Below are 72,089 nucleotides of genomic sequence, written 5' to 3'. Positions count from 1 at the left end.
GGAGGGAACACAGCCCACATTTCCTAGCTTCCTTTGCTAGCTGTGGGTGCCCGCGAACTTAGATCTGGCCAAAAACACAAAAGTCAAAGCATCATGTACAGCTTCAGGGAAGTGTCCTTATGAGGAGTGGTGCCCCCTTTCCTCTCCCTCCCTCATTCCTGCTGGCTGGGAAGGCAGGTGTTATAGCTGGTGCACGTGCTGTCACATCGGAAGAAGCCATGTACTGAGGGCAGTGGAGCCCAGGATAAAGGGGGCTCGGGCCCGCTTGACCACCAACCTGCTCTCTTGTTTGAGTTTTGGGTCCCAGCAGGACACAAGGCCATAAGCCCCGTAACAGCAGCCACCCTGGCCTCCCTCTCCACAGGACAAGCCGTTTTTCTCATGTAGATCATTCTCCAGTCCCTGCTGGTCTTCCCTGAACCCTTCCCAGTGACTCACTTTCACACAAGTCCTCCATGGGTGGATTTCTGGAAGCCCATTCTAAGACTTCCCTCCCCTCCCTAGCTGGTCTTTCATAAGCCACATGGTGTCCAGCACAGCTGAGGGTCGGCTATGGACCAACCCCCACTAAGCCACTGCTGTGTGCTCGGGGCAAATCTCTTGGCCTCGCTGGCTTTAAGTTTCTCACCTGTGAAATGCAGATAAAGCCAAATGAGAAAGTAGACATGAACACTTTATGTCAAGTGTAGAGGCATGTCATGGACTGAATGTTTGTCCCCCCAGAAATCCGTGTTGAAAGCCTAACCGCACGATGTGATTAGGAAGTAGGGGCTGTGGGAGGGGATGAAGTCATGAGTGTGGAGCCCTGGTGAGTGGGATTAGCGCCCTTATAAAAAGAGATACAGAGATTGTTCGTCCTCTCTCTGCCCTCTGCCAGGTGAGGACACAGGGGGAAGGTGGCAGTCTGCACCCCAGGGAGCCAGCCCTTACCAGAAGCGCCCACTCTGACACCCTGATCTCAGACTCCCAGCCTCTAGAACTGTGAGAAATGCTTGTTGTGTAAGCCACCTTGCCTATGGCATTTTTGCGGCAGCCCAAAGTGATTAAGGCAAGGTACTTATTTGTATGATCTAGTGAGTGACCAGTCTTTAAAACCTATAGCTCCTCACCAAATCAGTGACGGTCTCTGAGCCCAGGGCATGTATTTATTTCCAGCAATTCTGGCTGAAAGATTCATCCTTCAGACTCTTCTATAGGGAACATGCCCTGAATGTCCTCTGTGCAGCACCAAGGCTGTGGGGACCAGCTTGTCTGAGGTGGCGAGGACCTGCCCGCCCTCCAATGCCATCATCACATCAGCCGTTCCCCGGATGCCCCCACACCCTCACCCATAGCCACCTGGCCTCTGCCTGCAGGCACCCTGTGTGCCACCAGTTCTGCTGACTTCTCAGCCAGGTCTCCTCACTGGGCGACAGAGAAGTGACAAGGTGCTGGGGCAGCTCCCAGAGCAGCCTCCTCAGCAGGAATGCAGGGACAGGGTCCTGCCCCCAGGGCGAAGGGCCGGAAAGGGAGGAGAGGGAGGACAGTGTAGGGAGTGGGGCCGACACCAGCAACTCCCTCCTAAGGTGTCACCAAACCCACGCACTTCACACTTGTCAAAGCACTCCCTGTCTACACTGCCACCTTATTCCCAGGGAGGAGACAAGGGTTCAGAGACTTCAGAGAGCTTGCCAAGGTCACGCAGCACTGAGAGTGGTGGTGTCGTTCCTCGTCTTCTGATTGCAGGACACTGTGCCCACCCACCTTCAACATTCTTCAGAATGTGAAAAATGTTCCAGATACACGGGCCCTTGGTGGTAGACACAGTAAGGATGAGAAGGGGCACGCCCCTGCTGACCGCTGCCCTGCTGTGACCCAGCCCTTCAGAGAAGGGCCTGGACAAATGTAAGGGTAGAGGGAGGGCATCTTCCTGGGCTCTGGGCCCCACCACGTGCCCCTCCCAGAATCCTGGACGCAGCTCAGTGGAGGGGACGCCTCAGTATCTACTTCCCTCTTCTGATGCTGGCACCCCAATCCTGCTTTGGGGAATCATCCCTCCTCATGGGATACACTCTGAGTCCCTTGTCAAGGGTCCTGCCCTCCCTTGGCAGAGGGGTGTCCTGTGAGCAGCAGCCTAGCTGGTCAGCTCTGTTCCCCACCAAAAGTCGATCAGAGGGACACACAGATGGCACAGTGAGCGGAGGCAGATGGCACGTGGCTCCACCCTCAGCTCAGGCTTCCCAACACCCAGATGTCCACTTTTCCTGCTGCTCCAAGAGCTACTCCAGCTCCTTCCAACAAATGTCTGGTCCAGGTGAGTCAGGGCCAGTGGCTGAGGCTTGCGACCCCAGTGCCTGCCCGATGGCCCAGCCAGGCCCATGAAAAGGAGACTTGGAGGAGTTCACACTCAGCGGGCCACAGGGGCACAAGCCTTGTATGAACTTTTCCTGCTGGACCCTGGAGAATTGGAGGCAGCACTCATGATACTGAAGTCACAGCTACTCCCAGTCATGTAGGGTGATGCTTGATCAGAATCAGGAGCCAGGGAACTGGGCTTGAGGGCAGGACAGAGTGGGAAAGGGGCAGCCAGCTGCCTATGCCACATGGCTCCAGGGGCACCAGCCCAGGGTCTTCCATGGGGACAAAGCCCCTGAGCAGCTCCCTGCAGCTCTGCCTAGAATGCAACATGGGGGCAGCTCCCACCCTCCTTTCTGACACCCCAGCCCTCGCTGCCTCAAGGTCCCATAGCTCTGAGTCCCCAGCTTCCTTCATCTGAAAGGAGCCCCTGGGACATTGGAACCAAAATTACGGCTCAGGCTTATGGCCCTTCCTTTCTTTCCTGGGCAGAAGCGTCTCTCTGCTTTGCAAGCTAATAGCGTCGTTACTATTTCCCACATGCTTATGGTGTTCAAAATCTTTATGTGGATTAATCTGCACCACCAACTGAGAACTAGGTGCTATTATTAACCCAAATTTTGCAGGCAAGGAAACTGAGCAAGACAGGTTAAAAACTGTCCATGGTCATACGGGCAGTAAGAGGCAGAGCCGCGGTGTGCGCTCCGGCAGTCTGGTTCTAGCACACCCTTAAGCTTTGGACCACACTGCCCTGAGATAAAGAGTCCTGTGTCCTCTCTCCCAACCCTGAGCTCAACCTGAGACCCCGTCCAGGACCTACAGCCAACTGCCTCCCGCCTTGCCACCATCCTGACATCTCATCAGGCTCAGCCTCTGCCTGCAGAGTGTCTCCAAATATTGACAGCACCCCCTCCTTTCCTCTCCAGCCCCACCCTGCCCAGCCCTTGCAGTGATGGCCACGCCTTCCTCCTCCCACCAGAGTCTCCTTTCACTCTGTCTCCCCTAAGCTTTAAACAAGAGGCACAGCTGGGAATCTGCTCCGTAAACTGCTGGGACGCCTACACTAGGGCTCCCAAAGCCCCCTGCTGCTACCGGCCGCCGGAAGGCAGACATTTGGAGCTTCTCAGCTGACTCCAGCAGAGAAGTCACCGCCTCGTCGCCGACTGCCACCATGCTGTGATTAGTTAATCACTAAGTGCGTGGGGCTTTTAATTAACTGCCAGCCCTGCACGGGCAGCTGTTCCACGAACCACATCTGATCATGGCTCCCCTAGTCCGGGCTGATGGAACACTTCAATCGCTCCATTGATGCTGGGGTATTTTGATGCTGCAGGGATGGCAGCTGCCGCTAACAGAAGCCACCAACCATAGGATAAATAATGCACTATAAGGAGGAGGAAGAGAGCAGCTATGAGTTGGAGCCATCAGGCGCGTCGGGAAGAGGCAAACTCTGCCCAAGATCTGTGAGTGTGTTTCTAATATAACGCTTATCTATTTATTCGAACTAAACTCAAACAAGTCTAAGAAATAAAGGCACCTAGAGGCACCGACCAGAGAGTACAAGGCTTCAGGCATGGCTGGATCCAGGGGTACAAATGAAATTACCAGGGCAGATGGGGCTTGAACTGTCAGGAGGGCTGTATTTGCAGGCTTGACAAGTCAACTGAAGCTGGGGAACATATCACAGACACGGAGGAGACAGGGATGTTGTCACTTCCCCCAAGGCCACTGCCTTTGCTTCCCTCTGATGCGATTGTTCCCCCCACTTCTGGACCTCGAAATAATCCTGTCCCTATTTCTGCCATAGCCTCCTCACATTTAATTAAACCATTTGGCCACGTGTCTGTGTTGTCCAACAGACTAGAATTTCCCAATTTCAGCACTACGGACATTTTTGGCTGAATAATTCTTTGTCCTGGAGGCAGTCTCATGCCTGGTGGGGTGTTTAGCAGCAGCCCTGGCTGGAGGGCACACCACAGCTCTCCTATTGCCTGTGTGACCACAGGCACGAGTTTAACCTCTCTTCCTCAATTATCTTACCTGCAAAATTGGGATTAATCATAACACCTGCCTCCCACGGTGGTGATGAGGACTACTCCATGTAAAGGTTTTGAACACAGTAAGCATGTGGGAAATGTTAACAACACTGTTAACTTGCAAAGCAGAGAGACGCTTCTTCACAGGAAAGAAAGGAAGGGCCAGAAATGTGAGCTGTGGCTTAGGCTCCCCTGTACCAGGTGATCTTTCTAGGTGAAGAAAGCTGGGGACTGACAGCCACAGGTCCTTGGGGTAGGGAGAGCTGGGGCAGCACAAAAAGTCAGGTGGGAGCTTCCTCCAGGTTGCATTCTAAGTTAGCAGACCTCCACAGATGCCAGTAGCACCCACCAAGCCACACGTTTCCGACATTGCTAACTGTCCGCTGGATGAGAGTTCCTGCAGGGCAGCATCTATCCCTGGTGCAGGGCCTGGCACCCACAGGGTTTCAGTGATGCTTTGACGACAAAGGTGAGAGGGAGGAGGTGAAATAAGTTCAGCCATAAGAATGCTAGGGGGAGCTGAGCACATGGGCTCATGAGCTACAGAGGGAGGCCCATGTAATGCTGTGTGTCCCATGCACTCAAAAGATGAATGCTTGCATTGGGTCACTGAGACACCCCTCTAGGGCATCAAAATCCCAGACTCGGACCTGGAGGCGAGCGGGTGCTAAGAAACTGAGCAGCAGCAGGGAAACTCAGACCCAGGGAGTGGATGGCTCAAGGATGGGAACCCAGCCTCCCATGTTCTCCCAGCAGCCCCACACCGCTGTTCACGTGCACCAGAACAATGGCGGCTGGCAATTTCAGAGGCCAGGCACTGCTGTAAGCACTTCACACCTATAGCCTGATTTTAGAACTCTAAACAGTGATCTATGAGATTTGTAATATTGTTTTACCCCATTTTATAGAGGAGGAGAGGGAGGCAGAGAGGGTTTTGTTGTTGCTGTTTCTGTACTTGTCAAAGATGCCCAGTGGCAGAGCTGGGATTCACATCCCAGTGACCTTGCCCCGGAGTCCATACACATGCCTGTTACACTCCAATGGCCCCTGCCAGGGGACAGAGAAGCTGGCCTGTCCTTTGCAGGACTGCGTAGAGGAGATGCCTCTTGGCACAAGAAGTGACCAAACACCTATGTGAAGCTTTTCAAGGGGCCGGCAGTTCCACCATGAAAGCCTTCCCCACTGGGCTAACTAGAAAGAGCTGTGGATTCGAGCCCTGGGGGTGGGTTAAATCCTTGACTCCACTGATTGGCTGTGGGACTGTTGCTTCTCTTCCCGAGCTGAGCTGCAGTCCCTTCATCTACGCAATGAGGAAAAGAATTCCAGTTTCCTGAGAAGCAAGAGAGAGGAATGGGGACCCCACTCCCTGCCCCTGAGGTGAGACCTCAGCCAGCAACTTCAGCTCTTTGACACTTGATTTGTCCAGCTATCACGTGGGGAGTATAACACCTCTTTGGCCAGTTCATTGGGATAATTAAATAAGAAAATACATGGAAACGTCTAGCCCAGTACCTGGCAGCGGATAAGGCCCCAGCACTCGAGAACCAGTATCAGCCCCGCATCACAACCTAGATGTTTCCTCCAGGGCCTGGCAGCCTGAATCCCAGTCCTAACCCTCACTCTCAACCCAACACTCATATCCTAGGGTCAAACGACCAGAAAACTGGGACACCTATGAGCAGGGGTCAGCCTAGCCTCCTCTCCCACCGCTATGCACAAAAACTTCACACCCAGGGCTCTCTCTTTTCAAGGAGAGAATTGCAAAACTGGTTCTGCAGGGTGGTATCCTACAAAACAGAAAGCCAGCCACCAGCATCCCTTCCTGCAGTGTGCACTGTAAGTGGCCACTCCCCTGAGGGCAGTAGAAGGTGGGGGGTTGTTACTATTTAAGTTACATTGATTATAACCAAGCTGGGACTTGTCAATCAGGCCACCAGTATGAAGCAGGACTAGCTTAAGGTGGCCAGACTAAATCGCCCCTGCTTGACCAAGTCACCCAGAATCTGGGGTCAGCCACCCTCTGTTACCCACTGGGCTTGACTTGTAGGCTACCAGGCTGGGCTTTCTCTAGGAGAGTGCAACAGAGGGAAACGGGCCCTGAGTCATTGTCCCCAGCAGGACAAACCCTCCAAGAGCCTGCGCCCAGCCCCAAAGCACCTCCTCCTGGATTCTTGCCTCACTGCTCCAGCTGTAGTGCTGATGACCTGCAGGAGGAGGAACCAGGGTGAGGCCATTGCCTGGACTTTGCTGAAGCTGTTTCTGTGCTTATCCTCCTTCACTGGCTCCCTGGTCTGGCCTTTTCAGAGCCATAATTCTGTGGATTTTAGCATTACTCCCACCCTTGGTCATCATAGGCTCATATGAAGCATTTACTGTGTGCCCGGCACATGATAGAGATATCTCACTGGATGCTCACAGTTGCTCAGAATAAGGATTATTATTGACTTTATTTTACAGAACACAAAACTTAGACCCGAGAGGTTAAGCAAGCTGCCTGAGGTCACACAGTTGGCACATGGTGGATCTGCCTACAGAGCCTGTGCCTTAACTCTGACGCTATGGTCATGATGCTGTCATGTGACCTGACTTTCTGCAACTTTGCAAAGCCCTCAGTTGTCTCATGAGCACCTCCGCAAGAGAAGCAAGGCTGATGTTAGTGCCATTTTACAGACGAAGAAGCTGAGGTCTACGAAAAACTGGCCTCCCTATAGTCATGTGATCAGGAGGCCACAGGGAAAGCAACGGAGTCAGTGAATCCCCTGATGCCCAGCACTGCACTCTGCCTACTGCCCTGCCCAGCCTCTCTGTAAATCCCTCATCCCCAAGGCCACCCTCTCCCTTCTATTCCCCCTGTGGGATGCAAAAACAGATGCACCAGAGAATTTTCCAGGTGTTCCCAACCCCTTAGCCCTTCCTTTCTCCTCCCAGCAGCAAGCAGTGAAGTATCAGGGTTTCACTGACAATGAGACCTAGAAGGACTCTTAGCCTCAGTCAGCTCAGGAATGCACTGGAGATAAATCCCCCACCTAATGAGAGCCTGGAAGTTGGTGGGGCTTGAGCTCAGGCAGGTGCGAGTGTAGCTGCACCACATAGTAACTGACAGCCTGGGTGAGCACCTGTCTTGGAGCCTCGGGCTCTAAACCTATGAAATGGGATAAGAATCTCTACTTCTCCAAATCAATGATAGGGAGTTACAAATTTGTCTTTGTAACAGTAAAGTGGGTGGGATTATTACTGAATCCAGGGGTAACAAATTCAAATATCTTCAAAGGACAAGCAGGCTCCATAGATGGGTGAAGCTGGCCAGGTGGGATTATAGCAGTGGGTGGCACCCCCACCACTAAAGGGGACTGGTGCTACCTAGACCCAGTCATACCAGTAACACTATTCATTTACTTAAACAAATCAGAAATCTGAGTGTGTGTGTGTGTGTGTGTGTGTGTGTGTGTGAAATTCCCTGATTTCTAAAACACTTTGCAGCCTGAATAAAATACATGTGTGGGCTAACTGTCACATTAATATGGTTTGGCTGTGTCCCCACCCAAATCTCAGCTTGATTTGTAATAATCCCCATGTGTGAACGGTGGGGCCAGGTAGACATAATTGAATTATGGGAGCAGTTTCTCCCATACTACTCTCATAGTAGTGACTAAGTCTCACAAGATCTGATGGTTTTGCACTTGGGAGTTCCCCTGCACCAGCTTTCTTGCCTGCCACCATCCATGTAAGACGTGACTTTGCTCCTCATTCATGTTTTGCCATGACTGTGAGGCCTCCTTAGCCATGTAGAACTGTGAGTCAATTAAATCTCTTTATTTTATAAATTACCAGGTCTCAGGTATGTCTTTATTAGTAGCATTAGAAGAGATTAATACAACTTGCACCAGTTTGCAACCCCTAATCGAGTCCTTTTCACTTCATAGTGGGAGGGCAAGACTAAAGAGGCCACATAGCAAACCCAACGTCATCCAGCGAATGGACACAGGGCTCCATATCATATCCCTGGCTCCTGGATCAGCCTGACCTCCACAGTTGCACATTGCTACTGGCCTGGTCTTTAGCATCATCCTCACAGGCATCCAGCCCCAAGGCCTGTGCCTCCTGGGAAACCAATAGCCTCCTCAGGGGCCCTGCTGAGCAAAGGAAGGACATTTCCAGGGCAAAAGAGGCTGCAGGGCTCTGAATATGTAAATCACAGCACACTCCACAGCACATCCATCCTGTGACCTAATTGAGACATTTGCTCTGAATGTCCTAGAAAATAGGGCAGATGTGGCATTCTAAGAGTCAGAGCCACCCCCCCCGAGATGCCCTGCTGAGACAGGGCACCAATGGCTTTTCTCTGGAACTTAGACCAGCCACAGGGAAACCATTTCTCGCTAATAAGATTGTACATTGTTTAGATGGCTTTTGTGTATTGCAATGATACTGGATATTAAAACAGCAAAAAGCAGGACAAAATAAAAACAAGACATGTGTCCCATCTTCAGGAACTGTGCAGCATCAAGGTGAAAAATCCGGTGGATTTCACCCCCATGCACACCCCAGGGCTGAAGATGTGTTCAGACCTTTCACTACTTATAAGGCCCCCTCATCCTTGAGGGATGACTGTTGCCTAAGCCATGTTTCTCGAACTCTTCTCCTGTGGAACCCCACTGGACTGGGGGCCAGGAGGACTGGGTTCAAGTCCTGACTGTTCTTAGTCGCAGCAGAAGACTTGAACAAGTAGCCTCCCCATCTCTATGCCTCAATTTCATCTGCAGTCACTTGGCCTGATGTGCCTCCTAGCTGTGGTGAGGGTTGAACAAGGCAAAGACTACCTATGGGCCTGAGCAGGATCACGAGTTTTGTCCAGAGAAAAAACTAAATAAGCATATATTTTTTAAAAGAAAAAACAGGTCTCACCATTGCCCAGCTAGAGTGCAGTGTCACAATCATAGCTCACTATACCCTTGAACTCCTGTGTTCAGCCTCCTGCTTCAACCTCCTGAGTAGCTGGGACTATGGGTGCACACCATCATCACAGTCAGCTAATTTTAATTTTTTTTTATCTTTTTTTGTTTCTGTAGATATAAGGGTTTCACTATGTTGCCCAGGCTGCCTTCAAAACTTCTGGCTTCAAGCAATTCTCCCACCTCATCCTCCCAAAGTGCTGGTGCTGTAGGCATGTGCCATTGCTCTCGGCCAACATTTGTTTTCAAAATTGTTTCTGTTACAGTTTGGACACCTGTCCCCTCCAGATCTCATGTTGAAATGTGATTTCCAATGTTTCACCTGGTGAAAGGTGTTTGGGTCATGGGGGTGGATCCCTTATGAATGGTTTGGTGGCACCCCTGAGTTAATGAGTGAGTTCTCTATTGATTCACTGCAGAGCTAGCTGTTTAAAAGAGCCTGACACATTCCTCCTCTCTGTCTTGCTCCTTCTCTCACTATCCATGTGACATACTGGTTTTCCCTTTTTCCACCACTCCTGAGGACTTACCAGGAGCCCAGCAGATGCCACTGACATGCTTCTTGTACAGCCTGCGGAACTGTGAGCCAAATAAATCTCTTCATAAGTTATTCTGCTTCAGGTACCCTTCATAACAACACAGGATGAACTAAGACAGTTTCCAATTAGTGTCACATACAAATCAAAATTTCTAGCTTCTCAAAAAAAAAAAAATCAAAAGATCTGGTCACACCGGGCTCACCTTCCCACAGGCTCACAACCACCTGACCAAGCGACAGCCACCCTTTTAGGAAGGACATGTGATTTACAGTTTACTCCAATCCACACACTCCCTACTGCCTTATACTCAGCCGGCTTCACTCCTCTATGTCACCTGCCTCACACTTGAATTTGAGACCCATTACCTAGCAAAATAGATATGAAAAGTCTTCATATAGCTCACCTCCGGTATCTTGCACCCTTTTCCCATGATTTTTCCCTTAAGGTGGGCTGCCCATGTGCACCGTCCCCCCTTACTCTTGGGAGGTGAGCACACACAGTATGTTTAGGAAGTTGTACACATGCCCATCTGAGGCTTTCTTCCGTTTTCTGGTGGTGTGCCCCTGGAAGGTTACACTCCACCATTTTATCTTAATGCACATGCCCAGGAAGTTGCTTCTCCCTGGTGCCTGCATTCAGTTAACACTTTAGTGCAACAAGTGTGAACCATCAAGAAATCCTTTCCCTACTGCCAGCTGCCAATGTATCACTTATAGAGAGGCAATGTGATCATTGCCAAACCATCACTCAACATCCCTAGTGCACGGGGGGAGAGCCTGCTCCTGCCCGACTCATGCCTAACAGTACCAGATGACCATCTGGGGCCTGGTGGACCTGGCCTTTGGTGTCTTTTAATATAACAGAGAAAGGCCAAGTACAGTGGCTCACGCCTGCAATCCCAGCACTTTGGAAGGATGAGGTGGGTGGATCACTTGAGGCCAGGAGTAAACAAATTAGCTGAGCATGGTGGCACATGCTTGTAGACCCAACTACTTAGGAGGATGAGGTGGGAAGATCTCCTGAGCCCAGGAGTCCAAGAATGCAGTGAGTTATCGTTGCACCACTGAACTCCAACCTGGATGACAGAGCAAGACTCTGTCTCTAAAAGGTGAAAGAGAGAGCTAATATTTTGTATTTGCAAGAGTGGAATTTTGATAACCCACCCCATCCCTCCACAAAGCCTCCATCTGGCTTCTGTGAAGATAGGGGAAGGGCTTCTAGAACATGTAGCTGCTGGCCTCTACTGCAGGTTTGAGAAAGAGAAACCTTGGGTGATGGAGCCTGAGATTTGCTCCCACATCTTGTTCATTCGCTCATTCATTCACTTGCTGGATGTATTTGTGCCTGTTTATTATACCCTCCCTCACCCACAGACCTGCTGAATGGGAGCAGACCATGTGATGGCGCCCTGCCAGCCTCTGCCTATCCCCACTACTTTTGATAAGATTGGTATAACAGCTGCCCCAAGGAAAACCAGGTCCAAGCCAAAGAGAGTGGACTGAGTCCTTTAGATTTCTTTCTTTTCAGGAGGTGTTGGGGGAGGATTTGAACCAAGAAAAAATGCAATTTTTGGTGCCATCAGGTCCAAAGCTCATACCATTCACAGCACAATTGCCAGTAAGTCAAGAAACAAGGTCTTGGGGCAAGGAAAGTAACTTTATTTGAGAAAGCCAGCAGACCAAGAAGATGACGGACTAGTGTCCTAGAGACATCTGAAGCTCATATGAATTTGGGGCTCCTTTAGTGTTAGGGGAAGTAAGGAGGAAGAGGGGTTGGAGGTCAAAAGGTGACTGATGACTACAGACATCTGTGCAGCAGCAAGGGTAACTTTCCTTGTCCTTGGTTAGGTCACAATACTCCTGCAAATCTTCCACACAACAGTATTACTCAAGTGTACACCCTCCTTATCTTCTCAGGGGTCAGTTTTGGGAAGGGGCTATTGTCATCCTAGCTTTAAAGGTAAACTATAAGCTAAAATTCCTCCCATACTTGGCTTGGCCTACATACAGAGCTAAGCAAAAGATAATCACCACATGAGGAGGGAGATTAGGAGCAAAGCAGAGTTAGTCATGCTAGACCTCTTTTTCACCGTTACAGTGGTAGGCACTTATGCCTTGCAAAGAAAAGATGGTAGGTAAAATGATCTGGAAGACCCTGATTGTGATACAGATAGAAGCAGAAAGTCAGAATAAAAGGAGAGAAGGCACAACAGCTAGACAGACAGACAGACAGGAATGAGAGGGACGTGGAGTCCCCAGCCTTGTCTCCCATCTGTTCTGTTTCTGGTTCTAGTACCCTGAGGCCCAGCTGTGTACCCTGAGGTCTTGTCTTCTAAGATTATCAACAAAATTTTCTAGCGGAAATTTTAGGTGTGGGCTTTCCAACCCATTTCACACAGCATCATTACTTCCATGTCTTTGTGGAAACTTCTTTCCTTCTCAACAGAGAAACACTGTGTTGAGCTATTAAGCAATAGCCTGTCCTCTCCTAGTGCTATTTTTACTTGGGCTAGTTTGAGTAGGTTCCTGTTCTCTGCATGTAAAAGTGCTTTAACTAGTACAGATATTGATAGAGTGATTCATTCTAACCTTAACTCTTTGATTGATGCCCTCACTGGTTTTATCTACTCAATGTTTCATTTGAATAATTCAGTCATTCATTTATACATTGATTTGCTATTTGTTTATTACCGCAAAAGAATAGTTGTCAAGCACCTGATATGTGGTAGACCCTGTGCTTGACACCTTAAGTGATGTGGAAATGAACCAGAAGTGGTCTTTAAAGTCTCACAAATAATAACACAGATGCAATGCAACTAAGTATAAGGTAGACATTAATAAATACCAATATTGTCAAGTCAAGTTTAACCTAAAGCTGCTTCCTTACATATTTTAAGTTTTGGCCTAAAGATTTTTCTGTACATCATGAACTATAACAAATGGAGGTGTAAACAGACCGTAGCCTACATTTGTGCCAATTACTGAGTTTCAGCCAATCAAATGTAGCCAACTGTTCAAACCAGATTCAAATAAGGCAAACACCAACCTGTAACCAATCCAGCTGTTTCTGTATTTCACTTCTGTTTTCTGTATGTTGCTTTCCTTTTTCTGTCCATAAATCTTCTGCCATGTGGCTGTGCTGGAGTCTCAGAGCCTACTCTCACTCGGGAAGCTTCCTAATTCACAAATCATTCATTGCTCAATTAAATGCTTTTAAATTTAATACAGCTGAAGTTGTGTTTTTTGTTGTTGTTGTTGTTTTTTTAATCAATATGCATTGTGCATTCAGTAGAAGGAAAGGATTTCAGGATAAAAATTAGAAAAGGTTTCTTGGAGAAACTGGGCCATAAAAGAGCTTCTACTTGAGTTTGAATTTGAAAATGAAAAAGAAAGGAAAATAAGAAAAGTCAGGGATATTTCTCAAGTTTTAATACTAGCAGGCATTTGTGAAATGGGAGGTTATCTGAGAGATTAAAGAGCCCAAATCATTGGAAGAAAGTTTCTACTCTTGGAGATATAACTAACATCATGGTTTGACTTTGATGCTTTCTAAATACACCCTCATCCCAGGATGCCAGGAACCCATCAATAGTGCCTTCCAGTCCCTGGGCCAAGCCACTCCAGACCCCCTCTGCCTCTCCTTCCCATTGGAAAACTTACCGGGACTTCTGTTTCCCTTCCACGACCAGTCTCTGAGGTGTTCCAGTCAGAAAAAAAATGTAATAAAGCTTTTCAGCCCAAGGTTAATATCCTTTGAGGAAAGTATATTTCTCTTTCGAAGTTGATTTGTTTGTATGAATATTCAGGGAAAAAAAATAGGCCTTGGAAGATAAACTTTCAGCCATGGAAAATTTTCAAAACAGAATTTGCCCCCCACCAGACCTGCAGAAACAGAGTCTAGACAGTTTTGATTATGCTGTTAGTTTTCAGTGGGGTTGTACCATTCCCTAAGGAGCATTTAGGAAATTTGGGCGGATTACAATTGTAAGCCAAAAATAAAATCCTAAGTCCCCCTAATTCACTATACAGACCTCTCTGGGACAAAAAAACACCTGAAAATTGAATTCCTGGACTTGACAAACAGGAAGAATGAATACGCCTCAGTATAGTCTCTCCCTTATGGAGTTTAGGCACAACTGACCAGCATTAACATTAAAATAGAGATTCTAAGTTTCACAGAACAGACTCTTTAGCAATAAGATACCAAATTCCAACCTGACACGGATATAGCATCACATGACAGATAGCAGACCCCAAAGGAAATTAAACTGTTTTATCCCAAGAGGTTTTTATTTGACATATTTTGAAATGGCCCTACAAAGCCATCTTTTGTAGGGGAAAGTTTGCATCTGTAAAGAATCTCAACGCAGCAGGCCTTTCCCTGATCTAGAATAAATTAGCTAAGAGTCAGATATCTTTTAAGGTCTACAAAGAGACATTTACCATCTATTCTCTCTGAAGCCTGCTACCTGGAGACTTCATCTACATAACAAGGACCTTGACTTCCACACTTTAGCTTAACTCTTTCAACCTATTGCTAATCAGAAAATCTTTCAATCCACCTATGCCCTGTAAGCACCACCCCACACTGCTTCAATATGTCCCACCTTTCTGGGTCGAACCAATATATATCTTACATGTATTGATTTATGCCTTTGCCTATATCTTCTGTCTTCCTAAAACGTATAAAACCAAACTAACCTGACCACCTCAGGCACATGTTCTTAGGATCTTTTGAGATTGTTCCCTGGGCCATGGTCACTCATATTGGCTCAGAATAAACCTCTTTAAATATAGAGTTTTCTGTTTTTGGTCAACACAACTGACCAGCGTTAACATAAAAATAGAGATCCTAAGATTCTATTTAGGGGAAAATCATAATCCAAATTTGCTACAATATTTTTAAATTGGCAAATAAAGCTGTATATGCTAATAATAAATAACATGATGATATATTGTGGAATGACTAAATTATTATTATTTTAGTTGTGACCAGACATTATAATAATTAAATACATCCAAAGGGAGACTGTATTTTAAAAATTTTCTTTTTTATATTAGTTTAGAGGATTATAGCAATCTTTTAAAAATGTATGTATGCAAATAAGTTTTACATGAATTTTATTTACAAATAGCAAAGAGGGTATAAAAGGGCATTAGCAAGGGACATTGTCTATGGCTGAGTAAAGAAACAATAAATCCTCTCCCCCAAAAGCAACTATAAAGCTCAACAAAATTGATTAAAACCATCATGCAGCACTCTGGAAATCAACCAAAGGCACACAACAGTTAGAGCAACATTTATGCTTGAGAGCTACAGAAATCTGAGTAACAGTGAGAATCTGTGGCATTCTAGCCTAAAGCTGCTCCCATCTCCTGCTCCTAGCTAAGTCAGTAAGGAGGCTCCTCTGGGTGGGGTGGACTGGGAGGAGGGGCAGTTTCTCTGCTATGGTTAAAGGGAGCTTACTTAACTTAGAGCACTGGGCAACATCCCCTCTTGGCAGCCATGTTGGTTTAAGTAAAAGTTACCAAGGCAGAAAAGCAGGAGGACCAAAAGGTCCTTTAGACTGAGGTTGTTGCCATGACTGGGGCAAAAGTTTCTGGCTAAAGCCACATGCTTGCACAGCAGAAACCATCAAGGGCCCAGTCTAGCCAGACTCTGCTGGCCAACTCTGAGGCTGCACAGATACACAAAGGAGATGAGAAAGAGACCACTAGAAAGCGAAAGATAGAGAAAGCATGAAAATGTCCTGAAGTTTGAATGTGTTCCTATAGTAGGCTGTTTGTAAAATGGCTCCCATTAATGCTCCCCTCAGTATTAGTGCCCTGTGTAATCCCCTCCTTTTGGGTGCAGCTGACATAGTGACTTGCTTCCAGTAAATCATATTCTAATGTGGCAAAAATGGTGGATGTAATTTCCAAGGTTAGACTGACTTTTGCCTTGCTCTCACTCTGTCTCTGGTTCTTCCCCCTTGCTGTGCTGATGAAGCAAGCTGCATGTCATGCACTATTCTATGAAAAGGCACATGTCACGGGGAATAAAAGCTGGCCTTCTGCCAACAGCCAGCAAAGAAGTAATGCTTTCTGTTCAATGGCCTGCAAGGAACTCAATCCTGCCACAAATCACATGACGTATGTGGAAGAGGATCCTTCCCCATTCAAACCTTCAGATGACTGCAACCTAGCCACCACAATGAGTGTTTCCTGAATCAGAGAACCCAGCTAAGGCACACCCAGATTTCTGACCCACAAAAACTGTGATAACATACTCTTGTTTTAAGCCACTAAACTTTGAGATAACATTAAACAGCAATAAGATAACTATACAGCTCCCCTACCCACACATAGATTCATCAGCAGATCACAGATGGCTTTACACATTTAAGGTGTTTGAGCACCTTATCATTATATATCAATTAACATATCCATCACAATATTTTCAATGCCAAGTTTGCAATAGAAATTTACAAAATATGCAAAGAAACAGGAAAGTGTGACACATACTGAGGAAAATAGCAGATAGTAAAACCTGTCTCTGAGTTTCCCTAGATTCTGTATTTAGCAAACAAAGGTTTCAAATAGCTATTTGAAATATGTTCAAAAAACTGTTTAAATTTTTAAATAAAATTATGATAATAAAGAGTCAGCAGGGAAAGATTCTAAATAAAGAGATAGAAATGATAAGGAAAGAAATGGAAATGTGTTGAAAAGCATAACTTAAATTAAAATTTTATGTAAAGACCTATAACAGCAGATTATATATGGCAGAGGAAGGGATCCATGAACTTGAAGACAGAGTGATAGAAAGTATCTATCTGAGGAACAGAGAGAAAAAAAATGATTGAAGAAAAATAAACAGAACCTTAGGAGCCAGTGGAACAACATCAAGCCAACAGATGTATAATGGGAAAGCCAGAAGTAGAAAATAGAAAGAAAGGAACAGAAAACATATGGGGAAAAAAAATGGCCAAAAAATTTCAGAATTTGACTCAAAAAAAAACATTAAACACATATCCAAAATATTCAGTAAACCTCAAGTAGGACAAATATGTAGAGATCCACCCCTAAACACATCATAGCAAGCAGTCAGAAGACAGAAACAAAGAGAGAAACAAGCAAGAGAAAAATGTCATTACTACAAGAGATAGCAATACGATTAACAGCCGACTTCCCATATAAAACAATGGAGGGCTAAAAGCAATGAAACGACATGTACAAAGTGTTGAAAAGACTGTTAACCAAGAGTTCCATGATCCAGAAAATCTTTCTTCAAGAATGAGGGTAAAATGAAGACATTACCACATAAACAAAGACAAAATAATTTGTTATTTCTAAAATCTTACAAATAGATTGCAAATTTAATAAATCCAGATGTAAAATACTACATGTATTTTATTTCATTTACATAAAACTCAAAAACAGGCAGAAAAAGTTTGAATTGGATGATAAGATGATGCGTACCCTTGGAGGGAAGTAATAACTACCAGTGGCTGTAGGGGAGATTTTAGGGTACTGTTTACTTAGATATCTTCATTTGTGATTCTAGCACATTTCTGTATACATAATTTCCTTCAATAGAAGTTTACTCGAGCAAAAAAGGGAAGCCTGGCCATGCCACTCCCTCCCCTTTCTTTGAATTCCTTTATTGTTTTCCTTTTGCTCCCTTTCCCTTCTCAGTCTAAGCTGAGCCTGTGGCCACCAAGTTCCTGTGTGGCCTGGCCTCTGCCCACCTCTGTACCGTCGCCTCTTACCTCCTGGTACTCCAGCCACCCTCACCTTCTGCTGTTAGTGTCATGCTTCCCACCTGCCACAGGGCCTTTGCATAAGCATACGTCTCTGGTCCAAAGCCCTTGTTTTAATCCACTTAGGCCTATGACAAAATACCACAAAGTGGGTAGCTTATAAACAACATTTATTTCTCACAGTTTTGAAGCTAGAAAGTCCAAAAGCAAGGCTCTGACAGATTCTGTGTGTGCTGAACCCATTTTCTGGTTCATAGGTGACACCTTCTCCTACATCTCCACATGGTGGAACTCTCTCCAGTCTCTTCTGCAAGGGCACCAATGCCAATCATGAGAGAACTACCCTTATGACCTAATTACTTCCCAAGGCCCCACCTTTTAATACCATCACCTTGGGGATAAGGATTTGAACACATGAATTTTAGAAGGACACAACTGTCTAGACCACAGCAGCCCTGTTGAAGTCAATTTACTCTCTAGCCCAGAGCTCAACGATGGCCCACCTACCACCCTATCCAAGTCTAGTTCCATTGCCATGGCCTTTCATAGAATTGCATTCGTTTCTTTGAGAGCACCCATCTTCACCTGTCATTATGGAGTCATTCGATAATTATCTGCCCTGTCTTTTCCATTAGGCCACATGTTTTAGGAGGTCTGCCTTTGTCTTTCTCCTGCATTGTATCCCCAGCACTTAGTAGGTGTCTGATAACTGTATGTTGGATGAATAAATGAACAGAGATGAATTGGGCTTATAAAAAGCTTTCTTGTAATTAGAATACACTGTAGAAAGGACAGGATGCCAAACCAAGAAATTTAGGTGTGTTTTTTTTTAATAGGCAACAGGGAACATTGAAGATTTTTGAGAAAGTAAGACACATGGGCTGCCCTTTATTTTAGTAAGATCTCTATGGAGTGGAGATGGAGAGGCTGCAAGGAGGCTGTGGCAGAGTCCAGAGGAGACATAGTACCTGAAAAGGGGCAGTGGCCAACGTCCCACCTCTACTCTGACCCCAGAGCCAGCCACCAAGCCAGGCAATGACCTCACAATCACTTCCCAGGCCGTCCATCCTTTAAGGCCAATATGCCAGTGTCTTGGCTCACTCTGCCCTTTATGTTCACATCTGGAAGCCACACCCTACCTTCTGAGTCACCAGGCCATCAAGTCCAGACAGAGGGATCAAGAGAGTGCGAGAGTGCCAACTGCCTCCCACCCAAGGCACTAGCAAGACTCCACAATGTCAGAGCAACCCATGGACCTAAAGAATTTAATGCCCACAGAGAGGAAATCTATGTGGAAGACTGCCGAGGAGAGGCGCATGTCTGACCTCACTCGTGTGCTGGAGTGGCTAGAGCGGAGGCAGGGGAAGAGGAAACAAACTCCCGAGGTGGGTACTGTCCAAGAGAAACTGCAGGAGACTTTATTCAAGACAGTTGCAGTAGGGGAGAGAGACTGAACTTGGCTCTCCTGAAACAAAAGGCAGGATGGTTTTAAAGTGCTGGGATAAGCTAGTGGAGAAGTGCCCAAGGACCTTAACGGCAGGTTACTTAATATAATTAGGCCGTCTGTGTTGCTAATTTGCGCTTATCAAAGTTAGGCTCCCATCCTCTCACAGAGACTGAGAGACAGGGGTGCAATCTTTCTTGTTGATTCCATTTCAAAGGGACCTTCTGGGTCCTTGAGAAAAACATTCCTGGATTACAAAACTAACAAGAGGCTAAGAGATTTGTATCTCAAAGGGGCAGATAAAAAATTTACATGTGCAAGTTTTCTAAAGGAAATGTTCTAAGAAAAAGTAGGCCAGTGGCCTATCGTCAGGAAGAAACCTGTCTAAAGTTTAGTCAAGCCGGGAAAATGTTACTATTGGTCAGGATTCTAGAAGGGCCAAGGGGCAGTGGCTGCCAGGGTCTCCGTGTTGCAGGATGGGATCCTCCTACTGCCCTCAGCTACTTCCCTGCTTGTTGTTGGAAACAGGTGCTCATTGCAACCAAGAAGAACTAGCACTTCAACCGAAAATTTCTCAGCAAGGCAATTTTACTTCTGCAGAAGTGTGCTGCCTGTGTCAGTCACAATCACAAGAGCACATTGAATAAAGGAAAGCAGGAGTTTTTATTTCTAATGCCACCCCTCAATCTGTATCCTCCCCCTGTTAATTGAAGTCAGACCTCACAATCTAAAGTGATCTCCTTAGGCTAGAATTAGCATTTAGAATAGGACAAAGAACCAGGAAGTGTATTGTTTGTGCTTAACAACGTAAAGTAAAGTGGTGTGGGTCAGCTGCAAACTTGGTGGATGGAGGTATGCCTGGGCGTGTTAAAGGCAGGAAAGATTACTTATAAAAGGACAAAGGGGATGAAACTCTGAAGAGAAAGTGTTTGTTCCCAACATTATGATGCCTTCAGAGTCAAAGAACATCGATTCCTCACTGCCATTACTGCAACTGTGACTCCAGCTAACATACCTCCTCTTTTTAACCCTACATCAAGCTAGTTCTAACCTGCCCTTATCTCTTTCTCCAAGAACCATAGCAACCAAGTTTGCCTCAGTTTCCCTAGAGCTCCCCAAAGACCCATCATCTATGAAAAACAAAGCCATGTCTTTGGAAAGTGATGTCCTCTGCAGAAGATACCACCTGATCTTGAATCTCCTGACCCTAGAGCAAAATGAGTGAAAAACACCATTACTATTGGCAACGTTCATCACATCACGGACTTTTAACGTTTACTGTGGTCAAAGTCCTATGCTTAGCATCGACCTGGGTTATGCGGTCAATTGCTACCAGGCAGGCTACCAGGGAGGCATCATTTTTACCCCCAGTTGAAGAATAAGTAAAGTAAAAATAAGTCATTTTCCTGAGGTCACAGAAATAATAAAGGGCAGAGCCAGGGCTCAAACTGAGATTTATCTAATTTCCGAATGGATGGGCTTTTTTAGGCCAACTCCCCATAACTGCCTCCACTTCCTCTGCTTTATCCATGTCAGCACCTGCCTTTGGGGAAAGCTTCCATTCTGTTTATGTGCTTACTTACTGTATTAGTCCATTCTCACACTGCTACATAGAAATATCTGAGACCAGGGAATTTGTTTTTTAAAAAAAGGTTTAATTGGCTCACAGTTTTGCCAGCTGTACAAGAAGCACAGGGGCTTCCGCTTCTGGGGAGGCCTTGGGAAGCTTACAATCATGGCAGAAGGCAAAAGCGGAGAGTCAAGTTCAATCTCTCTCCCCTACTGCAACTGTCTTGAATAAAGCCTCCTGTAGTTTCTCTTGGACGGTACCCACCTCAGGAGTTTGTTTCTTCAATGTTCCCAGAGCAAGAAGTGGGAGGACAAGGTGCCACACACACTTTTAAATGACCAGATCTCATGAGAACTCTCACTTTCCTAACAGCACCAACGCGGGTGGTGTTAAACCATGAGAAACCGCCTCCATGAGCTAATCACCTCCCACCAGACTCTACCTCCAACACTGGAGATTACAATTTGACATGAGATTTGGGGAGAGACGTAGATCCAAACCATATCGCTTATCATTTATAGTCAGAAAGATCTTGAGTGCCAATTCCATCAGACACATCTGACAAACATATTTTACTCTAAGATGCTAATGATTTTCAGGTAGCCTACTCACTGCCCTGATTTGAGGTCAAACAGGAAGCTTGACTTCTGGGTCTCTCCAAACCCACTTTAATATCAATCACAGGAATTACATTCACTTCCATGGTTAATATGTTCAGATTCTATCTCTTTTCACTAGGATAAGATTCTAATAATCACATTTTAACAGCTTTATCTTAAATGTGGCTTTACTGTAAATAACTTTGGACCTAGAGAGGGAGCAAATTTTCATGGGAAATATAATTAAGTCATCAAGCATCATTACCATTCTCAGAAGCATCTGGGTTTTTAAAGAAGCTTCTAAGAGAAGGATGACGTGTCCTGACAGGTCTCAGACAGCAGCAGGTGGCAGGGGACCCTCTAATAAAATGGTCGGGGTCTATCTGCACCACTCAGCTTCCTCTGTGGCCTCCTCTGTTCTCTCCTGGGGTCCGGCCTGGCCATCCAGGCTTTTCCCCCGACAGGCTGCTCATAGTATTTCCCCTGTGTATTTCCCCTTGTGAGCCATTTGGCACCAGTGAAGATCCCTGAGGTTTGAAGTCTCAGCCATGGAGGATGCTAAACCTGTGAATGTTGCAGCTTCCTTGAGTCTGAGGCATTGCCATGTCAATTCTGCTCGTTTTCCCCAAAATTTGGCCTCTGTGGGGAGCTACTCAGGTGACACCTTGGGGGAGGCTGAGGATTGAGTGGGGGCTGGTGGAAGGGGCCATCCTGGAGGAGATGGCTCATCCCAGCTCCTCACAGCCTGAAAATGCAGCCTTGGCTCTGAGTTGTGCTGTTTCTCCACTAAGCTAAACAAAACCCTGAAGCTAACCAGCATCACCTTCCTTAGAAGGCAACTTGCAACGTGGAGCAGGCCCTTGGACAGCTTCCTGCCACACTCCCAAATGGCTTATCGAAACTTCTCTTCCTCCCACTCTGCATAATAATCTGCCCCCCCATAATTCATGGAGGGCATTGCAGGTGCATGCGGTAATTCAGTTATTGCCCTCAGTAACCTTATGAAGTAGGTCCTAATATTAGCCCCACCTTTCAGACAAGGAAACTAAGCCACGGAGAGACCAGAAGCTTTCCAAGGTCATTCAGCCCTCAGCCATGGATAGAGCAGGAATCCAGGCGGTGGGACCTGGAGACTGCAGCCCAGGCCGGTTTCTCCACATAACCACAAGCAGCACATTCCCAGAGGAGATCTAGTCTATTTAGTTTCTCTCATGATGCTCTGGCACTCACCCCTAACACTTACAGACTAGGTGGGATGCTTCCTGGGTGGCCCACCGTTTATGCTCCCCTGATGGGCTCCTGCACTGTGGGACCCTGAAGATCCCTAATGACCCTGCCCTCCCTGCCTTCACTGTGTGATCAGGAGGGCCAGGGACGTGGCCATGCACAAGGAACTCCATTTAGGGCAGCATGTGCTCAGCTCCTGGGTGGGTGGTAAGGAATACCTGGGGAAAGAGAAAGGCAAGGTCAGTGGTGACCACCACTCAAGGAGACTCGGGCTGAGCAAAGGCCCTGAGGTCTGGATTGGCAGCACCTGCTGGAAATCAGGGCCGCCTTCCTGCGGCTCCAGGCTGGAGGCAGGGGCAGGGAAGTCAGGCTGGTAAGGCCACGTGGGGGCTGCAGGGGCTTCCTACCAGGCTAGGGAGTGAGGCCCTTATGTGGGGTGGCAGGGGAGCCCCTGATGGTGGAGAGGGACAGGACCAGGCCTGAGGCTTAGAACGTCGCTTTGCCGGCGGAGACACGGATACAGGGCGCATTCGGAAGCAGAGGGGCAGTGAGGATGGGCCCTAGAGTGTGTGTGCTGAAGCCCGCCAAGGGGAGGGGCAGCCCCTCACCAGGGAGCCTTTTCCTCGGGGGAATGGAGGCGACGCTGTCCCCACAGGGGTGGCTTCACCGCTCTCTTCCCTTGTCTTTTCAGAAGCAAAAGCCCAAAGTGGTAACAGGCCTGGAAGGAAATGAAAAGAAGGAAGAGCAGAATGGCAAAGGTATCATGAAGGCACCAGGAGAGAACCGCAAGGCAGCGGAGCCTTCCAAGCAGGTAACGCGGCGCCACCCCCCAATCCCCACCACCCCACAACCCCCACCCCCGTCTCCAAATGGAGGACGGGTCCCCGCTTTTCTCCTGCATGACGTCTGACTACTTTTTAAATTTTAAGGCCCTGAAATTCACTCTGACTCCACGTTAACACGCAAATGAAATCTCCCACCCTTTCCAGCTGCGCCACCCAGTCGCTGCCTCTCCGTAGTTTCATCCCTCACAAGTGACACATCCTCCCTTGCCCACATTTATCCCCCCAAACTATTCATGAAGGCCTCCTGGAAGATGAGAACACCGTGGCTCAGTGAGGGACAGGAGCCTCCTGGCCAGCAGGGCAGCCCTACCCAGACCTAATGGCCTCCGAGGGCCTGTGTTTCCAGGGCCCCCGGGAACCCTCTGAGATAGGGCCGGGAGAAGAGGGAGGCACTGGTGAGCAAGTGCCCATGGGCAGAACTTGCCCCTCTGACCTCTCCCAGGGCCAGGGCAGCTCTCTCTGGTCGCCTTTGCCTGCCTTTCAGCAAACCCTTGAAATTGCTGCTCATTTTCTTGCGATGGGCGGGGTGGGGGAGCCAGGTCCTGTAACCAGGGTGTGACTTCTCACTTGCTTCCTCAAAGGCGTTAGGAAAGAGGTTCAGGAAGGACTGGGACACCACCTCCTACCGAAGGCTCTACGGAGTGGAGCAAAAGGGAAAGCGCTTCAGCATGGTCCCTTGCAGCTACCTCAAGGATGGCCCCCGGAAATCTGGTAAGGGAAGAACGTTGGCCCAAGCCACCAGAATCTTCCTCCATAAACTCCTCCTCTAAGACGGACCCAAAGCTTATGCCATTCTTAGAACAGTAGCATCCACGTCAATCCAACCATTGTGCACACAGGAGTCAGAAACCGGCATGGAGGCTCGGTCGGGACCACTCCCAGGGTTGCTCTTGGCAACCTGGGTGTGATGTGGACAGGAAGCAGGTGACTGTCAAGGCTCTGCCCCCTCCCAAGTGTTCCCTTCTCAGGAAGCCACCCTCATGTGTCCAGATTCCTGAAGCCATTTGGGTGACATCAACTTCATGAGTTACAAATCATCTAATTAAACACTGTGACACTATCAACTACAGAAGAAACCACTCCTGCTGGCCTGAAACCTGCCAGGTGTTGTTCATGTCTAGGAAGGACAAGCTTAGGCTGTACCAGATCCCCAGTTTCAAAGACTGCCTGGGTCCTGACCCTGGCTGTACCACTTTATAAGGAACTTAGAAAACTTAGAGTGGTATAATCCTGGGCAACTTATTCCATCTCTGGGGTCTGGTTTTTCATCTATAAAATGGGACACTAACAATACCTGCCTCATAGTACAGCTGTAAAGTACCTAGCCTAACAAAGAGGAGGTGCTGAATAAATGTTAGTGGCCTTTTCCAAGTAAAAATGTTGCTAAAATTTCAGGTGGTCTGTACTGTGGTGCTGGCAAAACAGATGCATTCGTTGTGTCTCTCCCCTTGGGACACAGGTGTAGGGTAAAAGAGAAATCTGGAAGGGATTCCATTAGCCCAGGAGAAAAGTGCGCAAGGGCCTTTGAGCAGAGGCTGTCAATTCTCCTCTGTAAAATTGCCCCCATTGTGCCCAGCGACAACAAAAAATCTTTTTTCCCCCTTTCACTTAATATACCAAAGCCACTATGACCAAACTGCAGTCACTTCCCTGTAAGAGTTAAGTGCATCCGGCTTTCAGTGCAGTTTAGGGTCCTGGATTGACTCTTAGAATAGCACTTTAGGGGCATCACTGGTGAAATCCAAAAAGGTTCTATAATGTACCAAGAAATGTTAATTTCTTAGTTTTGACAAGCATGCCATGGACATAGATGTTAACATTCAGGGAAATGGATGAAGTATAAACAGGAATCCTTTTTATTTTCTTTACAACTTTTCTGTAAATCCATATGTGATGGTTAATATTGTCAACTTGATTGGATTGAAGGATGCAAAGTATTGTTTCTGGGAGTGTCTGTGAGGGTGTTGCCAAAGGAAAGTAACATTTGAGTCAGTGGACTAGGAGACGCCAACCCACCCTCAATCTGAGTGTGCACCATCTAATCAGCTGCCAGACGGCTGGAATAAAGCAGGCAGGAGTTGGAAGGATCAGACTTGCTGAGTCATCTGGCCTTCCTCTTTCTCATGTTTTGGATGCTTCCTGCTCTTGAACATCAGACTCTAAGTTCTTCAGCTTTTGATAGAGATTCAGCTTGAGTCTATACCAGTGGTTTGCCAGGGTACCAGTGGTTTGCCAGGGGCTCTCGGGCCTTTGGCCACAGACTGAAGGCTGCACTGGCAGCTTCCCTACTTTTGAGGTTTGGGACTTGGACTGGCTTCCTTGCTCCTCAGCTTGCAGACGGCCTATTGTGGGACTTCACCTTGTGATCGTGTGAGTCACTATCCCTTAATAAACTCCCTTTCATGTATACATCTACCCTATTAGTTCTGTCCCTCGAGGGAACCGACTAATACACCATAATTATTCCAAAATATTTAAAGTTTATTTTAAAAATAAACTAGATTCATGTATGCCAATAGGCCCCATACCTTTTCCGATTTTCTGTTACTTCCAGTGTCATGTCTGGCTTCGAAGTCCTGGTTCTGCCGGGCCCTGGAGCTTCTGTAAATCTTGCTTCCAGTGGCTGCTGTTTCTGCTCTGTGCCAGCCCAGGTACAGAACAGTCTTGTCTCTTTGGTTTCTCCCAAAACCTCTCACATGAAGCCATCGTGAGTAAACAGATTTCACTGAAGGTTTGGGGGCAACAGAGGGAAAGAATTACATCACAGAATTATACAGCAAACAAATTAGAGGTTGGTTATTAGACCCCCTTGTTTTTCAAAGTCCTTTATCCCCTGCCACCAGGAGATTTTTCCCTAGCTACATGTCTTTGCAGAAGTAGCCCCCTGATGTTTTTCTCAACTCCAAGACTGGGTAAGTTGAGGCGAGCCAGGAGTTCAGGTCACCAAATTTAAGGCAGCACTCACTCTCAGATGACAATCATGTACTTGTGTGAGTCTGAGAGTGAACCCCTTCTTAAATTTTGCACCTTAGACACCTTGTTTGCCTCACCCAAGTCCTGGTACTGCTCAGTTCTCCCTCTTCCTCTCTCTTCCCTCTTCTCTTTCCTCCTTCCTCTGCCTTCTCCACCTAACACTTTCCCATTGACTTTTTACTTGAAGAGAACTGTGTTTCAATTGTCTTGTTCCACACTCAAAGTAATCTATCAAGACATTTTCTTAAACAGTTAGTTCCCTCCCTAAAAGAAATCCATATCAGCTGATTAAATAATTATTTCCATCTCATGCACAAGGATGCCAGCAGGCCAGGTGGACTTGACACACCTTTGGTTCCCTGCAGTTCCCACCTTTCCACCATTCAAGTCAAATCCACTCTGTTGGAGAATGAAGAAGCCTTGTCTCTCTACTGATGTAACGAGACCAATGGCCAGTGGATGATGCAGTTGCAACTGGGCCAGCCCAAGTGCAAAAGGTGCCCAGAGGCATCTAGGAATAATCCGTGGCACCCAGGAACAATCTGTGGCACCCCTTGTTCGTAGAGGTATCTAGGAACAAGATGTGGCACCCAGGACCTAGTCAGGGCTGAGCCTAGGCACAGTAAGGAGAGCCTCTTGTGTAGACTGGCAAGAGGACTAAAATGAATGGGTATAATCTGAATTGGCAGGCAAGTTCAAAACAAAGTAGCCCCTAGGAAGGGCCTAGAAACAGTCACATACACCATGTCCAACTTTAGCTTGGATTGCCATAGGCAATGCACATCCTGAGTGCCTCTCATTACATGCACCATCCCAGGAAATGGTTCTATCTCAATGTGGAAGTTGGATGTCAGAGTCTATCCTGCCACTTCTGCCTCACTCGCCCTTCATGACCAGTTACTGGGTCCTGTAGCTTCTGCCTCCTTAATATCTTTAATCTCTTTCTCTTCTCCTCCATTTCCACAACAAGTATCTTAGCTTAACTGTGATCCTCATCCACTATAAGAATCACCAATTGCTTTCAACCTCTGTGACTGCCACATTGACCTTCCTTAACTGTTTATGTCTTTATATTTAAAGTGAGTTTTGGGCCAGGCAACGTGGCTCATGCTTATAATCTCAGAACTTTGGGAGACCAAAGCAATAGTATCACTTGAAGCTGGAAGTTTGAGAACAGCCTAGGCAACATAGTGAGACCCCATCTCTACAAATAAACAAATAGAGTTTCTTCATTATATCACTAAAAGAAATTAATTTGCTGATTCTACAGCAATGCAGCTCTATGAACTGACTGACAAAGAATTCAGAATAATTCTCTTAAGGACGTTCACTGAGCCACAAGAAAACAAACAACTAAATGAAATAGGAAAACAATACTGGGACAAAAGAAATTCAACAAAGGGATAGAAACCATTTTTAAAACTCCAAAAAACAGTTCCTGGAGCCGAAGAACAAGATGTCTGAATTGAAAAACTCAATAGAGCGCTTCAACAGCAGACTCAATCAAGCAGAAGAATCAGTGAATTTAAAGACATGTCATTTGAAATTATTCAGTCAGAGGAGTAAAAAAGGAATGAAAAAGAATAAAGAAAACCAACAAGACTTATGATACACCAGCAAGTGAAACAAAAAATGATACATCTGTAGTCAAATTTCAAATTCTCTAACATTGTAATGGTGATGTATAAATGACGTTAAACTCTAGTATAAAAGCTAAAAAACAAATGTGTTAAAATTAACTATAACTATAATAATTCGTTAGTGGATAAACAATACAAAATACATGTAAATTGTTATACCAATAACCTAAAATGGCAGGTGGAATGTGAAGTATAGTTTTTGCATATGATCTAAGTTAAGTTGTTACCAGTTTAAAATAGGATGTTATAACCATAAAATGTTTTATGGCTGGGCACGATGGCTCACATCTGTAATCCCAGCACTTTGGGAGGCCAAGCTGGGCAGATCACGAGGTTAGGAGTTTGAGACCAACCTGGCCAATATGGTGGAACCCTGTCTCTACTAATAATACAAAAATTTGCCAGCCATGGTGGCATGTGCCTGTAGTCCCAGCTACTTGGGAGGCTGAGGCAGAAGAATTGCTTGAACCTGGGAGACAGAGGTTGCGGTGATCACACCAAGATCACGCCACTGCACTCCAGCCTGGGTGACAGGGTGAGACTCCGTCTGGAAAAAAAAATAAGTTTTATATAAGCCTTATGGTAACCACAGAAACAAACCTGTAGTAAATAAATGAAAGAGAAAGAAATAAAAACATACCACTCCAAAAATTCATTAAATCATGGAAGAAGACATCAAGAGAGAAAAGAAACAAAGAAACTACAAACCGGTCAAAAAACAATGAACAAAATGACAATAAGTTTTTACCTATTGATAATTACTTTAAACATAAATGAATTAAATGCTCCAATTAAAAAACATAGACAGGCTGGATGAATTTAATAAAAACAAGATCCGACTACATGCTGCCCATGAGAGACACGCTTTAGCTTTAAAGACACACATAGTCTGAAAAAAAAAGGAATGGGAAAAGATATTCCATGCAAATGGTAACCTAAGGAGAGCATCAGTGGCTATACTTATATCAGACTTTAAGTCAGAAACTGTCGCAAGAAAAAAAAGAAGGTTGTCATATAACAAGGGATTGATTGATCAAGAAGACATAACAATTGGAATATTTATTCACTTAGCATCAGAGCATCTAAACATATTTTTAAAATATTAACAGAACTGAAAAGAGAAATAAACAGCAACACAATAATAGGGAACTTAACACCTCTCTCTCAACAATGGATAGGTCATGTAGACAGAAAATTAATAAGAAAAACAGCAGAATTGAGCAACACTATAGACCAAATGGACCTAACATATGTTTACACATTTTGTCAGAATACACATTCTCCTCAAATGTATGTAAAATATTCTCCAGAAGTGATCATATGTTGAACCACAAGTCACTTTTTTTTAAGTTCAGTGGTACACGTGCAGTTCTGTTACATAGGTAAACTTGTATTGTGGGCGTTTGTTGTACAGATTATCTCATCACCCAGGTGTTAAACCCAGTACCCATTAGTTATTTTCCTGATCCTCTTCTCCTCCCACCCTCCACCCTCAGGTAGGCCCCAGTGTCTATTGTTCCCCTCTATGTGGCCATGTGTTCTCATCATTTGGCTCCCACTTATTGGTGAGAACATGCAGTCTTTGGTTTTCTGTTTCTGCATTAGTTTGTAAAGGATAATGGCCCTTTGCTCCATCCATGTTCTTACAAAGAACATGGTCTTGTTCTTTTTATGGTTGCATAGTATTCCATGGTGTATATGTACCATATTTTCTTTATTCAGCCTACCACTGATGGGTATTTAAGTTGATTCCATGCTTTGCTTTTGTGAATAATGCAGCAATTAACATATGTGTGCATGTATCTTTATGGTAAAATGATTTATATTCCTTTGGGTACATACCTAGTAATGGAATTGCTGGGTGAAATGGTAATTCTGTTTTCAGTTATTTGAGGAATCACCACACTGCTTTCCACAATGGTTGAACCAATTTACACTCTTATCAGAAGTGCATAAGTGTTTCCATTTCTCTACAACCTCACCAGCATCTGTTATTTTTTGAGTTTTTAGTAATAGCCATTCTGACCGGTGTGAGATGGTATCTCATTGTGGTTTTCATTTGCATTTCTCTAATGATCAGTGATGTTGAGGGGTTTTTTTCATATGCTTGCTGGCTGCATGTATGTCTTCTTTGAAAAGGGTCTGTTCATGTCCTTTGCCCACTTTTTAATAGTTTTTTTTCTTGTAAATTTGTTTAAGTTCTTTATAGGTGCTAGATGTTAGACCTTTGTCAGATATATAGTTTGAAATTTCTTTCTCCTATTCTGTAGGTTGTCTGTTTACTCTGTTGATCGTTTCTTTTCTTGTGCAGAAGCTCTTTAGTTTACTTAGATATCATTTGTTAAATTTTGCTTTTATGTGATTGCTTTTGGTATCTTTGTCATGAAATCTTTGCCTGTTCCTATGTCCAGAATGGTATCGTGTAGGTTGTCTCTCAGGGATTTTATAGTTTTGTATTTCACATTTAAGTCTTTTTAATTCATCTTAAGTTAATTTTTGTATATAGTATGAGGAAGGAGTCCAGTTTCAATCTTCTGCATATGGCTAGCCAGTTATTCCAGCACCATTTATTGAATAGGGAGTCCTTTTCTCATTGCTTATCTTTGTCAGCTTTGTAGATCAGATGGTCATAGGTGTGTGGTCTTATTTCTGGGCTCTCTATTCTCTTCCATTGGTCTTTGTGCCTATTTTTTGTACCAGCATCATGATGTTTTGGTTAATGTAGCTGTGCACTATACTTTGAAGTTGGGTAGTATGAGGTCTCTAGATTTGTTCTTTTTGCTTAGTATTGCCTTGGATATTGGGCTCTTTTTGAATTTTAGAGTAATTTCTTTCTAGTTTTTTGAAGAATATCATTGGTAGTTTGAGAGAAATCATATTAAATCTATAAATTGCCTAATTACGACCATGGTCGGGACCGTAGACCGGTCGTAACACGATTTGGTCGTAAGTTGAGTAGGCTATATGTACAGTTGACATGGTGTACGCTGAGATGGTAGTGCTGCTGGAAGCTGGTCCGCACTGTCGTACGCCCAGCTGGGCAACGTTTGCGCTGCCAGACGCGGAGCAGTCGTGGCTAGCGATTATGGTCGTAAAGTCGAATGGTCGTAAGTTGCATAGGTGATAAGTCGATCAATACCTGTATGGCCATTTTAGCGGTATTGATTCTTCCTATCCATGAGCATGGAATGTTTTTCCATTTGTTTGTGTCATCTCTGATATCCTTGAGCAGTGGTTTGTAGTTCTCCTTGCAGAGATCTTTCACCTCCCTGGTTAGTGGTATTCCTAGGTATTTTATTCTTTTTGTGGCAATTGTGAATGGGAGCATGTTCCTGATTTAGCGCTCGGCCTGATATTTTTGGTGTATAGGAATGCTAGTGATTCTTGTACTTTGATTTTGTATTCTGACACTTTGCTTAAGTTGTTTGTCAGCTTAAGGAGCTTTTGCAATGAGACTATGGAGTTTTTTATAGAATCATATCATCTGCAAACAAGGATAATTTGACTTCTTTTCTTCCTGTTTGGATGCCTTTATTTCTTTCTCTTGCCTGATTGCTCTGGCCAGGACTTGGAAGTCCAATACCATGTTGAACAGGAGTGGTGAGGGAGGGCATCCTTTTCTTGTGCTGGTTTTCAAGGGGAGTGCATCCAGCTTTTGCCCATTCATGGGTATGACATTGACTGTTGGTTTGTCATAGATGGCTCTTATTACTTTGAGGTATGTTCCTTCAATACTTAGTTTATTGAGAGTTTTTAACGTGAGGAGTAATTGAATTTTATCAAAATCCTTTTCTGCATCTATTGAGACAATCATATGGTTTTTATCTTTAGTTCTGCTTATGTAATGAGTCACATTTATTGATTTGCATATGTTTAACCACCCTTGCATTCTAGGGATAAAGCCTACCTGATTATGGTGGATAAGCTTTTTAATGTGCTGCTGGATTCAGTTTGCCAGTGTTTTGTTGATGCTTTTTGCCTTAGTGTTCAAGGAATTGGCCTGAAGTTATCTTTTTTTGTTGTTGTGTCCATGATGCTTGCCTAGAATGAGTTAGGAAAGAGTCCCTCCTCCTCAATTTTTTTGTATAATTTCATTAGGAATGGTACCAGCTCTTCTTTTTACATCTGGTAGAGTTTGGCTGTGAATCTATTCAGTCCTGGGCTTTTTTTGTTGTTGGTAGGCTAATTACTGATTCAATTTTGGAGCTCATTATTAGTCTGTTCAGGAATTCCATTTCTTTCTGGCTCAGTCTTGAGAGAGTGTATTTTCTAAGTTTCCTAGTTTATATGCAGAGTGGTTTTCATAATATTTTTTGATGATTATTTGTATTTCTCTGGGGTCAGTGGTAATATCTTCTTTGTAGTTTTAAATTATGTTTATTTGGATCCTGTTTCTTTTCTTCTTTATTAGTCTAGATAGTGGTCTATCTGTGGTATTCTTTCAAAAAACCAGGCCAACTATGGTGGCTTATGTCTGTAATTCCAGCAATTTGGGAGGCCAAGATGGGCAGATGCCTTGAGCCCAGGAGTTTAAGACCAGGCTGAACAACATAGTGAGATTCTGTCTCTATTTTAAAAAAAAAAAAAAAAAAAAAAAAAAAAACACAACTCCCAGATTCCTTGATCTTTAAATGTTTTTTTGTGTCTCAGTCTTCTTTAGTTCAGTTCTGATTTTGGTTATTTCTTGTCTTCTGCTAGCTTTGGGGATGGATTGCTCTTAGTTCTCTAGTTATTTTAGTTGTGATGTTAGGTTGGTCAATCAAGATTTCTCTAACTTTTTGATGTAAGTGATCAGTGCTATAAATTTCCCTCTTAACACTGCCTTAGCTGTGTCCCAGAGATTCTGGCATATTGTATCTTTGTTTTCATTTGTTTCGAATAACTTCTTGATTCCTGCCTTAATTTCATTATTTACCCAAAAGTCATTCAGGAGCAGGCTCTTTAATTTCCATGAAATTGTATGGCGTTTTTCTTCCTAAGACAAGGTCTCACTTTGTTACCCACGCTGGAGTGCAGTGGCAAGATGATGGCTCACTACAGCCTCAACCTCCCATGCTCAAGCAATCCTCCCACCTCAGCCCCTCAAGTGACTGGGATTACAGATGCAGGCCACCATGCTCAGCTAATTGTATTTTTTGTAGAGACGAGGTTTTGACATGTTACCCAGACTGGTCTTAAACTCCTGAACTCAAGCAATCTGCCTGACTTGGCCTCACAAAGTACTGAGATTACAGGTGTGAACCCCCGTGTCCAGCAAAATTGTGTGTTTTTGAGTGATTTTCTTGGTTATGATTTCTAATTTTATTGCACTGCACAAAACACATCGTTTAACAGATTCAAGAAGCCTGTAATTATATTAGCTATCTTTTCTTACCACAAAGGTACAAAACCAAAAATCAATAACATGAGAAAAATTAGAAAATTCAAAAATATGTAGAAATTAAACAACACATTTCTAACAAATGGCTCAAAGAAAATAGCAAAAGGAAATTTAAAAAGATCTTGAGACAGACAAAAATGAAAACACAACATGCCAAAACTCATGGGTGCAACAAGCACAGTTATAGGAAGGATACATACAGCAAAAATGCCTGCATTAAGAAAAACAAAAGATCTCAAATAGACAGCCTAACTTGGCTGGGCACGGTGGCTCATGCCTGTAATACCAACACTTTGGGAGGCCGAGGCAGGCAGATCACCTGAGGTGGCGAGTTCAATACCAGCCTGACCAACATGGAGAAGCCTCATCTCTACTAAAAATACAAAATTAGCGTGGTGGCACATGCCTGTAATCCCAGCACTTTGGGAGCTGAGGCGGGTGGATCACTTGAGGTCAGGAGTTCAAGACCAAACTGGCTAACATGGTGAAACCCTGTCTCTACCAAAAATACAAAAAATAGTCGGGGATGGTCACGTGCACCTGTAACCTCAGCTACTCAAGAGGATGAGGCAGGAGAATTGTTTGAACCCAGGAGGTGGAGGTTGCTGTGAGCTGAGCTTGTACCACTGCAGTCCAGCCTGGGTGACAGAGTGAGATTCCATCTAAAAAGAAAAAGAAAGAAAGAAAGAAAAAGAAAACCCCAGTACCTGCTGGCTTCACTGGTGAATTCTACAAGCACTTAAAGAAGACTCAAACTCTTCCCCCCAAAAAAATGAAGAGAAGGGGACAATTTCAAACATCTTATAAAAACACCACACACCAAAACAACCTCTTGTAAAAGAGGTTTGGAATTGTTCCCTTTCCTTCATTTTATCATTATCCTGATACAAAGCCAGATAAGGATACTACAAAAAAAGAAAGTTACAGGCCAGTATACCTAATAAACGTAGATGAAACATTTCTCAAAACAAATACTAGCAAACTGAATACAACACCATATTAAAAAGATCATAAAACATGATAAGGTGGGATTTAACCCTGGTATGCAAAGACAGTTCAACATATGCAAAATAATATATGTAATACCCCACATTAACAAAATGGGGGTTGAAAATCATGCAATCATTCAAATAGATGCAGAAAAAGCATCTGACAAAATCCATCACTTCATGATAAGTACTCTCAACAGAATGGGTATAAAAGGAGTGATAAAGCCAATATATAATAAGCCCAGAGGTAACATTATACTCACTGATGAAAAGCTGAAAGTTTTTTTCTTAGTATCAGGCACAAGACAAGTTTGCCTATTCTTATAACTTCTATTCAGCCTAGTAGAGGAAGTCCCAGCGAGGGCAATTAGGCAAGAGAAAGAAAGAAAAGGCATCCAAATGAGAAAGGAAAAAGCAAACTTGTCTTTGTAGATGACATTTTTAATATATAGAATACCCTAAAGCCACCACCAAATAACTGTTAGAACTAACAAAATCAGTAAAGTGATGGGATACAAAATCAGCATACAAAGATCAGTTCTGTTTCTTTACACTAAAAACAACCAGCCTGAAAAAGGGACAAAGAAAAGAATCTCATTTACAACAGCATCAAAAACAATATTTAGGAATAAATTTAACCAAGGAAGCAAAAGATTCATACACTGAAAATGATAAGACATTGGTGAAAGACATTAAAGACCAAAGTAAAGATATCTCTTGTGCATGAGTTAGAAGAATTAATATTGTCAAATGTCATCGTACACAAAGCAATCTATAGATTCAATGCAATGCCTATCAACATTCCAGTTCACTTTTTCACAGAAATCTTTTTAAAACTATTGTAACATTTATATAGAACCACAAAAGATTCCCAATAGCAAAAGCAATTTTATGAGACTAAAGCTAGAGGCATAACATTTCCTGATTTCAAGTCATAATACAAAACTATAATAATCAAAATAGTTTGGTACTGGAATAAAAATAGACATATAAACCAATGGAGACAGAAAAGACAGCACAGCAATAAACTTCTGCATATTTGACAAGGGTGCCAAGAATTCACAGTGGGGAAAGGACAGTCTCTTGAATAAATGGTGCTTAGAAAACTGAATAGCTACATGCAGAAGAATGGAATTGAACCTCTATCGTACACCACTTACAAAAACTAGCTCTCAGTAGATTAAAGACTTAAATGAAAGACCTGAAATCCTGAAACTTCTGTAAGAAAACATGGGGAAAAACTCTTTGACATTGGTATTGGCAACGACTTTTAGGATGTGACCCTGAAAGCACAATCAATAGGAGCAAAAATTAACAAATGGACTCTATCAAATTGAAAAGCTATTGCGCAGCAAAGGAAATAAACAAAAGGGCAACTTATGGAATAGGAGAAAATAGTTGGAAACCATCTATCCAAGATGTATATTCAAAATATACAAGGAATTCATAAGACTTAATAGCAAAAGAACCTAAAAGGACATTTCTCTAAAGAAAACATGGAAATGGCCAACAGGTACATTAAAAGATGCTCAACATCAGCAATCACTAAGGAAATGCAAATAAAAACCAAAGTAAGATACCACCCCACTTCTGTTAGAATAGCTACTATCAAAAAGACAAGCAATAACAAGCATTGGCTACGATGTGGAGAAAAGGGAACTGTTGTACACTGTTGGTGGGAATGTAATTTGGAAAGGTGGAATGTAATTTTAAAAATAGGGCTATTATATGCAGAAATCACACTTCTGAGTATATATCTGAAGGAAACAAAGATGCCTCAAAGAGATAGCTGCACTCCCGTGTTCACTGCAGGATTATTCACAATTGCCAATACATGAGAACAACCTAAGTGTTGGTTGATGAAGGAATGCATAAAGAAAATGTTGTGTGTGTAAACATATATACACATATGTGTGTGTGCTGTGTATGTATATATATATGTATGTAAACACAAATGATGAAATATTATTAAACATTTATATTATATAAAAAAAGAAGGAAATTCTGCCATTTGCAATAACATGGATGAAACCAGAAGATATTATACTGAGTGAAATAAGCCAGACAGAGAAAGACAAATGCCATAAGTGCTCACATATGCAGAATCTAAAAAGTTAAACTCATAGATATAGAGTAGAGTGGTAGTTGTCAGGGGCTAGGGTGGAGGAAATTGAGAAATATTGGTTACAAGATACAAACTTTCAGTTATAAGATCTAGAGACCTAATGTACAGCATGGTGACTAGAGTATACTTGCAATTTGCTCAGTGAGCAGGTCTTAAGTGTTTTCACTATGCATACACGCACAGACGTAACTATGTGAGGTGATTAATGTGTTAACGAACATGTTATGTACATCATTTCACAATATATATGTATATCAAATCATCACATTGTACATCTTAAATATATACAATTTTGTTTTTCAATTATACTAAATAAAACTGGAGAAATAAAAATTAAAAAGTGAACTTCTTGTAGGTAACATATGATTGGGTCTTGCTTTTTTATCCCCCATTCAGTCTGACAATTGCATCTTTCTAATTAAGATGTTTAGAGCATTTACACTGAATGTGAGTATGAAATGGTTGGGTTTAAATGTACCATCTTCGCATATGTTTCTGACTTGTTCCATCCATTCTTTGCTTTCTCATTCTTCTTTTTCTGCCCTCTTGTAAACCAAATATTGTTTATTATTCCATTTCATCTCCTTCATTAGCTTCCTAGTTGTAACTCTTTGTTGTGGCCCAGTGCGGTGGCTCACACTTGTAATCCTAGCACTTTGGGAGACCGAAGTGGGCAGATCAACTGAGTTTACGAGTGAGACCAGCCTGGTCGACATGGCAAGACGCTACTAAAAATACAAAAATTAGCCAGGCATGGTGGTGCATGCCTGTAGTCCCAGCTACAGGAGACTGAGGCAGGAAAATCACTTAAACCTGGGAGGCAGAGGGTTGCAGTGAGCCGAGATTGTGCCATTGCACTCCAGCCTGGGCAACAGAGAAAGACTCTGTCTAAAAAAATTATATATGTACAAAAATTAGCCAGGCATGGTGGTGCACACCTGTAATTCCAGTTACTTAGGAGGCTGAGGCAGGACAATTACTTGAACCGGGGAGGTAGAAGTTGCAGTGAGCAGAGATTGTGCCACTGCATTCGAGCCTGGGCAACAGAGCAAGATCCCATCTCAAAAAAAAATTATTTTATTGATTCTGTTATGGTGTATAGTATACATCTGTAAACTAGCACAGTCTATATTCACTTTATGTAAAGCATAGGAATCTTACAAGAGTATACTTCCATTTCTCCTCTCCTCGTCTACATGCTGTTGTTGCTACACATTATATCTTTCCATATTATAAACCCCACAAGTGTTATTATTTTTACTCTAAACAATTACGTTTTCAAGAGATTTTTGCATTTACTCACACATTTAACATTTCCAGTGCTTATCTTTCCTGTGCATAGATCCAGATTTCTGTCTGGAGTAATTTTCCTTCTACCTGAAGATCTTCCTTTAACATATCTTGCAGTATGTATTTGTTGGTAATCAATTCATATAGCTTTTGTATATCCGGAAAGGTGTTTTATTTCACTTTTGTTTCTGAGAGACAATTTTGCTGAGTGTAGAATTTTAGATTGTCAGCCTTTCTTCTTCCAATACTTTAAAGGTTGCTCTACTGTCCTCTAGCTTGTTTGCAATGGGAAACTGGCTCTCTTCCTAACTTTTGTTCTTCTGTAATGTATCTTTTTCCTCTGGTTTCTAAGATTTTCTTTTAAGAAAGGAGCTTATGATGTGCGTTAGTGTCATTTGCTTCATGTTTCTTGTGTTTGTGTTTGGGATTTGTTGAAATTCTTGGTTTATAATTTTCATCAAATTTGGAAAACTTTTGTCCATTGTTTCTTCAAAAAAATTTTATCATTCCTCCTTTCTCTTCCGTCTCTTTCAGGCACCTCAATTACACATATGTAAAGTCTCACAATTCGTCTTGTGTTTTTCTTCATCTTTCAGTGTTTTCTCATTTTCTCTTTGTGTTTCATATCATATAGTTTCTGGTGCTATACCTTCAAGTCCAGTAATCTTTTCTTCTCCAATACCTAATCTGCTGTTAATCCCATCCAATAGAATTTTTATTACAAATATTGTCACTTTCATCTCTAGAACTTCAATTTGAGTCATTTCAAAACTTCTGTGTCTCTTCTTAATGTGCCCCTGCCTTGGTGAACATAACAGAGTATGTTACACTAGCTGTTGCAGTGTTCTTGTCTACCAAATCTTTCATCGGGGTAGTTCCCTTTCCAGCTTGTGCTGATTAGTCCTCAGCTGAGAGGAGTCTTTGCATAACTCTGCAGTTCTTGGTGCAGTCTTTCCTGTTATTCCAGCTGCTGTGGTTTACCTAAATTATCTGCTGTCTCTCCCCAACTCAAAGGGACTGCCAGGCTCCGTCTAGGCTTCCTCACAATCCCATGCTGCAACCTGGAGGCATCTTCCAGCTGAAGACTGCGGCAGTCATGGGATCCCCTAATTTCTTCCCCCTCACTCAAGGATCACTGCCCTGCATTGCATGCTGTCCAGTGTCTACAAACTGCTATTTCATAGGAAATGCCCAGCTTTTTAATTGCTTAAGGTGGAAGGATAAATTCAAACCCTGCTACCCCATCTTGGCTAAAAGCAGAAGACTCAGATTGGCCTTTCTAAAACATAAGCCTTATTGAATGCAATAGCAAGTCACTGAACAGTTTTAAGAAGGAAATTACCAAGTTGGATTTAAATTTTAGAAAGGTTTCTCTGGCTATGAGCCAGGAAAAGATCCTGGGAAAACAACTGTAACACTTTGCCAAAGTAAATCTTGGCAAAGCCTCAGAGTGGCTAGACTGGGAAAGGAAATTCCCTCCCTGGGCACCTATGTCGAGGATATTCTGTAATGCCAGGCCAAGGGCACATTCCTAATGCACAGGGCTAGAAGGCCATAGCTGCTTTTGTTTCCAAGAGCACAGGGCAAGCTGCTGGTATCCCAGACATGGCTCACTAGAAATATAACCTGTCTCTTCAGCCATAAACCCAGGAATGTGGGTCGTTTTTGTCCAAAAGAGTGGCCAGGACAGGCTTCCAGAAAAAGGCTCTGACGATGTCGGCTCATGTCCTGGGTTCACCACTAATTATCTGTGCCATTTTGAGCACATTACCTAATCTCTCTGATCCTCAATGTTCTCCTTTGTCAAATGGATATGATGTCGTTGTGGGACTAAAGGGTCCCCACTGCCAGAAAGCCCTTGAACACTGCCTGGTATGTGAGTCACTCAACACATGTTAGCTAATTATGTAATTGTCATTACCTTTCATATTGCTACTGCTCTTTCCTGCATGAGACCCAGCTTGCACAGAAAAGGATCAGATGTTTCAGGAAAGGTGATTGCCCATTCTCCAAGGAATTTCCTTATTTGTATCAGAGAGACTGTGCAGCTCACGATCCTCCCAGAGCATAGTGCCAATTTTCTCTACACACAAACAGGGACTGCTGAGGCCACCTGACCCTATCGCCCTGTCAGGAACCAGCTACCGTGCCGGAGCACCGTGTGCCGTAAAGAGTCCTAATTCAGCCACTAACTCACCGTGAGACCTTGGGCAGGTCGCAGCCACTCCTCAGGCTCCTGTCTCTGCATTTATGTAATTGTAGCAGGTCTAGACTCATTCCCACTAGGAATATCCTGATAAAATTCCTGAACTTTGTTGATTAAATCTTACAAGATTACAGACAGAATAATTTACTTACAAGGAGAAAACAATCAGGCTGACATCAACCTGAAGTGGAATAGCACAAATGTATTACTAAGAATAAAGACCCCCATAATACTGGCCCCAACTCACATCAGTCACTATCAGATGAATGAATTCTATTTGTAGATTCAGGAATATTTAGAGATTTTTATCAGCCATGCGTTTCTTCATCTACAGAAAATTATCTAGGACAGAACATATTAGGAAGTAATTTATATACATAAATTACATATTAGGAAGTAATTTAAAATCAAAATCTAGATACAGGTTTAAAACCAAGTGAGATAGAAAGGTTGACAACAAAAGGAAAAGGAAAGAAACAACAAGGAAATGCAAGTAGAAGAGTTAGAAGAGGGGCTAAAAGAAACACATAGGGTAAAAGAGGGACATGCTTCTAAATGTCAAAGAGAATAAGTAATAACCATAAACCTACATGCACTAAAAATGTAGTAACTAAATAAATAAAACAAAACATTTAGAAATGCAGGGAGAACCTATTAAAGATAAAGTTATAGTGGTAATTTTTATTTTATTTTGGGTCTTTTTTTTACTTTTAGGTTCTAGGGGTACATGTGTAGGTTTGTTACATGCGCAAATTCTGTGTCACTGACGCCTGGTGTATAAATGATCCTATCACCCAGGTAGTGAGCATATGATACGGTTTGGCTGTGTCACCACCCAAATCTCATCTTGAATTGTAGCTCCCACAGTTCCCACATGTTGTGGGAGAAACCTCTGGGAGGTAATTGAATCATGGGGGCAAGCCTTTCCTGTGCCATTCTCGTGATAGTGAATAAGTCTCATGAGATCTGATAGTTTTATGAATGGGAGTTCCCCTGAACAAGTTCTTCTTGCCTGCTGTCATGTAAGACGTCCCATGCTCTTCCACCATGATTCTGAGGCCTCCCCAGCCATGTGGAACTGTGGGTCAATTAAACTTCTATTCTTTATAAGTTACCGAGTCTGGAGTACATCTTTATTAGCAGCATGAGAACAGGCTAATACAGCATAGTACCTAATAGGTAGCCCTCCAACCCACATCTCCCTCCCACTCTCCCCACTATAGGGGTAAATTTTAATACATTTTGTTCAGAGCCAAATAGAAGATCACATAGACAATAACAGGAAATACATGAAGAATGTAACAATGCAATTAACAAACCATAACTTTACATCTGAATAGAGAACACATATTTTTATATATCCAAACAATATTTACAAAAATCACCTGTGTGCTTAATCACAAAAAAATTTTAATATTCAAAAAAGTAAAGATTTTAGGGCCACCTACACCATCCTAAATCAATTATTAGAAATAACCCTCAACTTTAAAAATTGGAAATAAAAACACACATTCAAATTGCTCTTGTATAAAAAAAAAAAAACTAATGAAATCAGTCTGTTTCATACCAAAAACTATGAGACATAGGTAAAATATACACTCAGAAGAAAATGTACAGTAAAAACTAAAAGTAGTAAGGCTTTATAAAACAAATAATAAAAGAAATTGCCAACACTTGTATTAATTTAATAAGTAGAAGAAAGAATTTTTGTGAAAAAGAAAAAATTATTATATTAAATACTGGCTGGGATTCATAAATAATATCAAGATCAAAAGTAGTTAAAAGGCTAAATAAAAAGCTAGCTTTTTGAAAAAGCAAGTGACATGAAAGCAATTGCCATGAAGTTATCATAAGCCTTGTTAAAAAGAAGAGTAAAAATATACAAGATTTAATATAAGAAAGGATACAAAGAAAATAAAAGAATTACAATAGAATACTATGCCTCTAGACAATACATTTTAAAGCCTAAAGGAAATGGATGATTTCCTATTACACTGTATGTTATCAAAATTGGCTCAATAAAGAGCAGAAAAATTGAATAATTTCTGCAGTGAAGGTTGAAAAATAACATTTTCCCACAAAAAAATGGCACTAAGGCAAATGTTTTCATGCGAGATTCTAATATTTAATGAACAAATAATCCTAACGTTATTTCAACTATTACAGACTGTATAAAATATAGACATTTCTGCATTAATTTAACAAGCTATTAAATTAATGTAGAGCTTTAATATTAAAACTTATACTAGAAAGGTTGGCCAATCCCACAATAATAGATGCAAAAATCTAAAAATTTTTAGCAAACATACTGAATGTATGAAAATACATCAAATGGACAATGTCTGAAATGAATTCCACCACAAACAAGTGGGCTTTATTACAACAGGTGAGAAGTGGTTCATTATTGGGATATTGAAGAACACAATTTATTACATCAACATATTAAAGGAAAAAAACATGATTATATCAGAAGGTAGCAAAACACACACACACACACACACACACACACAAACAATGAATAGAATCAAGCAATTATCACCAGTAAAAACTCTATGTTAACCAGGGATAAAACCACTAAAATATTATAAAACATACACCCCAACTAGGGGCAAATATCATTCTAAATAATGCAATGCCAAATTTACTTAAATTAAAATCAGGAACAAAATGAAGCATAATCCCTATCATCATTATTGGCAACGTCTTAGAGGGTCTGTCAAATGTAATATATACTAAGAAGAATATATAATTTTGATAATTTTGATACATATTGGAGGAAAAATACTTTCATTTTTCCCCTGATATGAATGCACATCTGCAAAACTCATGAAATTCTAGTTAAAAAGTAATAAAATGTACTGTGGTTGTTGGTATACTAAACAAATATAGTTTTGGGGTTTTTTTTGTTGTTTTTGAGACCGGGTCTCGCTCTGTCACCCAGGCTGGAGTGCAGTGGTGTGATCACAGTTCACCACAGCCTTTACCTCCCAGGCTCAAGCAATCCTCCCACCACAGCCTCTCAAAGTGCTGGGATTATAGACATGAGCCAGCATGCCCAGCTGACAAATACAGTTTTTAAAAAACAGTAGACTTTTCTCTCTATACTTGTCATACAAGTTAGAAATGGAAATGAGTAGAAAATATTCCATTCTCCTGAGTAAAAATACATAAAATACTTAGAAGAAAATTTAGCAGGAAGAAAACATTAAGGTGTCCAAGTCCCAGTCCAACCTGCAGGCTGGCTACATGGGACCCAGGACAGATTTGAATGCAGCCCAACAGAAATTTGTAAACTTTCTTAAGATATCGTGAGATTTTTATTTTGATTGTTTTTTTCTTTAGCTCATCAGCTATCATTAGTATTAGTGTATTTTATGTGTGGCCCAAGAAAATTCTTCTTCCAGTGTGGCCCAGGGAAGCCAAAATGTTGGACAACCTGCGAGTCCAACAATACTTTATTTGGTTCAAAACCCAATTTGGGCCATATCAGACACACACCAGTTCATTTCATGTATCTGTGGCCTTTACACATTCTGTTCCTCTGCCTGTGATTCTTTCCTTCCTTTTCTAACTGATCAACTATTCGCCCTTTCAAACCCAGCTCAAAGCTTTTCTCTTCTGATACCTTCCCTGACATATCAGAAGCTGTCCTCTAGGCTACCTCCTCTAGGCTCATCCCATTTAGGGGAACTCCCTTTGGGGAGAATGAGGAGAAGAGATTGAAAGGAAGGGAGTGGAAACAGGGCAGGGAGAAAGGAGAGTCGGGGGAAGGATTGAACAAGTGAAGGAGAACCTGGTTTCGGTGCAGTGGCTCACGCCTGTAATCTCACCACTTTGGAAGGCCGAGGCAGGTGAATCATTTAAGCCCAGAAATTCAAGACCAGCCTGGGCAATATGGCAAAACCCTATCTCTACAAAACTATAAAAATTAATCAGGGGTGGTGTCATGTGCCTATGGGCCCAGCTACTCAGAGGGAGAAGCAGGAGGATCACTTGAGCCTGCAAGATAGAGGCTGCAGTGACCTGTGATTGTGCCACTGAGCTCTAGCCTGTGAGGACCATCTTAAAAAAAAGGTGGGGTGGAGGGAGGCGAGTGGAGAGAACCTGTGGAAGCTATGCAAAGACCTCATATCTCAGAACAGGTATTGTTTGAAGCCCATGCATTCCTCCACCCTCATCCCCTTCCTGCCTACCCCAAATCTCGCGTCTCCCACAATCTAACTCTTTGATGACATCTGTCCAATTTCAGAGCTAGACATCAAGGATGGAATCGCCCCAGAGTCCAGTCAGAGGCCAAACCCATTCGGTCGACCAAGCATTGTCTTCGATCCCATGTTACAGGAAAGTACCTTTAGCAGCCGGAGGTCAACCTTCCTGAGAGACTGGTCCACCAAGATGCCTGACGTGGCTTATGAACGCAAGCTAAAGACCCTCATGGAGAAAGGCACTGAGCCCAAGATGGAAACCATGAGGATTTTGAAGCCAGAGGAGGTGCTGAGCTGCCGGTGAGACCCCTGGGCTAATGGGATGGGGTTGTGGAACAGGCTTTGCTCACTATTCTCTCCGGCTCAAACAGCTTGGCTGAGCCTGAAGATCTAGGAGTAGGGGCTTGGCGTGGCTGAGCTCTGCCCTTTGGTCCCAAAGGACTGCTCCGGGGCTCAAGCCAGTGGGTTTCTAGTAGCTCACCTGACAGTAGACCATCCCCTGAATGGGCATGTCATTTAGATGCTGCCATTTTGATGCCATACTTTCAACAACCCTCCCAATATTTTCACTTGTTTCAATATTACTCAAAAAGGAAAGAATGAGGGTTTGTGGCTTTGTCTTAACAGGAGGATTTCCCTAAGATCCTTTGTACTGTGGTGTTGAGTTGCTGCTGATGGTAGCCACCATCCCCAGTGACCTACCTGCTGCATGATTACACTTCTAGACTGTCAAAGGGATCATGGACAAAGTGTGAAACCATTTGATATTTACTGCTCTTCCCAAAGAGTCTCCCTTCTCACTTGCTCTCTGTCCTATTTATCAGGGCTGGCTGGCTTTCAGCAATACAGCCTAGTTTCCCACAAAAAAATAGGTATCCCTCTCCCCAGACCAGTGTTTTCCTTTACTGTAAAGGTGTAATGGACAAAGTTCAGAAACTTTAGCAAATAAGAAAACAAAATAACAGAGTGATGTAGTTGTCATTGTCCTGGTAATGTTGACATCAGTAAACTCATCTGTAGGTTTAAGATGGTCTCAAATGTCTGGCAATCTAATAACCCCATCACAAAGTCCTGCTCTGCTCACTGACTGGCAGAAGGATGGACGGGTAGAATGGATAGCTGGTTTCAAGATGAAAAGGCAGAGACCTCAACAGACTGCCCTTGCTGACTGGTTTCATGACTGGATGACTTCAGCCATGGCTTTCAGATAGACCAGGTGGTTGTAATTGACTCTGGCCAACAGACAGCCTACCTGTGTTCCATGGTGGGGGGAAAAGAGATTTGGACAGGACTCCTATCTTCCAAAGAGAGGGAAAGAATATTTGAAGAGATAGCATATGAAGTCATTCAAGAAATCCAAAAAAAGAATGAAGTGGTTCAGAATGGGATTTTTTTTTTGAGACAGTCTTGCTCTGTCACCTATACTGGAGTGCAGTGATGAGATTTCAGCTCACAACAACCTCCACCTCCCAGGTTCAAGCAATTTGCATGCCTCAGCCTACCGAGTAGCTGGGATTACAGGCATACATCACCACACCCAGCTAATTTTTCTAGTTTTAGAAGAGATGGGGTTTCGCCATGTTTCCCAGCCTGGTCTTGAACTCCTGTTTTCAAGTGATTCACCCGCCTTGGCCTCCCAAAGTGCTGGATTACAGGCGTGAACCACAGCACTTGGCCCGGATGTGATCTTAATGAGTGACCCCATGTACATATGCATGACATCCTCATAGGCTAGACTGGTCACAGAAAACGTAGCCCAGGTATGAGGATAGTTGAAGGGGTCTGAGCTGGCCATAAAACCAGGTAGGCTCCGGGAAGATCTTAAAGAAGAGTGGCCATTCCCAAAAGGCAGAAAATCAGGTTATAGCAACACACAATTCCTCTCCCATCATCTGTGGCAAAGTAAGCAACCAGCAGGCAGCCTGAGTAGGGGCCTACCCCCTATACTGAAGCTGGGACCAAGGTCAGGGTTGCTGATAGAATAAGGAGCTCTGTGGATCACACAGTACAAATGGGATTGAGCCCATTCTTCAACATAAATCAGAATTATGGGTCTCTAGCTAATATTCTAAATCAATGGTCTGATTTTTAAATTGTGTGGATATTATTAAAAGCAAATACTCACCGCTATGCCTGCAACGTTGCTCAGCCATTATTTCCACTGTCCTGTATCTTTCCTGGCCCTTGGCCTCTCCCAGGGTATGTGTGCATGGCAGTGACAAATCACGTAACAATTCACATTCTGTCCTTTCTTCCCACTTGTACTGTCACAGCCATATGACACCATCTTCTTCCTAATGCCATTCTCACTATGGCCTTTTAATTAAGATCCTTGATGTGGGGTCATCCATTATCAGATTGACCATTTCTCTGTTAGAGGAATTACTCATTTTCCTGTTGTTGACAACCCCAAAATGAACATCTTTTATTTATATAGCTTTTCTTTCCATTGACTTCTCTTCTTGGGATACATTGAGAGCCTGAGTGGGGCTACTGAGTCAAATATAATGAATGTTTTTTCTTTGGAGGCAGCTGATTACCAGAGGAGTTACACCAACGGAAACTCCCACTGCTTTTGCGGAGCATCCTGCAGTCTTAAAAAGTCTCTGTGAGCTCTGCAGATGACTGCGAGAGCCAGTCCCTTGCAGAGCACCCACACTTACTACTGCTTAAATCTAAACGCTTTGCAATAAAGTTAGAAGCTGCTGTGACTCCACCTTCAACTGACCTCTTTGGCCTTCTCTTGAACAGATACCTGAGGTTGTCCAAGGAGAACATTCGGACCTTGCTCAAGCTGTGCAGGGATGCAGGAATGAACGTGGACATCCATCCCCACATGGTCGAAGGGGAAATAGACGCTAAAAAGGTGTTCACCGGAATACCCAGTGTGGCCCTCTAAATAGCTCCCCTCGCCACCACCTTCAGGCTCCTTCTGGCATCGGAATCTTTGCCTCCAGATCCCATCCTCTGGCACACTACAAGTGGCCCTTCCAACTTAGTGCATCCCTCTAGAACGTAAGCAATCAGGAAACAAGCCTCAGCTGCATGATCACTCTTCTGCTGTCAGACTGGTCCTTGACATCCAGATCAGAACCAGCTTAGGAGAAACTATAGTTTTTCTCCCGACCAAAAGAAGACTCCTTAGAAAGGGCTTCTTAGGAAGGATGTCTTAGAAGGAATAAAAAAAGGGGGGTCTCAGGGTCCCCAGAGGGACATTAGAAAGGACAAAGAGTAAAGGGGCTGGTGGGGCCACACATATGTGCCCCATGTCCAGGTGTAGGACTTGGATTTGTGGGGACCTGGCCTGGTATGCAGAAGGGTGCTGACCAGGGGAGGAGATGCTATCAACATATGGAGGAAGGAAGGGAGACCCTTGGGTGCTTACAACCACAGACCCCAAAAGGGGACCTGAAACCTCTCAGAGCTGGTAGGTGCCTCAATATCAGCAAGTTCAGGACCTTATTCACTTGAAGGAAAGAAGCCACAGAGGGCAAGAAACTTGCTCAGAGTCACATGGGCGAGAAACGGCAGGGTTGAGATGAAAAAGTATCTTCCCCGAGTCCCCTGCCCTGCTCTCTTGCATGACTGTGGTCAATCCTGCAGGACTCTCCGGAGACACAGCCTTCCCATCTGGGCATGTGGGCCAACCAAGGTCACAAACTCAGGCACTTCCAGTCCTTGCAAGTGTTTCAAGCAAGTCTGAATCCCGAGTATCCTACTTAGTAGCTGTGTGACTTTAGGCAAGTTACTTCACCTTTCTGTGCCTGTTTCCTCGCCTGTAGAATGGGGTTAATGGCAGTATGTGCTGAGCAGGGTGCTGTGAAGAGCTCATGAGAGCTGGCATGTGAAGCCCGGAGCACAGTCAGTGACAGCCGAGAACTCTACGCAAATATGGGCTGTTACGTAGTTCGCTGGGGTAGATGAGGAGCTGATTTTCCAGCCGCTGCTTTTCTGAGAGGGATCCTCAAAACCAGGCACATCAATCCCTGTGGAAAAGCTGCTAATACCAAACCTACATCTCCTCATTGCAAGCCCATACATCTAATGATCCCTGGGCCCCAAGACACATCCCAGAGAGACTCCCATTGAGAATCTCCGCTGGGCAGCCACTGCCCCAGCTGGTCTTGTTAGCAGGTTTTACTCTCTGACTCCGTATACTGAAATAGCAGAGATTTTCCTTCCACATGCTTTTAGATTTTCATATCCCACCCTGAGATTCTAAAATGATCCCTTAAAGGTAAGTAGCTTTCTCCATTGAAAGTCATTACCACTGGGGCTCAAAGAGAGGCCCTGGAGTCTGCCAGACCGACCCTCCCCCACCCCATGCCAGCCCACCTCAGGGGTACAGTCACCATTAAGGAATACAACACCCCTCTAATGAGCGAGCAGTCCGGAGAAGCGTGAGCCCACAGGCCAGCAAGCTGTGTTTAGACAGAACTACAGTGAGACTCAAGCCAGAATCCAAGGAAACAGCTGCTAAGGGTTAAGTAATACTCCCTCCCTCCAGCAAATACCTGTCCCTTGCGGAGAAATGGCACTTCACAAAGGGAAAAGGAAATGAATTTTTTGAGCATCACAAGTGTTAGGCACTTGGTCAATATCCTCAACCAAAATCAAACCTGAAAGCATCCTCAGAGGCCTTCACTTCAGTATCACAGACTGGGCAGCCAGGGAGAGCACAGCCAACCTCTATTCTGCACTGAAAGCCTTGCCTTCAGGAAGTCCTCCGACTGTCTGCTGTGCTTCTCCATTGCTGCCATTTGAGGCTGTTTCCTCTCATTCCAGGCAGTGTGGAAGGGGAGAAGTCAGCAGCCTTCATTGGCTGGCAAATATTCATAGTCAGGCAGGACTAGTGATGAGGAACACATTAAACCACAGATAAAATGGCCCTGAAAAGTTAAATGTCAGATATATTAACCGTAGCGATGTAATATGACAGTGGCTATTTAGCCATTTCATTTTCAGACTTTTTCCCACAGTTTTCTGTGATACAATTCAGTTTGATTATCTCTGTGGTATCCTTAGCACGTCCCTCTTAAAAATGCAATAGCCAAAAATGGACCCAGAATAAGCCATGAAGCCAGTGGCTGGATTCCTTTCTTATAATAAGGACTGACTTCAAAGTGGCATGTATATTTTATGTATTCATTTTTCTCCTTCACCAAGTATATTATACGGGTGATGTGCTATACTTGTGGTCCACTAAGACCCCTGGATCCTTCCCTGAAGAACTGGAGTCATACACCAAGCTCTATTCCTCCACAACTCACTAGGAGCCCCATGTGTAGAAAGGTATTCAGAAAAAGGGAAGCCCAGCCCTTCTGATGTCACAGAGAAGCTGAGGGAGATGCCAACATCCTGGCCTTAATCAGGAGCTCTCCTCACTTAGTGGAGTGTTGAGGTTAGTAGTAGCAGGAGGATCTGTGTGATCCCAACACTGCATCGGCTCTCAGCTTCTCCACATCCACTCAGGGCCCATGCTGGCCCTGACTTTTCGCAGGTTTCTGTTGATGTGCAGTCAAAGAAAGGGCACATCCTGAGCTCCTGTAGTCCATTGGCCTCCAGTCATATTCCTCAATCCTGACAGTCAGCCATAACTTAGTTACTAAGCACCCACCTATGGGTGTGTCATCCCTGCCTCTATGGGAGTCCAGGGATGCAGTCATTAAGAAGACCTGGTCCTGCCCACATGGGGTGTATAGTCCTGAAGACAGAGGAATAACCAGCTGTTTAAAGCACCATGTGATGAGTAAGGTGTGGGGAATCAAATGTCCTGAGAGAACAGGGGGAGGAGGCCCTTCACTGTGGGCTGGGAGCAGCAGATGATGTAAAAACTTCTTGAAGGAGGAGATGTCTAATGTAACACTTTTAAGGATAAATAGGAGTATCCAGGATCTTTATATAGGAGGAAAGAGCAGACAGAGGGAACAGAACGTACAAAGGTTCAGATGACAGAGGCAGCGTGGTATGGTGGGAAACCTGTAGGTAGGTCAATCTGCATGGAGTGGACGATTAGCAAGGAGCACAGTGGCAGGAGATCCCATGCTCAAAGGGCTTGTGGTTTCATGACCAAGGCTCCCCTCACCCCCACTTGGGGATGTTACTCATTCATTTAGCAAATATTTACTGAATACCTACTATGTGCCAGAAACTGTTATAAACTACTAAGGACACAGCAGTGAATAAAAATACACATTCTTGCTTTGATAAGCTTATGTTCTAGTTGGTGACACAAATAATATGTACTTTAGCAAAAGGCTTTTTTTTTTTTTTTTTTTTTTTTTTTTTAAAAAAAAATTTTTTTTTTTTTTTTTTTTTTTTTGCAAGTAATGACAAAGATTTTGCAAGTAATGAGAAAATGAAAGCAGAGTGGAATGCAAGAAAAGTGACTGGGAGGAGGGTAAGAGAAGGTGGCTTCAGGCAAGGTGGTCAGGGCAGGCCTCCTGGAATAAGTGATTGTGTTGGTACCTGAAAGATGAGAAGAAGCCACCATGAGCAGACCTGGAGGCACAGCTGCAGCAGGGGGATGGCGAAAGCCAGCGCATGTTCATGGGACTTGCAGGAAGGTCAGTGTGGTGGAGGCAGAGTGAGGAAAGGAGAGAGTTGGGAGAATTGATCAGGTCAGGCCTTGAAGGCTATGGTCCTTGAAGGCTATAGTTTGGAGATAATTCTAGTTGCAGCAGAAAATCATGTTGGAGGGCATTAAGTACAGGAGAGGCCCCTCTGGCTTCTGAGAGGAGAAAATGCTCTGTGAGAAAGAAAGAGAAAGCCTGGAGATAAGTATGAAGGTATATCAGTCAGCTATAGCTGTGTAACAAATAATCCCTAAAATATAGTTTAAAACAACAGAAATCCTCATGATTCCACTGGTCAATTGAGCATCTCTGATCTTGGCCAGGTTCAGCTGAGCTAGCCTGGACTGACATGTCTGTAGTCAGCTAGTGGGTTAACTGGGTCTGGCTGGTCTAATGCGGCCTTGCCTGGGCTGGCTGGCCTCTGCTTCATTCAGGTCTTCCTCGAACAGGCTAGCCTGGGCTGTGCTCATGGGGGCAGCATTCCAAGAAGTGCACAAGGTCTCTTGAGTACTAGGCTCAGAAATGGTGCACAATCACTCTCACCTCACTCTAGTCTTCAGTGACTAACACAAGTCCCAAGGTCAGCTCAAAGTCAAGGATGGAGAAATGACCTGTACCTATAGAAGGGAAGAGTTTCAGAGAGCTTGGATGCAGGGAGTAGTACAAGACTGGACAATTCTGCAATCAGCCTATACAGGAGACTAGTGTGCAGTTAAAGGAAGAGAAGGTTGGAGGCTTAAAGTAAGGTGACCATGGTAGAAGGAAATTATCGAGAATGCATTTTGGAGGTAGAGATGAAAGAATTTGTCCCTGGATTGGATGCAGACATGAGGGAGAGGACTCAGGAATAGCCCTTGGGCTAACCTTTGACCTGAGTGACTGTCAGGTGTGCCATAAAATGCAGTGGGAAAGAGCAAAAGAGAGAAAGGCAAGAGCCAGGATTTGGGTTGGAACTGGTTAGATGGGGGATGCCGCCAGCATCCATGATGTTCCAGGGGTCAGTGAGGAACCACCAATGAGTTTGGAGCAGAAAATGACTTGGTGAAGGACAGATTGGAGAAGCAAGCCCAGAGACAGGGTGCATTCGCTTCTCAGAGCTGCTAAAATGAAGTAAGACAACTAGGTGGCTTAACACAACTAATATTTCCTAATTCTTCTTTTTTGTTTGTTTGTTTGTTTTAGGTAAGGCCTCACTCTGTTGCCCAGGCTGGAGTGCAGTGGCATGATCATGGCTCACTGCTGCCTCGACTTCCTGGGCTTATGCAATCCTCCAGCCTCAGTCTCCCAGGTAGCTGGTACTACAGGCATGTACCACCACACCCAGTTAATTTTTGTATTTTTTGTAGAGACACGGTTTCGCCATGTTGCCCGAGTTGGTCTTGAACTCCTGGACGCAAGTGATCCTCCAGCTCTGGTCTCCCAAAGTGCTGGGATTATAGGTGTGAGCCAGCACGCCCAGCCCAGACACTTTTCTCACAGTTCTGAAGAGTAGAAGTTCAAAGTCCAGGTGTTGGCACGACTAGCCTCCCTCGAAAGCCTGGGGTGGGGGGAATCTTTCCGATTTCTTTAGCTTCTTGCATTCCATGGTTTGTGGAGCACAACTCCAGTCTCTGCCCCCATCTTCACGGGCTGCCTTCTCCACGTGTCTCTGTCTCTTTTTAAGGGCACCAGTCCTATTACATTAGAGCCCACTCTATTAACATGATTAGCTCTGTAAAGACCCTATTTTCAGATAAGATCATTCTCAGGTGTCAGGGGATAGAACTTCCACATATCATTTGGAAGAACACAACCCAACCCATAATATGGAGACGAAAGGTGGAGTCAGAGGCCCAGAGATGGGTGGAGCATCCCCCCGTGATTCCCTGAGTTCATGGTAGAGTTGCGGCTGGAACCCACATGCTTAATGTTCTCCTCAACCTGCCCCCACAGTCATACCCTGCTGCCCATCTTTGCCTAGTGAAAGTGCCAGAGCTTGAGCCCCAGGCTGATAGCTGTGGGAGGCAGGTCCATCCCACTTCCCCTCCGGTGGTACGTTCAGAACCAGGGCCTGGGGATCTTCTCCTGCAACCCCAGAGCCCCTGTTCAGGGACCTGTACATCAACACAAAAACCTTGTTCATGCAGTAATGTTAGCAGGAGGTCTTGCCCAGCCCCTGCTGAGTCAAATGCCATATCTCCAAGAGACTGCTTGATGCCTCCAGAACCTCCAGGGAGGAACTGCTGTGGGAAGCCCACCTCTCAGAACCCAGATGCACCTGTAGCACCAGGCTACAGGCTTTTCTGGGGCTCAGCATGAACTGGAAAAGGAAAAGGAAATAAAAACAGAGAAGAGACCTTGCCCCACTCAAAACAGCTGAGGCTTGGACCTCATAAGCGTTAAGGAGCCTCAGATTCATGTTCCTGACATCATGGCCAGGCGAGCCCACAGCAAGCCCCAAGATTCACAGGTCGCATTGAGAAAGGAATTTTTATCAGACAACCTCAAGCCAGCGTCCATCAGCAGACAGCACCACCTACAGCACACTCTAAACCGGTGTTTTACAGACTCTGAAATTACCTCCTGAGCAGTACAATTCTACTGCACTCCCTAAAACAGTTACCACCCGATAAAGAAACAGATAAACACATATACCAGGAAGAGATTCACACATGTACCATCCCCTGGTTTACGGCAAAGGTGACACTTCAGTGCAGTGGGGAAATGATGGTCTTTCCAATAAATGTGGCTGGCCAATTAAATATCCATATGGAAAAAAATATTGACCCTCTGCTTCTCACCATATGCAAAAATCAATTCCAGATGGATGCGGATTGTGGAAGTTTTTAGAAGAATGGTACGTGACAATCTCCATGATCTTGGGGTAGGCAAAAGGATTTTTAACACAACTCAACAAGCTCCAATAATAAAAGAAAAATTTAATAAATTGTATTATATTAGAATTCAGAATTTCTGGCTGGGTGCAGCAACTCACACTTGGAATCCCAGCACTTTAGGAGGTTGAAGTGGAAGGATCGCTTGAGGCCAGGAGTTCAAGACCAGCCTGGGCAACATAGTGAGGCCCCACCTATACAAAAGAAAACTTTTTTAAAAATTATCCAGGCATGGTGGTGGATGCCTGTAGTCCCAGCTATTCAGAACGTTGAGGTGGGAAGATTTCTTGAGCCCAGGAGGTTAAGGCTGCAGTGAACCATGGTCGTGCCACGGCACTCCAGCCTAGGCAACAGACCAAGACCCTGTCTCAAGCAAAGAAAATAATTCCTGCTTATCCAAGACATCACTAAGAGAGTGAAAAGGCCAGCGACCCAAACAAGAGAAGATATTTCTTCTGACAACATTTCTGACAAAGGACTCCTATCCAGGTGATATATTTTTAACTCCTATATATCGGTAAGAAAAAAAGGCAGGTTGCTCAGTGGAAAAAATAGGCAAAAGTCTTGTATAGTATAGAAAATTCACAAAAGAGGATAGCAAAGTGACCAGTAAGCATAAAAAAGTCATTAATCATCAGGATACGCAAGTTATAAAAGACGATGCAGAACCACTATGCACATGCCAGAATAGCTGAAGACTGGCAGTGGTAATCCCCTTTACCTTTGGTGAGAATCAGAACTCATACTCTGCCATTGCAGCTGCAGGTTGGCACCACTTAGGAACACTGGGACCATCCACTTAACTCGAATATACACTCCTCGATGGTCTGGTATTTCCTCTGCATACATGCTGAACAGAACTGCATGCACGTGTGCATCAACGGGCGTGTGCACCAATGGATGTGTGCACCAATAGATATATGCACCATTGAACGTGTGCACCAATAGATATATGTGCCAATGGACATGTGCACCAATAGACGTGCACCAATGGACATGTGCACCAATAGACATGCACCAATGGACATGCACCAACGGACATGTGCACCAATAGGCATGTGCTAAATTTTGCAGCAACTTTATTCAATGTAGCCAAGAACTAAAATCAACCCAAATATCCATCAGTCAGCCGTAGAAAGCATATTTTGAAGTATAATCATACAATGGAACACTGCATAAAAACAAGAAAGAGCATACAATATGGATGAATTATACATGCCATTTTGTGTGAAAGTTGCAAAATACAAAAAAGAACACCTGTAGAGTTCCATTTATACAACCTTCAATCAGGCAAAAAAAAAACCAAAACCCTAAACTTAATCTATAGTGTTGGAATCAGGATGGCGGCTACCCTTGGAGGAGGAGGTGTGTGACCGACTGGGGGGCAATTAGCTTAGAAAATTCACTGAGCTGTGCACTTGGGATTTAGGCCCTTTAAAAGTATATTGTACTTTAGTTAAAAAAAGAAATATACTAGTGTTTTTGTTTTTTAAAAAGTTCTGGTTTTATTTGCTAAAAACAATAGGCTCCTCAATGGTGAAGCTATTCGAGTTCCTTCCACATCCCAGAGGCAGAGGCTAAACCTAAGTCCCTTAAGGCCTGGCGCATGTCCTCCAGGTGTATAGTGTCTGTGGCAGGGCATGGCCTTGCGCAGCTGCTGGGGTAAATGTCTCCCCTGCCATTCCCTTCTCTCTTCTTCCCCTTCCCCTTCCCTTCCTGAGCCACCAGGTGGGGCTCGATCACAGCAGAAGGCTGCTCTCCTGACGGTGCCCACACAGTCTGGCACGACTGTTGACATCAGCCCATCTAACGGGCAGCCAGGCCCTTGAGAGTAAGCCTCAGGTAGGTGGACAGAAACCCAGCTACTCACTAACATCACTTTTCTGAGACTTCAATTCTTTTCCTCCAAATGGGGTCAAGAAATGCAAGTTAAAATAACGATGAGGTATCATTCAGTGAGACTGAAGAATGTTAGAAAGCTGGGGAAGGCCAGTGTTGGCACAGATGTGGAAATGAAGGAAGCTTCATGCCTTGCTGGTAGGGAGTGTGGGCCATTGCAGCTGCTCTGGGTTGTTACACACAGACACTGCAGGGACCTCACAAGCAGCCCCACTCCTGGAGGCATATTCCAAAGCTCTATCCCAGGAGATCTATTTAAGGCCCTCAGCATTGGCAGGAGTGTCTGGGTGCTGGTGGATGGCAAAACGAGGAGGGTGAAAAAGATGGGAAACAGGATGAGAAGTGACACTCTAGTCCTAACACAAATGAAAAATACACACATACAGCAATACACTGCTTACAAAACACATGCAAATACATTTGGACAGCTGGAAAAGGATTGGGAAGGGAAGAAGGAAGAAATGAAGGAAGGAAAGGAGGAGAAATAAATAATATATTATTTATAATATATTATTTATTTCTTATTTATTTCTCCTCCTTTCCTTCCTTCTTCGCTTAATAAAGGAGGAGAAAGAAAATACCAAGTTTCAAGTGTTGATATGAAAAGAAGACTCCAAGTGAAGTTTCAAGAGTCTCTAGAACTTTGCAGGCACCCAGGAAATTTTCATTCTCTACCTGTGCCTTTAAGCACTAATACTTATTGAGTGCCTGCTACATTTTAGTCAATGTACCAGGCTTTGTAATACAATAATGAACAAAGACCAAAAAATGAAAATTCCTGCCATCGTAGTAACTTTGAGACTTACTCCACAAACTTGAGTATAGGAGAAATGGCACACACTCCTAAATCAAATCATTATAAATCTGATTTTGTGCCTTTGTTGTGCTGGACTGGTGGAAATTTAATTTCTGTTGCTTAGTGGGGTTCCCTCTCTTACACTCCCAAGGTCCCAGACAGAGCAATTCCTTGGGGTGTGTAGGATTCCCGGCATCTGGCACCAACCTACATTGGTCACCGCTGAATTGCAAGAGGTCACATCCCACAAAAGCTCAAAAAGTCTCCTGATGGGCAGCTCAATTGGATTTGCACCCAGAAGTCTCAAGGACCTTTGCTGGGAGTCCACATGGCCGCGATCCTGCCTCCTGAGAGGGGTCACGCAGACAGCTCTCCCACAGCGAGACTTGGCTTCTCCAGGGCACGGCTTACAACCACCGCTCCTCTATCCCCTACCTCCATCACCGCCATGCTTTCTTCTGAGGCTTACGCCTTCCTCTCACCCTAGTTCTTCCCTCGAAGAGCGTGGGTTTCCAGACCAGCTCCGGCAGGCTGTCTGCAGACCCCTTCAGCTCCCTGTCTGGCAGCAGAACCTTTCTGTGGCAAGTAACCGAGCACAATACTACTCTCCTCTGAGAAGGTAGGTAAAGGAGGGAGACAGAGAACCAAGATCATGAATTCTCAGGCTTTCAAAATCTTTTCCAGGACAATGAACAAAACACAGGTTAAAATCACAATAAACAGCCCTGACATCATTCATGTTTCTAGGATTTTAATTTATCCAACATGCACTAGTTGAGCACTTACTGAGTGACGTGTGTTCTGGGTCCTTCTACGAGTGGTGTGGTTGTTGAGGGCACTGTGGAGATGATGGTAGCAATGGCTGCACATAACTTTGGCAAAAAAAGGGAAATATATGTGCGTGTGTATATGTATGTATATTTCTATATGTACAGATGCATGTGCCTACATATTTGTATGTGTTTATATGCATATACGTGTATGTGTGTATACATATATATGTGTTTCTACGTGTGTGTATATGTATGTGTGTGTGTGATGTCAAGTGGTTTCTGTCAAGTAGTTTCCTGGTCTAGTGTCTCTTCTCAAGATACAAATTCCAGGGAGAGGGTCTCATTGTCCTCTCTAGGGTCAAGGCCCCCATCCCTTGGCCCAGGGAAGGTGGAGCACCTAAAGTGCCAGCTCCACCAAGGCCACACAGTGGAAGAAGGATAGTTCCTAAGGGAACTGAGAGCCTTACTGGTTCTTTTGCTGGGTAATAATTTCTCCCCAAACAATAACCAACACGTATCATCCCACATGGTTCCTGTGGGTCAGGAACACAGTGGTGTAGCTGGGTCTGTGATGAGGTTGGTGTCAAGCTGTCAGCAGAGCTGCAGTCATGTGAAGGCCTGGCTGGGCTGCAGGATCCGTTTCCAAGGTGGCTTAGTCTCACAGCCGGCCAGCTGCTGCTGGCTCTTGGCTGGAGGTGTCAGCATCTGTCCACATGCGCCTCTTCATAGGGCTGCTCGAGTGTCCTGACACCGTGGCAGCGGGCTTCGTCCAAGCAACCAGCCCAAAAGGCAACAGGGCAGAAGCTAGAGGGCCCTTGATGCTGTCCCCTGGGAAGTCATACACCCTGCTGCATTGCGTCTCTTCTGTCATGTCCTGTTGGTCATACAACTAAGCCCCAGTCAGTGTGGAAGGGAACAACACAACAGTATGGAGACAAGGGCCAAGTGTCACTGGGGGCCATGGTGGGGACTGGAGACCACAGGTGTCATTACAGGAGGAAGCGGACCTGGAGGCAAGGCAGGCAGGAATGACAGCTGCTGACCACGATGCTGATGTCCTTGGAGCTCACAGTCTAGAGGAAGACAGAAGATAAGAATGCCATCGTTAATTCATAATTACTCAGTTGAGAACACCTAGTAATGGAGAAAAGAACAAAGGGGTTAGGATTGAAGAAGGAGCAGCAACAGACCTTGTCGGGAGGAGTCATAGGGGTCCTCACAGAGGTGGTGACATTTGCACTGGACCTTGTAGGGAAATAGAAGATGGGATGAGGGCACTCCAGATAAAGGCAGGAGATGGAAAGTAGGTGAAGTCTGGTTTTGCTGAGTGGTTGAATGGGGCTGGCACAGGAGAGTGGACAGAGAAAGACTTTCAAGTGTAGCAGGCCCCAACTGCCTGTGGGGACCTGCTCCCAGACCCTTCTCTGCTTCTTTCCCCCAAAACTCAAGATCTCTGGCTGCCAAGGGAGAATGGGCCTGGTATCTCTGCAGGCAGGACCCATTTTCCCCAGCAAACTGGCCCTCTAGGAAGCCTTCCCCTTCTGGGAGGAAGGCCTGATTTCTGCTGGGCCCTGCTACCCACCCCAGCTAAGAGGCAGCAGACAGGGGAGTGAAGCTCTGTGTTTCCCAGAGCCACTGGGCCTGGCCAGCCCCACCGTTCCATGCCCCTTTCTGGGATTGGTAACAGCAAGTCAGGGTCCTACCATCGCACTTGGCCATTCCCAAGCTTCCCCCACCCCCTGCTACAACACACACATGAATTCCCAGCCACTCCAGGCCAGCTGGGATCAGCTTCAGCAGGGCAGGCTGGAACCACTTTGCTTAAGGCATCAGCCTCCCCAGGGTACATTAGGCAGGCTTCACTGGCCAGAATAGGGCCAGCCTATAGAGAAGCAGGCTCCAGGGGTTCAAATCTCCAAAGGGATGGGGCTGTTTGGCCCCAGCTGTAGAAACAACAACGGGGTGCAGCACACAGTGCCCCCTCCCTCCTCGCCCATGAGGGCACTGGTGCCATGCTGCATCCTAAATGGTCAAGGCTAGAGTCACATCCATGCCTCCCATGCGCAGGGCCCAGAGTTCAGCTCAGGCCCCCTCCCCACAGGGCCCCAGCAGCAGAGAGGCTGCCACTCTGGACCCAGGCAGGAGGGGAGGAGCAGTTGCCTGCTCCCAGCATACATCCTCTGGACCCACACTGAACACCAGCCTGCTAGCACCCCTGTAAACCAACCCCCAAATCCAAGGTAAAATCCCCCATGGCCCCCAAGCTCAGGAGAGCAATCTTTGTCCCAGATCCTCCAAAAGCTCTGGAAGAGTGAAACCTCTGCTTGAACAGCTTCTAGGCCTGGAGCAGAGAAAGCGGGGGAAACCACACCAATAATCAATACTGCCAGCGCTTGCCTCTGAGTCTATAAAATGCTTTCACTTACTTTCCACCATCAGATGGTAACCAGAAAAGAGTGTTCTGAGGAGGCGCTTTAAAACCACATCAAGGCACAGCAGAAATGAGCATCAGGATTGATTAATAATGTCTGTCATGGCCACTGGATTCAGAAGTAGTGGCATGCATGCCAGACACTTGTTTATCTGGTATATGACCTCACTAGGATCCTTTATATCCAGAAAGAACTAGACATGATTTTAATTCTCCTGGAACTCACCATGATATAGAGTAGATAAATTAGCAGAAGAAATCATGATACAAAGCAGCTCATTGGCTTCATTAATAGAAAAATCAAGGAAGCAAAATACGGCCAGTGAGGGAGTAACTGGTTCCCAATAGGGTTATTCCAGCAAGACTTGGAGGACTCTTTGCATGGGACATGGGAGCTTGTTGAGAAGAGGGCCCTCCTTTTAAAGAGGAGAAGCCACTTAGCACCAGAGGAGGATGTTGGGACATTTCTGTCTATGACCTAAGTTGGGGGGACAGCTAGTTCCTTCTCTGACCTCCACATTCCTAGCAAGTCCAGGCACAGCCCTGCCTGAAGATACGTCTCCACCTGGCTCAGAGCACCAGCCTCACTCAGACCCACCATGAGAACTGACCTTCTTCCATCAGTCCCTTAGGCTCGGCATCCCATTAAGTGGCCTGTCAAAGCAGCTTGTGGCTCCTTTTGCCACTGCTGTAGGGCAACCTGCTCAAAGCCCACAAGATGTAAAACAGCACCCTTGAGAAGCAATTGTTAGGCCCATCCAAATATTCAGAGCAGCCTGCACTTAAACTATCATTGTGCTTAATCTGACTGTCATCAGTCATTTCTGTAGCTCTTAATTCATTGTGTGTAAAACCAAGACAACGGAACTGGGAAGAGGATATTCAACCCCAGATCCCCAGTGCCTGGCACTCAACAACTACTTATTGAATGAATGAACTATTCTAAAAAAAAAAAAAAAGTTGGGACAATACCAACAGGCTGATAGTTTGGGCCTTGCCCCAGGAGACAAGGGGACCTCCAGGTTTTAGGGTGGTCGGCAGAGTGTGACAGCACTATAGTGGCAGTTTCTCTTGAGTTCTGCCCCCAAGCCTCAGGGATGGAAGATCTCCAGGAGAAGGTGATGAACCCATATCATGTGCACCCTCTGGTCCACTACCTGGCCACTTCACACTGTTTAGAAGAAGCCATTACTTTCTTATTGTGCTCACTCTGTTGGTCTTGTGCCATGTGCTGGCACCTCCCAGGCAGAACCCTTGTTTCAACCGAGTTAAAAGTCCTCTTGGGAGAGTAGACTAGACAGACAGTCACTGAGATGGATCAAAGGCAAAAAGAATCGGAACTCTCAAGAGCTCATTGAAGATGGGCGCAGAAGGCTCCTTGGAGTCAGGCCGTCCACGATGAGTAGACCTCAGACAAGTAGAGAGGAGAATCTTTGGAGAAGGGGACCTTCATGGAGGAGGGAAGAATAATCTGAAATCAGGGAGAAGATTGGTCTGGCGGGAGTAAGGTCTGGGAGGTGTGGGGACTGGGAAGAGAAGACAAGGTGGCACTAGCTCATGGCAGCCCTTGGCTGCTGGCTGAGGAGTTCAAAGTTGAGCCTGTGGTCACCAAGAGGCAACCATAAACCTTCAAGAAAAGACGATCTGAGCTGGTTGTCTGGGGCTTTGGGGGTGATGGGCAGAAAACATATCTGTGCCTCCTTGGCAGCCAGATTTTGAAGAAAACGGGAGAAAGGCCCCAGGGAGCCAGCCATGGATGACTTCTGTAGACCTTGGTTTTTAGAACGTGTCCCATCAAAGCAGTGGGTCGTCTTATTAGTTCTCCAAACAGTACATCTTCCCTAGATCAAGACTCCAGTAGAAACACAATGGCCACAAAAGTGGTTTTTGTGTCTTGGTTTTCTGGGTCTCCCACTCCCCCTCCCTCCAATATCTATTCTCCATTATTGGCCAGACAAAGCTTATCCCAAGATTCCTGCGACTCCGTTGTAGTGAACATCTGTCCTTTCTCACCTGTGCATTTACCCATCTGCGTCTCCACGAAATCTTTCATCCCATCGACAATGTAAGGATTCAAAGTAAGGAGGTTCACGTTGTCAAAGAAGCCTTGATCTGAATGCCTTCCCCCCACTTTCTCCTTAAATGAGTTGTTAACAGGAACCCAAGTGTCTGTTGAACCTAAAATACTTTTTTTTTTTAAAAAAAAATAACATTTCAAGGTAACTTACGGGCGCACTTTAAGAAGCGAGGACTCAGCGTGTCCCCGGCGGCTTCCTCCTTGAAGCTCTGGTCTTCAGGGCTGTGGGAGGCATCCAATCAGACAGGCTGCCGCTGAGGGCCAGGGGAGGAGGGCTGCCGGGGTTTTATTTCAGATTCGAGCTAAGGCCATGAAATGGAAGGCAGGAGGAAAAGTGAGTGAGTGCATGTGTGTGTGCGTGTGTCTGTGTGCGTACGGCCAGAATAATGAGTCACACTAATTCATAGAATTCCATTTTGGCCATCACACACGGCTCCCTTTTCTCTTGAAGGCCACTTTGAAAAATCCCGTTTTCATAAGTCATTTACTTCCTCTAGGAGGGCAGGCCTTCTAAAAATATTCCCCACTTCTTACACCTCAGAAGCAAATTATTTATGTTAAAGCAGCTTCGTTATCCGGGCCCCACAGGGCCAGCTTGGAAATGGAGGTGACTTCCAGAAGGCACCATTGTCAACAGCAAGGTCCTAGGAGGGGCCCATCCCCAGCAAGGCGAAGCTTTCTGCCAGGCCTGCAGGGCCCAAAGAGCACTTGCGGGTCCATATGAGGAAGCTCCATTCTATTTTCTACAAATATTTGCCTACCAGGCACTGCCCTAGACCATGAGTAACCACCGAGCAGACAAGGCTGCTCTCACAGAGCTTGCATTTCAGTTAGGGGAGATCAACCCTTGATAAAAATGCAAATAAATATACTCAGAGCGCAAGGGCCAAATGACGGGAGAGGCCTCCAAGGGATGCACTTGACATTCTGCAGGGTGAGCGGGCAGGGCCCTTTGCAGCCACACCCAAATAACAAAAAGGACGGTGCCCTGCAAAGATGGAGGAAGCTGTGTTTTCCAACTAGAGGGCACCACTCAGGGCAGAAGCCCAGAGGCCAGAGAAGCCACGTAGCCCAAAGGAGCGTGAGAGGACTGTGTGGCCAGAGCAGAGAGAGCAGGTTGGGGTGCAGAGGGAGGGCAGGCCAGAGGGCACGGGGCAGAACCGAGAGCCTTGAGCCCCCGGACTAGAGAGGGGAGTTTCTGTGTGCCTGTTTGCTCTCCACGCCGCCCTGGACCACAGATTTACTGCAAATCCAAGCTCCACAGGAACTGCGTGCCCCAGTAAGAACCAAGACGCAGGGGCCGCTGCCGAACGCGAAATTCCCCACGCACCCCTCATCTCCACTCCCTCTCTCCACCTGGGAAAAAGCAATTAAAAATCACCTCTGAAAAGTCGGTGAGAGGAGGAGAGGAGTTGGGGAGGGGCATGCTTTCAATGTAGGTGGAACCTGTCACTGGCCCCCCCGAGGGGAGTTTGTCTTCCCCCTTTAATCAGTCACAAGTCCTGGCATTATCCAGTGGGGAAGAGAGAAAGCATGAGGCGAGGAACCGCTCCCTGGAGAAGCCCCTCCATTCTTTCCGTGTCCATAAGGCAATTAAGTCTTCACGTTCTCAAACCTGAAGGCTTTCATGGACCGAGCCAATTGGTGTGTCTCCGTAATGAGGGGCCTTCTGCTCGGGGGGCACATTTTCCCGGTAGCTTCCAGGCTCATCCTGGCCTGGCGGCGAGGCGTCCGCGGCAGGCTCTAGCCCCGGGAGGAGAGGTCGGAGCGGGCTTGTTTCTCCCCAGGTTTATCTGGGACAGCAGATAGCCCAGGGCACCTTACAGGTCAGAGGGTGGGCTGCAGCCGGGCTAGGGATGCAGGGCCGAGGCCTGGGTGAGCAGGAGGGTGGGCTCTGACACACAGCCAAGGTGGGGGCTGTCTGAGCGGTGCAGGGCTGGGGCCCCGATGAAAGGCCTTCTGTGAGCGGGCTCATTACCAACGAGCCCCAGATTAAGCCTCTATTATGGGCCTATAATTGGAGAGTTAATTATTCGGCTGCCATTGTGTGCTGCAAAGAAGCCAGGATGGTTCACCCAGATACCAGGCCTCCACTCGGGGGTCTCCCAGGTTACGTGGCGGGACAGGACCCATGTCAGGTGGGGAAGGCCTCTCTAGACCAAGTCTTACCCTGGAAGCCAGGGGTACAGCGGGGAGCAGCACACACTCCGTCTGCCTTCATGGCGTGGGCAGTCGTACATCGGGGAGGGATGTGGGGGAGATACGGCCACACAGATAAGAAGAGAAAAGGTGCTGTGGGGGGGAGAGTGCAGGGCGGCCTGCGGATGACCCCCGCAGGGAGAGCCAGGCCAGGAAGACGCATTTACACCTGGGGGAGTTGAAGCAGGGGAGGAGAGGCTCCTGGAGGAGGGAGCAGCAGGTGCAAAGGCCCCAGTGAGAGATATGAAGAATGGATTTGCAGTATGAGTGGAGACCCAGGTGGAGACCAGACTAGTCAGGACTTTTGTGGTTTAAAACAGAGGAGTGACCAGGTATAGTAGCACATGCCTGTAATCTCAGCTCTTTGGAAGGCTGAGGCAGGAGGATCACTGGAGCCCAGGAGTTTGAGACCAGACAAGGCAACACAGCGAGACCACATTTCTAAAAAAAAAAAATTTTAAATTAACTGGGTGTGGTGGCATACACCTGTAGTCCCAGCTGCTTGGGAGGCTAAGGAAGGAAGATTGTTTGAGCCCAGGAGATTGAGGCTGCAGTGAGCTATGATTGCACCACTGCACTCCGGCCTGGGCAACAGAGCAATACCCTGCCTCTAAAAATAAAATAAAATAAAACAAAACAGAAAAGTGGCGGGTTCAGCTTGACATTTCTTACAGCTCATCAGGGCTACCAAGTGGAGAGAAACAAGGCAGGGACCAGAGAGACTTGCAGGAGAGAATCGTGGGCTCACCAGAGCTTCCATCGGGAGAGACCCTCCATCGGGGTGGCAGGGGAAGGGGGAGAAGTAGGCACTGAGGGCTATGCTGGTGTTACTAAGGCCAGAGACAAGAATACCCAATTGCTTCCCTGCCAACTACCACCAACTCTCCACTCTGCCAGGAGAATTGCACACATGGGCAAAGACCAGGGTGCCTCCAAACCCACCCCCTCTTGGGCATGGGGAGAGAGGCAGAGAGCAGAACCGGTGGGGCCAATGAGGCCTCACTGAACCTCTCAGATGCCTGCCTGGAGGAAATGGCAGTGAAGGGGAGACAGGCAAGACTCCCAGAACAACCAGAAAACCACAGCCACCACCCCAAGTCTTCAGGAATCCCAGGGGCTGGGCTTTCTGTGCTCTCAATCGTGTGGGTTTTGAGGCAAGGGTGAGCCATCCTAGGAGTCAGCCGTGGCTGGCAGTGAGGAGGGGGGAGTTTGGAGACGCCAAGGGACCTTCCAGTCCTAAAGTGCCCGGATTCCTCTGAGTCTGGGGATGAAAGGGTCTGGGAGAATGGATTAGGACAGCCACTCTCACTGCTGGGAAGGGCTCCGTGGTCACCCCCATTCCAGATGCCAGGGTCAGCCCTGAGAAGGGAAGGAGCCCAAGCCAGTGGCTCACACAACCCCAAACCCTCCTGGCGGAGCTTTTCTCGCTCCCAAGATCGCCGTGGTGGGAGTGTTTGCCATCCGTTCTTCTAGGGCTCCTGGTTAAGGACAGAAATGATCAATACAGAGAGCCCAGACACGCCGCTACCCCTCATGGGCATCCTCTTCCTCACCCCATTTTACAGAAAAGAGACAGGCTTAGAGCAGCGATGGGGGCTGACGGTAACCTCAGAGAGTGAAGCTGTCTGGTGCCAGGGGCTGACCTCTTGGCCTCCTTGGCATGGCACAGTGCCAAGATGGCATTTGGTGTCAGGGAATACACAGAGCCACTGTGGCCGCCCTGTGCACTAAGACCACCAACTGGCACCTTCACAGAGCCAGCGAGGAGCTGGGGCCCCTCTCAGATGGTCTCCACGCCAGAGGCCCAGGGCCCCCACCACAGCCCAGCTCTCATCATGCCCGCCCACCGCCCAACACCCTACACAGGCGGGAGTCTTGGCTGGGAGTCATTGTCTCTAACAAGTTAATTGTGATGGTGGAGTGCACCTCCCCCTCTCCTCTCCCACATCCCGGCACCCCATCAAAGCTTTCCCATAATGACAAGAGACCATGAAAGGAAACTTGCAGGTGGTTAAATGAGGTTTCTTGCCTTTGCAAGGCAGCGGGGAGGGGAAGGACTGTTTTGTTTAAGGAAAGCTGCCACGCCACTTTGATGTGAGGTTCATTCTCTCACAGAGAAGATGCTGGTGAATGAAGCCAGCACCAGGGCGGTTGGAAGCTCAGATCCTCGCCTTCCATGGCAGCCAGAGGCAACAGGCAGAGACAAGGCAGCAGTGCTGGGCCAGGATGTGGGCAGCCTGCTGCCTCCTCCTCCAAGAGGTACCATAGACATTGTCTGGAGTGAGGCTCAGGGCTGGCCACTCAGCTCAAAAAATTGCAGCAGCTCCCCATCCACCGAGAGGCTTTCAAACTCCCAAGCAGCCAATATATTACAGCCGTTAGAACTCCTTCGATTGCAAGTGACAAAAACCACAACCCGAAGTGGCTAAGCAAAGAGGCAAATGTGTTAGCTCCTGTTAACTGACAAGTCTGAGGCCAACCTGACATCATATACAGCTTGATCCAGGGGCTGGATGCATCAGCTCAGCTCTCCTTCCTTTGCAGCCTTTCTTCTCTGACTAGTTCTCCCCTCAAATAGTAGAGGGCTGTGCCGCCCTGAATTTACCCCTTTCTGGCTTCAAGCCCAGCAGGAGGGAGCCAGATGCTGCTTCCTGGTCACACAAATGCCCCCTGACTGGCTGACTGGCTAGGCTTGGATAACAAGGCCTCCTCCACATTGATCACTCTGGCCAGAGTCATAGAAGGCATCTAAGAATCAGAACAGGGAGATGATCTGGGAACTGTTAACTTAGCACTCCTCCTGGGTTGCCACCCAGCTCTAGCCATGCCAAACTGCTCTTACTAAGACACCAGTGAGCAGCATCGCCTGATGTTCAATCATAAACCAGTGTGTGCTTAGGAAAACATTATTTTCCACAGGGTCAGGCAGTCCTTTTATTTGTCCTCAACAGTCCTCTTTCCAGCCCCCATGGGAAAGGCATGGACTGGCTGCTTCATGTCCAAGGCACGAAACTGGCTGCTTTTATGCTGTCAGCCTTCTAAGCCCCTGCAGGGTTGGCCCCCACGGGCTGAGTCTCCCCTGTAACTTAGCCCAGATGACAGAGAGCCAGTGACTGATAGCTCAGGCTCTAGAGTCAAGTCTTGATTCTTCAAAGAAAAGTTATTTCACCTCCAGCAAGGTTAGTTTCTCCATGTTCAAAATGGGGATAATAAAAATACCTAATTGATAGCATCGTCAGGAGAATTCGGTGAGGTTATGCATGCACAGTGCTCAGCCCAGCGCCCCCGTATCTATCGTGCACTCCATTCTGTACTAAGTGCATTTTATACACTAGTCACTCACTCTTCAATGAGTTTCACAAATATACGTTTCAACTCTTTAATATGGAAATATTCACACCTACCAAAGAAAAGAGAATAATAGAATTAACCCAAGTATACTCATAACTTTCATCATTATCAACATTTGGCCATTGCTGTTTTGTCTCCTCTCACCCCCATCCTACTTTTTTCTTAAACTGAACTGTTTTAAGTAAAATTCCATTGGCTGGGCACAGTAGCTCATGCCTATAATCCCAGCATTTTGGGAGGCCGAGGCAGGAGGATCACTTGAGCCCAGGAATTCGAGACCAGCTTGGGCAACATAGAGAGACTATCTCAACAAGAACAACAATAACAAAATTCAAAAAGTAAAGAAAATCCCAGACATCCATTTTATCTGCAAATACTGCAGCTTGTAACTAACAGGGAACGCTTCTTTTTACATCCTAACCCCAATGTCATTATCACACTGAACCAATTATTAATGTCTTAATATTCTCTAACACCCACTTCTTATTTGATTCTTCTCAATTCTCTCCAAAATGTCTTCTTACAGTTAGCAAATATTTTGGGGTACCAACTATGTGCAAGGCTCACTGGCAGGCACCTATAGGAGCAGGAAACAAGAGACAGGGTCCCTGCACTCGTGGGGTAACCCTGGCAGTCAGGGAGGAAAATCACACACAAGAACATAACTAAACACTGTCATTTCAGAGAGCAATTAGGACCAGGAAGAAATCTAAAGCTAGGTGGAGGGTAGAGAGAGATTCGAGGGGCCGTTCCAAGCAGATCCATCCAAGAGGCCTCTCTGGGAGATGATGTTGGCCCAGAACTAATTGATGAGAAGGAGCGAGGCATGAGGCACAGGCAGGGAAGGTGCTCCAGGCAGAATGAGCACTACCGCCCTGCTCAGGCACAGGCTTCATGAGCTCTTGGAAAACATAGCAGGCGGGACTGTGAATGTGGGTGGGGAAGGGATGAGAGGGGAGAAAAGGCCAGATCATCGAGGACTCTATAAACTGCTGCGAGGAGCCAGACAAGACAGGAATCTCGACAAGGTTCACAACAGAGACGTGGTGTGACTGGACAGACACAGGGGGGTCTGTCAAGCGTCCTGTGTGGGACAGATGACATTTTTTATGCATATTAGCATTCAGGATGAGCTATCAAGTGCATTTCTAATTTACACAACAGCCCTTGAGAAATATGGATCATGAGCCCATTTCATGGATGAGAAAACATGGGCTCCAGTGGTGAAGGCCACGGTCGCTCAGCAAGAGCTTGGTGGGGACAAGCCCTCGCCCCCCTCGTGGTGCTCTGCAGGCTGCTGATGGTCTGAGGGGAAGGTGGCAGAACAGACGAGGAGCCCAGCCCATAGATGGAAAGATGGAGGCTCGGAGGGCTTGGGTCAAGGCCACGTGGGCCAGCAGTAGCAAAGACCAGACTGGATCCCATGCCTGCCGCCCCCATCAGCACCATTTGGAGTGGCTGAGGTTGCCCATTGAGTGCATCTATGCTGAGAGGCGCCCACAGTCCAGGCATCGATTCCGTTTTCTGGAAAGCCAACCTGGCCACAAGAGTGGGTGTTCACCTGGATTTGTTCCTATAGATCCTTGGATTTCAGGAAGCTGCTTCTCATTCCAGATGGATTTGCCAAAGGCAAGGAGAGTGCTTCAGGAGGCCTGGATTCTTAGGAACGGTGGCTGCTGTTCAGGAGGATGTCCATGGCAGTGGCCTGGGTCACATGTTAAGGATGGAAGGGGCAGCCTGGGAGGCCCTGACAGAGAGGGCCAGCTGGAGAGGCAAGATTCTTCAGGAGGGACTTGAGGTTTGCCATGAGAAGTGGAATTCAATTCTGGGTTTTACTCCGAATCAGAGCAACTCACCTGGGTCTTGGACAGTTGATATCAGACCTTTGAGATGAAGGTGTCCCCAATCTCCTAACGGCCCTTAACACAATACTATGACCCACACTTCTATATGAGGAAACTGAGGCCCAGCTTCATGGAGTCTGTGAACTATGATAGAAAAAAAAGTGATATCTTTATTTTCACCCACCTCTAACTAAAATAAAATGTACAATTCCTTTCAATTACAAATATAGTAACAAATTACAATAGTCTGATCAGTGCCTTCTACATGATCACCACGAGAAAGCACAGATATTTTCCTCATCATACTATAGTGTTGCAGATACCTTTAGACAGCACTCATGCTTATTACTAACGCAAAATAACAGTCGTTGTTAGACTTGACACACGGTAAGGTGCTAACAAGGAAGCATGTTCCTACTTCATGATTTAAAAAAATATTTTAACAATTATGCTTCCATATAATTGGCTTCCTTTACAGTGCCATATCTTTCATTTTATGCATCTAAAAGCATTGTTCTGAGACTGCTAAGTGTTCCAATGCACGATAAAGGTTAAGACCTCCATCCCCCATGATGGGTGAATGCAGCGCGCAGTGCAAAGTAGGGACCCAGGAATGGTTCACCCATCATCCTTCACAAGGTGAGAGACAGATGGTGGCTCAGTGCAAGAATAACCTGCCTGCTCCTTTTCTGGAGGCCCCTGGAGAGCCCCGGAGGACACACCTAGCCTTGCACATCAGCCTGGGCCTCTGCTGCCTCCACTAGCACTCCCTTGCCACTCAGGGCTCTGCCTGGGGTCTGCCCACACCACAGCCCCACCTCCCAGCTCAGTGCAGACCACCACTCCGTGCTGAACTTCCAGCAGAGTCCAAGCCCTAAAGCAGCCCCCCAGACCTCCCTTCACCCAGACCTGGTCTCCCTGCTTCTGTTCTGCCTCTCCTAGCCCCAGCTCACCTCCAAAACCACCTACCATATTACAGCCTAGTGAGCTTCTAAAAACACCTCAGCACTCTGGGATAATGAGGCAGGCGGGTCACTTAAGGTCAGGAGTTCAAGATCAGCCTGGCCTACATGGTGAAACCTCATCTCTACTAAAAATACAAAATTAGCCAGGTGTGGTGGCAGATGCCTATAATCCCAGCTACTTGGGAGGCTGAGTCAGGAGAATTGCTTGAACCTAGGAGGCGGAGATCACGCCACTATAGTCCAGCCTGGGCGAAAGAACGAGACTCCATCTCAAAAAAAGAAAGAAAGAAAAAGTCCCATCTCATATATCCCCACTCCACTTCCAATGCTCCATCACTGTCCTTGCTCTTGGGATAAAATCCTCAGCCTGCTCCATAAGCCCCTGCCTCATCCCATACCCATTCCTCTCTCACTCCCACTCCCTCCACTTCCTGTTCCTCAGATGTACCCCCAGTCCCTCCCAACTCAGGACCTCGCAGGTGCTGTTCCCTCTGTCTAGAATGCTGTTCCCCTTCTCCTCACCTCCTTAACCCCTGCTGATGCCTCACTGGGCCAGCTCCTTCTGACATGTACTGTCATGGGTTCAGGGACTTCCATCAGAGAACTTGCTGCAGCTACATTTCACACATTTTTTTAGGCATATTTATACTGTGTAATTCTGGTGCCAATGCGTATTAGTCAGCTTTAGCTAAGATATGCTAAGAAAACAAACCAACCCCAAACCTCACCAACCTACAACAATAAGAATTTACCTCCTGCTCCGGCCATGCATCATCCCTGACTTGGTTCTGCATGTCACCTTCCTTCCAGGATCAAGGCTGAAGGAGCATCCCCGCATGGGACATGCCTTTCCCATGGCAGAGAGAATATAGCAATGGCAGGACCATGCAACGGTCCTTCTGTTCATGGCAGCCGCACCTTCCATTGGTAAAGCAAGATCCCTGGCCTGGCCAGAGGGTGGTGTGGAAGCCCCACTCTCCTGCAGTGTGGGGCACTGCAAATTCCAAGCACAGTCCCAGTGGGCAAAGGTCTTCTGATCTTCCAGGAGGCAGCCAATAATCGGGGACAGAAGGACAGCCTGGCACATCTCATTCAACGACTGCTCTCCTTAGGGCAAGATCGAGGCTGGGTTTCCTCATCACTGAATCCTACAGGATGTGCAAATGGGTGGCAGGCAAAGGAAAGAGAATCATGGAGGATGGATCCCAAGTCTTGTATCCACTGAGGACACGGGCCCAGCTCAGGTCATCAGGAGTGAGGAAAGGAATCACACGGGGACAGCTACACTCATTGGTGGTCTCCTGCCAGCTGCCATGTAGACCTGAAGAGAACTGGGGTTCTGGAAGGAAGGGGCCAAAGAGAAGGGTGTTGGGGTTGGGCAGGCAAAGGTCTCTCCCTTGGCAGTGAGGAGACGGGGTAGGTGCTGTTGCACCAGCACGCCCCGAGGTTTTTGCTCAGAGCATCCCATAGTGCTCGTTATCTCTTGTCTGGCTAAATGTGTGCAAGCTCCCTTTCCTCCCCTTCACTCTGGGCTTTCCCTTCTATTTTTGTTCTGTTAAAATTATCCAAGACTTCCTGCGTTGTTGGCTGACCCATATCCTTTTAGGAATGTAATGGAATCTTTTTTTTTTTTTTTCAACCAAACTTATAACAGAGGGAATGGAATTTCTAACCTGATTTTACTTAGAGAGAAACTGACAGAACTTCCGGAGTGACTTGGTCAACCTGTCACATCAAGCAGGAGTGCTCAGAGCTCAGTGCTCCTTCAGCAGCTCTGCCCTGCTCAGGGGGAGACACCCTAGCTTCATCCCTGCATGTCTAGCTGGAAGCAGAATTCAGCTGGTATGGCCAGGGTCTGACTCAGTGTCACATGTCCCAAGTTCTCACTACTACTTTGGGGTCCCAAAGTACCTGGGAGTGGGAAGAATAAGCCACTGTCCCCTTCCCCACTTCCACCAACAGATTAATCCTCCTGCCACCACACAAAAGCAGAACTGATACCTGGCTGAAGGGATGCATGTTTCTAAATCACTTCCCACTCCTCGATTCTAACAATCAGTGGAGGACAGGCATGGTGGCTCACAACTGTAATCCCAACACTTTGAGAGGCTGAGGTGGATGGATCACTTCAGGCCAGGAGTTCAAGACAAGCCTGAGCTGCATAGCAAGAACCTCATCTTTGCAATAAAAATTTAAAACATTAGGTGGGCA

The 72,089-nt window shown here is 45.5% G+C and overlaps 1 protein-coding gene across 2 annotated transcripts; it reads left to right on the top strand.

The window, feature by feature from the left end:
• Positions 1 to 18,701: 18,701 nt before the first annotated feature.
• On the top strand, positions 18,702 to 47,147 carry CUNH16orf78 (chromosome unknown C16orf78 homolog). Of its 2 annotated transcripts, XM_037739145.1 has the most exons (6): positions 18,702 to 18,987; positions 23,134 to 23,253; positions 23,869 to 23,998; positions 40,309 to 40,314; positions 44,146 to 44,395; positions 46,847 to 47,147. In XM_037739145.1, the coding sequence occupies exons 1-6, from the start codon at positions 18,838 to 18,840 to the stop codon at positions 46,992 to 46,994; spliced, it is 804 nt and encodes a 267-aa protein (XP_037595073.1). In that variant the 5' UTR covers positions 18,702 to 18,837; the 3' UTR covers positions 46,995 to 47,147. The 2 variants fall into 2 exon arrangements, with proteins under 2 accessions (XP_037595073.1, XP_017385658.1); XM_017530169.2 differs by lacking the exon at positions 40,309 to 40,314 and having other exon boundaries at positions 18,795 to 18,987; positions 44,140 to 44,395.
• Positions 47,148 to 72,089: the final 24,942 nt, after the last annotated feature.

Source organism: Cebus imitator, unplaced genomic scaffold, assembly GCF_001604975.1.
Source record: "Cebus imitator isolate Cc_AM_T3 unplaced genomic scaffold, Cebus_imitator-1.0 Scaffold63, whole genome shotgun sequence".
NCBI classification, from domain to species: domain Eukaryota; kingdom Metazoa; phylum Chordata; class Mammalia; order Primates; family Cebidae; genus Cebus; species Cebus imitator.
This window is presented reverse-complemented; position numbering and strand designations above follow the sequence as displayed.

What these genes read in the sequence shown, in the direction of transcription:
- CUNH16orf78 (XM_037739145.1), top strand. Translation starts at nt 18,838, where the DNA reads ATGTCAGAGCAACCCATGGACCTAAAGAATTTAATGCCCACAGAGAGG. An exon ending in CAGCGGAGCCTTCCAAGCAG is followed by an intron (nt 23,254 to 23,868) that starts GTAACGCGGCGC and finishes GCTTCCTCAAAG; the next exon opens with GCGTTAGGAAAGAGGTTCAG. An exon ending in GAGGAGGTGCTGAGCTGCCG is followed by an intron (nt 44,396 to 46,846) that starts GTGAGACCCCTG and finishes TCTCTTGAACAG; the next exon opens with ATACCTGAGGTTGTCCAAGG.